This window comes from Trichosurus vulpecula, chromosome 7, assembly GCF_011100635.1.
Source record: "Trichosurus vulpecula isolate mTriVul1 chromosome 7, mTriVul1.pri, whole genome shotgun sequence".
NCBI classification, from domain to species: domain Eukaryota; kingdom Metazoa; phylum Chordata; class Mammalia; order Diprotodontia; family Phalangeridae; genus Trichosurus; species Trichosurus vulpecula.
Genome location: NC_050579.1, coordinates 174,225,766 through 174,286,713, shown reverse-complemented (window position 1 = coordinate 174,286,713; position 60,948 = coordinate 174,225,766). Strand labels below are relative to the sequence as shown.

Here is a 60,948-nt window from a genome sequence, read left to right as displayed (position 1 = left end):
TAAGGTCCTTGGGCCTCAGTTTCCTCATATGTAAAGAGAGAGAGATATAAATCAAATGGCCTCTGAAGTCCCTTCCAGCTCTAGATCTATGAATAAATTCTTGTAGACTGACTGAATGGCTATTTATCTTTATTCTAGTAAGAGCTATCATAATTACATCCGTCTCTGCAAAGAGCGCAGCATGTATTATTTCAGCATCCAGAGAACAAATTAACCCACTGGAAAGCTGTAGTCAGCTGTGTTATTTCATGGGAGAACTGTTTGTCGACTCCCCAGAGGATCTGGAGTTGAATGCCCAACATAAGACATTCAGCTTCCAACAAAACGGGGCCAGTAAAGCATATCCCTCGAGATTAATATCAAACATTCCACTCCAATTCTCTGTGGCTTGTTTTGGGTTATTTTGATTGATGGTAGAATTAAAAACTCAAGTTATTTTTAAAAGGGGAAAACAGCCTTTTCTGTTAGTATGATAAATACAGCTGCAGAACCAAAAGTCAATATTCCAAAAGGCTCCAGCATCTCAGAGCAAGAAAGGACCTGGGGACCATCTAGTTCAACCCACTTATTTTTCAGGTAAGGAAAGTGAGGCGCAAAGATGCGAAGTGATAGAGGCTGCTAGATGGTATGGTGGATAGAGGACCAGGCCTGGGATCGGGAAGAAGTGAATTCGAATCATGCTATAGATGCTTATTAGCTTTTCCACTCTGAGTTGAGTCCCTTAGCCTTTCTTTATCTGTTAAATGGAGATGCTAATATAACCTATTATACTGTCATTGTGAAGATCAAATGAGATAGTATATGCAAAGTGTTTTGCAAACCTTAATGTGTTATATAAATGTTAGCCATAATTATTAATTATTTCTATTACTCAAGTTAATAGAGCCAGTTATCAAAAGGCTGGAGCTAAAGCCCTGGTTTCCTGACCTCCAGTCCATTGCTCTTTCTACTATAAACTGGTAGTACCAAATGATTATGGCTAGAGCCTGACTTATTTCATGGGAGTATTGATAACATTCATAATTGCATTTGACCCTCACAACAACCCTGTGAAATAGGTAGAGGTGGTATAAAGGTCCTTTACTGCTAGGTAAATTTAGATGAGAGGTGCTAAGTAACTTTCTCAGAGTCAGCTGGAGCTGATATTAATATCCTCATTTTACAATTGGGGAAACTGAGACCTAGAAAATCTGAATGACCTGCGCAAGGTTAGACAAAGTAGTGCTAGACATTGGACTAGAATGTGAATCTAGTGCTATTACCATTACATCGTGCTTCTGCTTGTGCTATCTTTTTCCCATTTGTAAGTTTGTGGGTTTAAAATGTTACCCTTTACTCACGATGGAGAATACTATCTACATCCAGAGAAAGAACTATGAAGTATGAATGCAGATTGAGGCACACTACATGCTCATCTTCATCTTCCCCCCCCCCCCGCCCCTTTTTTTCTCTCTTTTGTTTTTGTATTTGGGGTTTTTTTTGGTTCTGTTTCTTCTTTCTCATGAGTCATTCCATTGGTCATAATTCTTCTCCACACCTTGACTAGCGTGTAAATTAATTCAATGCGAAGTTATACGTGGAAGTTATATGGGATTCCATGCCGTCTTGGGGAGGGAGCGGGGAGGGAGGAAGAAAATCTGGAACTCAAAATTATGTAGAACCGAGGGCTGTAAACTAAAAATAAAGAAATAATAATGATTTAAAAAAAGAAAAAAAATGTTTCCCTTTGTGCAATAGAAATCTTCTTTGGAAAGAATGTGAAAGGAATTTAAGGTTCTCCATAGACTTTGGAGACACAAACCACAGGTATTCTGTTGGATAGTCCTCAAGATTTCTCTTTGATTTCATCCAACCTTCTAAGTTTTTTCAAGTTTCAAAGACCAAGTTTTTCCACATTTAAAACGTGACTAACACTGAGGGGGCGGGGAGGAGAAGAGAAGAAGAGGGGGATGGGGGGAGGCAGGGAGGGAAGCAGACAGGAAGGGGGAGAAGGAGAGAGAAGATGAGAACTTTTCAGGGAAAGTGGTGTGGTATAGTGGATAAAGAGATGATCGCAGAATCTGGAAAACCTAGGTTCAAATCCTACCATGGAAAAATATACTGCTTATATGACCCTGGGAAAGTCACTTAAATTCTCAGCGTCCCAAAGGCAACTCTCTAAGACACATTGCCAGTCTTCTTTGGTAGAGTGAGTTTCCTAATAAGGAGTTCCCAATGCCAATGAAATCACAAGTCCAGACAATTATATACATATATACCTATAACATATGCATATAACATATACAGATATTTTATGTGTGCCTATATGGGCATACACACATATATGGGAATGTGTGAATATATATATATATATATATATATATATATATATATATATATATATATACACTCAGACATATATGCAGTGTATAGAAAATATATGCACACACATACACACAGAGCTAGGTGGCACAATGAGTAGAATGCTGGACCTAGAGCCATATTCCTGGACCTGGACTCATATCCCTGATTTCAAATCTGGCCTCTGACACTTACTAGCTATGTGACCCTGGGCAAGTCACTTAACCTCATTTACCTCAGTTTCCTCATCTGTAAAATGAGCTGGAGAAGAAAATGGCAAATCACTCCAGTATCTTTGCCAAGAAAACCCCAAATGGTGTCATGGGGACTTGAACATGAGTAGAACAACTGAACAGCAAACGACAACACATATATACATATACATACTTATATGCGTATAAATTATATGTGTGTGTATTTGTATGGATTTCGGGACTTTGGACTATTCTTTGCCTTTGCTTGCTGACTTGCTATTTGTCCGCAAACCTATCTCATGGTTTCTCATCTCTGAGACTTAGCTTACTCTGACTAGAATATTATCTTACACCACAAGCTCCAGTTGTACAATTTATAATCATTTCAAGTGCCATCTCTAGGAAGTCTTCCATGACTGTCTCTAGAGGAGGGCTCCTTAGATGGTTTTTTTTTTGTTGTTATGTAGTCCCCTATGGCAGTCTCATGAAGCTTTGTTTGGAACTCTCTTCAGAATAATTAAATAATTTAAGGAAATAACTAAATTTTAGTTAGATATTAGAAAATAAAGAAAAGAAAAACAAAGAAAATAAATATGTATTTCTTTCCCATTCAAATTCATAGACCTCTTGAAATCTAGCCATGGACTCCAAGAGGTTTGTGGTTCCCCAGGCTAAGAACTCTTATACTAGAGTAGCGCCTGTTTTGCTAGGCTCTCCCACATAGACTACAGATAATGTTATTTTATCTTTAAGATCCAAATGGAATGTTACAGCAAGAGTAGTTTGGCTTATAGTTTGGAGAGCTTTAGCTGTCATTCCAGAGAGATTTGTCATGCCAGTGAAGTGATCGAAATGCCTATCATGTTGGTGAGACAGTGAAAAAGAAAGAGAATGACTAATATATTGTTTGAACTTATGAAGAAACCTTATAAAGAAAATTGTGTTAGAAATGAGTCTAGTGAAGACACTTTTTCTTTCAAGGATAGAGAGAAATTAGAGAAGGTAGAGAGAAAGAAGGCGGAAAAATCTTTTCAGATGAAGCTGTTTTGAATGTATGAATAAACAAATGAACGAAAATAGCATTTAACAATCGCTTACTATGTGCCAAAAAGCAAAGACAGTCTTTGCTCTCTAGGAGCTCATACTCTAACCGGGGGAGACAACATAAAAAAGAATTTCAGCTGCAGGGCTTATGGAAAGGCCCAGGAGACCCAATGGTTCTGCAACAAAACTGATGTGAAGATCAAGGGGTTCATAGTAAGTCAGATGATAATGCCCTAGGGTCTGACAGTATAACAGCAGGGTAAATGGTATAGCCTTGAGTGCATTACATTGTAATAGCAGGGGAGATGATAAGGACTAGTAAAGCAGCCTTAGAGAGGGGAAGAAGGGAAAAGAAAGGGGGGTAGAGGGTACTCCTGGTGGTGGAAGGTTTTCATCTCTATCTTGCAAGAAAGATTCTTGAGAAGGGACTATACTTGGTGTCTTTTTGTTGTTTTTCTGGGAGGCAGTCGGAGTTAAAGGACTTGCCCAGGTAAGTCTGGGCTGGTCAGACAGCTGATAAGTGTGTGAGGTCAAATTTGAATTCAGATCATCCTGACTTGCAGGGCTGGTGTTCTATCCACTGTGCCACCTAGCTTGCCCCTTATACTTAGTATCTTGAGAAAAATCGAATGGTTATGGGATTATGTTTTAGAAGTGGTCAGCTCCAGCTATTTCAATGGTTTGAGCCGACTCTGGCTATGACAATTCTCACAATCAAATCGTTGCAAATACTTATTTGCTTTGTGTTATCATTGGTTATATTGTTAATAAGCCATACCACCAATATCTTTGATGTTTATTTAAAACCTAGGCTATTAAGGGTTTTAATAAAGAAGATTGGTAAGCAAATAATTATGGGAAGAATTTTCTTCAGTGTATTAACTAAATAATATTTAATGAACATGGTTTAGTTGATTAAATAATGAGAAAGATGGTGAAAACCAGTAATTAAAGAGAAAACATCCAAACAATATCCTTGAATTTTTCTAGAACCTGGGATAATAAAATTAAATATGGGAATGAATCTAAAGCATGCTGATGAGTGACCAATAAGTATGGCCAATTCAGACCTTTTAAACCTTGCCTACACAATCATGAAATAATATCTCCCTACTCTGAACTCACAAAGAAGTACTCTGTACATCTATAGCCAATTGTACAAATGAGAAAAACTTTAGCATTCTGTGTTTGGATTTTAATATATCCACATCGTTGGAACTAAAAATGTAAAGCTTTGCATGATAGAAATTGTGGGAGTGGGGGGTGGGGAGCTTCCTACTGTCTCAAGATCAATGAAAGATTGAACTGGTCTATCTGATTCATAGATCAGAACTGGATGCGACCTGAGGCTAGGAAGCCCAAATCTTCTCATTAAGAAAATTAATTTGTATTGTTATCTTGTATATTTGAACATATTTGACCTCCCAGAAGCCAACCTTTGGGGAAAAAAGAATTAAAAAGATAAGAGAAGGGAAAACAGTGGCAAAATTTCCATCAACTATAGCTGATAATGTGATCAATGTCTCACACCCAAAGTCCTCCACCTCTACAAAGAAATGAGGAAAGCATGTTTTCTCAATTCTTCCTTCCAGGACATTTGGTCATCATAATTATACAATATTCTGTTTACGTTTTTTCTCTTTTATTTACATTGTTATAATCATTGTGTATATTGTTTTACTAGTTCTTATTTTACTCTTCATCCTCCAAGATCACATCAGCCCTGGTACTCAAATCTCATCAGTACCCTCTGCCCCTCAGACCCTTCTGATTGGAGGGCAGAGGGGAGTGTTCTTCCCAAAACCCCCATTTAAGAAAGGCTTACAGACCAGTCATTCTTCATCATCCATTCAGCTGCACTCCATTGGGCTTTTCCATCTTTCCCCCAGGCCAAGTACTTTCTCTTCCCCATCCCACCCCACCCTATTTTTTTAGCCTCCTTTTTTTTTTCTTGTCTTATCCCATTAGATTGCAAATTCTTTGAGATTAGGGACTATTTTCCTTTTTCATACTTACATACAGTACCTGGCGCTTATTAATATTTGTTGACTAGATGAGTGATTGACTACTCTCTATCAATTTATTTGTATTTTCACCCTTCTCTGAATTTTTCATATTCACTGATTCTTATATACACAATGATATTCCATTAAATACAACAGCTGTGGTACAACTAGTATACTATAGTTAATTTAGCCAATTTTCCAGCTGGCGGGAAACTACTTTGATTCCAGGTTCTTTTCTATCGAGGAAAGCGACACTATGAATGTATATATATATATACATGTGTGTGTGTGTATGTACACGCACGATATGTATGTATGTATGTATGCAAATCCTCCCATTTTACAGATGATGAAACTGAATCCCAGGGAAGTTAAATGATTTGCCCATGGTTACATAGTTAACCTACACACTACTACTATCAGGATTGGGACTCAGGTTCTCTGATTTCAGAACTAGTCATCTTTCCACTGAACCTTTCTTCCTCTGGCATGTAATCCTCCCGGGTGGATGTGAATACATTGGGAAAGGCTGATTAAAGCTACTAATCCACTGAATTTTGGGAAATGCCCTAAGCGTACATACATAGCTTGATGAAGTTAAATCAGAAAGCATAATAAGTCTGAAATTAGAGAAACAACTATATATGCTTCCATAAGTTTAAAGAATGGTCGCTATTGTGTTATTTATGTCTTTATAGAAATGTTTAGAAGGGAAGTATTTCTGATTTAGGAATTAGAGAGTTACTGAATATTAAAGATTTAAGGGACTGGACAGAGAGATCATCTAGTCCTCAGGAAACCTGCTCAGAACGATGAAATGTTTCAACCAAAATCATTCAGCTAATGCAGTGGCAGAGCCAAGAAAATCTGTAGGAAATGACATCCCCACCGTAGAGAGCCATAAAAACAAAGTCTAGCAAATAGAGCAGAACTGAAACTTGACAAAAATGCATTTAGCACATTCCGTATATATGGCAGAAGGTACTATGATGTTATGGATGGAGAATAATATTATTATTATTATAATTGCTAGCATTTATATAACACCTACTATGTGCCAGGCACTTTATAACTATTATCTCATTTGGTCCTCACAACAATCCTGAGAGGTAGGTCCTACTATTATCCCCATTTTACAGATAAGAAAACTAAAGCAGACAGAGGTGAAGTGATTTGCCCAGGGTTACACAGCTAGTAAGTGTCTGAGGCTCATTTGAACTCAGGTCTTGCTGACTCTAGGCCCTATGATATATTTGCTGCATCACCTAGCTGAAGAATTGACTTTAACAAGTCCTACTTTTGACATGTTCTGGCTATGTGACCCTTGACAAGTCACTTAACCTCTTGATGAACCAGAAAATTTTCTAAGACAATAGATTTCGGAACATTTACCAATCTGCATCTGTTGAGGGAATTTCTTCACTGGGGGTTCCCTAGACCAATGAAATCACAGAGCTGGTCTGAAAATTAAATATTCAAGGCACTTCGCTTGGCCTTACTGATACAAAGGCAGAAGAACCATGGCCTTCAAGGAGCTTACATGCTACTTCATTTTAGAGATGAGGAAATCGAGGCCCAGAAAAATCCAAGTGCTTTGCTCAAGGTTACACACAGGTAGTAAGAAACAAAGAAGGGCCTTGAACCTGTTCTCTGATTCCAAATCCATTGTTACTCCTGTTGTATCATGCCAAACATCCTAATATCATCCCAATATCAGTAGAGTATATATAAACTGTGTATTAATACCAACAAGATACCATTGAAAAATCCTTGCCTTACTTTTGTTCAAAAGTCTTCAGAGACTCCCCATCCCACATATAAAAAAGTCTAAACTTTACTCGGTATTAAAGTCTCTCCATAAGTTGGCTCAGATTCATATGGTCTCTGTGGCTTTTACTGATTGTCCCCCATGCCTGGAATGTACTTCCTCAACTCCCTCTGGCCCTTGGATTCCCTCATTTCCTCCCAGATGCATGTTTAGTGAATGAAACATTTCATGCCCACCCTCAGGGCACTCCCTTCCTTTATTTGCCCGGTATTCATTGTATTCTCCCCTGTTAGAGTATAAGCTCCTTAAGCATTGAGACTCTTAAAATTTTTTTTTGTTTATCTTATTCTGAACTTAAGAAATAAAACTGGTATTTCCATAACATAGTAGAATAGGAAAAAAAAGATGATTGCACATGAAACTGCAAATCCATTATGTATAACTTGATATTCCTTCTAAAGATATAATAAAATTATCATGTAACTTTCTTTTTTCCCCTTCTTTTCTCCCCTTCCCACCCTAGAGATGGCTACCATTGGACACAAATATGGGTCTGTGTATGTGTGTGTGTGTGTGTGTGTGTGTGTGTGTGTGTGCGTGTGTGTGTATATATATACACACACACACATATATATATGCAATTATGCATATGTGCATATATGTGTGTACATAGGCATATGTATATGTGTGTATATATGTATATATATGTAACTAAGCATACGTGCATATGTGTGTGTGTGTATATATATAAGCATTTGTATATGTGTGCGTGTGTGTGTGTGTGTGTGTGTGTGTGTGTAGGTATGTATAGACATTCTATACATATTTCTATTTGTCAGTTTTTTCTCTGGATGCAGTGTCTTCCTTCATATGTTCTTTGTAGTTAATTTGGATATTTATAATAATCAAAATTACTTAGTCACTCAAAGTTAGTCTTAATATCTTCAGCACTTAAAATAGTGCCTGACACTAAGAGCTAAATTAATGCTTGTTTCATTTCCAGGAAATTCTTCCCAATCTGGTCCTAATTTATATTATTTATCTTATATCATACCCCATAAGGTCTCTACATTCTAACCAAATCAGAGTACTCACAATTTCTCCTTTTATCTGGAATGCCCTCCCTACATCAATCTTTCCATGCTAAAATCCTACCTGTCCTTTAAAAGACAACTTCTATGCCATCTTCTCCATGAAGCCCTTCCATGAGCTTTCCTCATCTGGCAAGTATACTGTCCTTCACCTGAACTTGTAAGGACACTGTCTCTATTTATTATATTCTAAGCTGCTTCAGGCAACCCTATTAGACTGCATGTTAAAAATGGGTTGCAGATATCCTTGGGTGGAGGCAATTCTCAACTAAATCACAGGCCTTTGACATATGTCATATCCTTGTTTATAACAAAGATATTACTACAAACTCCCAGAGGGCAAAGACTTCTCTTATTTAGTTTTATTTCTCCTTGATGCTTAGCAGGGTGCACTTTGCATAAATAGATGTTTATAAACTATTTGTGAAAGGAAGGCTGGAAGGACAGAATGAAGGAAAGAAGGGAGAGAGAGAAAGAAAAAGGGAGCAGGCAAGAAGAAAAGAAGCAACAGAAGGAGGGAGGGAAGAAGGAAAAGAAGAGAGAAGGGAGGAAGGGAGAGAGGGAGGAAGAGAGAGCTAGGAGGACCCTAGTGGGCTGTGTCTTCTGACAAACCTACTCATACCTAAAAATAGTGAGATTTCAAATAGGGAATATGTCACTAACAAGCATGTGTCATATATTTTTTTAACCTGAAAACCGAAATTTTTATAATTGATAGTAATCTATAATGTAAGGCCAGCCTCCTCTAAGCCACTGATATCTGATGTTACTTGACCCTACTGGCAAAGCAGAGGTATATGCACATTTCAACTATATTTACCTTTTACCTGGTCATGCATAATCTTGGAAAAGGTATCCAGCCTTCTGCGCTCACTGTTTTATACCAAGTGCAGAATGAGCCCTGAAAGCCCAGGTGGACAAGGGAAGATCTTTAAATGATCTGTCCCCAAAAGAACTTGTGACATTCAGAACTCATATGGTCTTCACTTTACCAAGCAGTATGTTACTGACTATGTGATGGCACATGCAAAGATTCCATATGATTGTAAATAATAAATCAATGCTGTTCAAAGCTTTCAAAATTCTCAACAATTAGAAGTTTTCCACTGGCTATGCCAGATGCATCCTGTCTTAAGCATCCCATGCCATTCATCTCCTTCCCCACAAGGCTCCACTAACACACTCTGGGAATAGATTGAAAACACAAAGTCCTTTAGTTTGCATGAAGCCCTCAAGAGGACCAAAACACAATGAACTTTAAAACACTCAGTGTGGGACCAAGTTAGAGAAGAAACACAAAGGTAATTTTTAACATTTTGGAAAGAGCAGGTATGACTAGACGGATCTGATTAGAAATATTCAGTAAGTCTGCTCTTGCCTTGACTGAATCTTATTTCAGTATTAACTCCAATAAACTCATAGATCCAATAATAATTTTAAAATCCTACGAATGTATTTTAAGATCTCTCAATAGCATTTTCCTTACTTGAGTGCTATTCCCCATTTGCCAGTATGTCCTGGCTTGTGTTTCCTTGTTCAGCGAAGAAAACTAAATATTCTTTCCTCAATAAACAGTCTCCATTTTCAGAGATCATAGCATGTTATACCTGGAATGGATCTTAGAGATCATCTACTCCAACATTTTAATTTTATGGATGGGGAACTGAGGCCTGAATAGATTGAATAACTAGCCTAACTACATGACCAGGTTGGGATCTGAGCTTGGAGTGTTGAAGACCGGAGTCTTCTGTCTCCCATTTGGGTGTACTTCCCTTCTCACTACACTTTTAACAGCAAGACTTTTAAACCAACTTAGGTGCTATCCCTGTATTTGGAATGCCTTACGTGCCTCCCAAATCCTTCCTAAAAAAATTTCTTAAAATATCCATGTCTCTGAACCCTAACCTTTCCTACACCTCAGTCATATCAACCACAGTAGAAATGTTCTTTGTTGCTATGTGAAACTTGACAAAATTGTGGTAGGACGGGCAATGCCTATGTGATTTATACATTTTAAAATGGAAATTCTACTTTACAGTTTTTCTGTAAGGGTTATGTTTCTGATCACCTTTGTTGACCTTCCACAGAACTGCAAAAAGTTAAATTAACTTCAAATTAGTATTTTAGAAGTATTTATTAGTACCTAATATATACAAGGTATCATGCCCATCTTAGTAAGTTCTGAATTTAATTTACTCTTTGGTTGTTAAGAATTTTTCATGGGGTAAAGGTCATTATTTTAAATATTAGTTTTCACTGTACAATCCTAGATATAGGATTGATGGTACAGAAACCTGGGCTGAACACTGAACCCTAGAACATCTCCTCAAGGATTTATTTTTATATTTAAAAACTAAATTCCTATTATAAACTTGTGTTACATTTGCCTCTTTCCCCTAAAATATTGAAGAAAAATAGTCAACTCAAAGATTTGTATTAGTTAGGTTACAGCAAATTCAAGTTTAACTATGTATTATTTTATATACAACGTAAGTATAAGTAAATTCATTTATTCAATGGACATTTATTGAGTACCCACTGTGTACAAAGCATTATGATGAATGTTAGGGAGAAAAAAGAAGAAAACAGAATTTACAGCCCTAAGGAGCATACATATGAGTGCACCTGAAGAAGTATTTCAATAATTATAACTACCACTTTTTAAACTATTTTTTCCTGTTACATGTAAAAAATTTTTAACATTCTTTTTTAAAAAATTTGATTTCAAATATTCTCCCTCTCTCCTTCCTAGCCTCCTCCTTAAGAAGGCAAGCAATTTGATGTACATTCTACCTGTGCAGTCATGCAAAACAGTTTCTTATTAGCCATGTTGCAAAAGAAAATGCAATCCCCCCCCCCCAAAAAAAAGAAAAAGAAAGTTTAAAAAGTATGCTTTGATCTGCATTCAGACTCCATCAGTTCTGTCTCTGGAGGTGGATAGCATTTTTCATCATAAATCCTTCAGAATTATCTTGGATACTGGTGAGAATAGCCAAGTAATTCACAGTTGATCATTATACAATTTGCTGTTACTGTGCACAATGTTTTTTCTGGATCTGCTTACATCACTTTCCTCCATTCATGTACATCTTCCCAGGCCAGGTTTTTCTTAAAGCATCCTGCTCATCATTTCTTATGGCATATTAGTATTGCATAATAATTACTTAAGAAAGATTTCATTTATTGCTATGCTTTTTGATGTTTTTAGTAGAAATGGGTATTGTATTTTGTGCAAGGCTTTTTCTGCATCTATTAAGATAATCCTATAATTTTTGTTGTGTTTATTATTAGTATGGTCAATTACACTGGTAATTTTCCTAATATTGAACCAGCCATGCATTCCTAGTATAAATTTCACTTGGTCACAGTGTATGATCCTTGTGCTATATTGCTGTAATCTCTTTGCTAGTATTTTATTAAAAATTTTTGCATCAATGTTCATTAAGGAAATTTGTCTATAGGTTTCCCCCCCACACACTTTTTTGTGCTTCCTGGTTTAGGTATCAGTACCATCTTTGTGTGGTAAAACAAATTTGGAAGGACTCCTTCTTTGCTTTTTTTTCAAAATAGTTTATATAGTATTGGCATTGTTCTTTAAATGTTTAGTGGAATTAACTTGTGAATCCATCTGGTCCTGAGGATTTTTTTTCTTAGGAAGCTTATTTATGACTTGTTCAATTTCTTCTTCTAAGATAGGGTTATTTAAGTATTTTATTTCCTTTTCTGTTAATCTGACCAATTTATATTTTTGTAAATACTCATCCATTTCACTTAAATTGTTAGATTTATTGGCATATAATTGGGCAAAATAGCTCCTAATAATTACTTTACTTAATTCACCCTTTCCATTTTTGATATGAGTAATCTGGTTTTCTTCTTTTTTTAATCAAATTAATAAATGGTTTATCTATTTTATTGTTCCCTCCCCACAAAACCAGTTTTGCTTATTAGTTAAATGTTTTTCTCATTTTCAATTTTTTTAATCTCTGTTTTCAGGATTTCTACTTTAGTGTTTAATTGGGGGGGTTAATTTTTTCTTTTTCTATTTTTTTTAGTTCCATGCCCAATTCATTGATATACTCTTTCTCTATTATATTGATGTAAGCATTTAGAAACACAAATTTTCCCCCAAGTAATACTTTGGCTGCATCCCATAAATTTTGGTATGTTGTCTCATTGTTGTCATTCTCTTTAATGAAATTATTATTTCTATGATTTATTCTTTGACCTACTCATTGTTTAGGAGTAGATTATTTAGTTTCCAATTAATTTATAATCTATTTTTCTGCTGTTTTTATTGAATATTATTTTAATTACATTATAGTCTAAAAAGGATGCATTTGTATTTCTGCTTTTCTGTACTTAACTGTAAGTTTTTTATGCCTTAATACATGGTTGATTTTTGTGAAGGTGTCATGTACAACTAAGAAAAAGTTATGTTCTTTTCTATTCTTATTTGATTTTCTCCAATTGTCTATCATATCTAACTTTTCTCAAATTCTAATCATCTCCTTAACTTCTTTCACATTTATTTTATGATTACATTTATCTAGTTCTGAAAGGGGAAAGTTGAGGCCTCCCACTTTTATAATTTTACTATTTCCTACTGTAACTCATTTTACTTTCCCTTTAAGAAATTGGATGCTATGCCATTTGGCATATTGATATCACTTCATTGCCTATGGTACCTTTTTAGCAAAATGTACCTTCCCTGATTATTTCTTTTAATTAAGTCTATTTTTGCTTTTGCTTTGTCTGAGATCATGATTACTACCCCAGGTTTTTTTTTTTTTTTACCTCAGCTGAAGAATAATAAATCCTACTCTGGTACCTTATTTTTACTCTCTGTGTGTCTTTGTTTCAAGTGTGTTTCTTATAAATACTTGTTGGATTCCGGTTTTTAATCCATTCTGCTTTCCACTTCTGTTTTATGAGTGAGTTCATCCCATTCACATTCACAGTTATGATTTGTTCTTGAGTCATTTTCACTTATGTTTGACTCTTCATGACCACTTCTGGATTTTTTTTTTTGGCAAAATACTGTAGTAGTTTGACATTTCCTTCTCTAGCTCATTTTACAGATGAGGAAACTGAGGCCAACAGGGTTAAGTCTGACTTGCTTGGGGTCACATAGCTAATAAGCTTCTGAAGTCAAATTTGAATTCAGGTCTTCCTGACTCTAGCCCAGTGCTCTATCTATTATGTCACCTAGCTACCTACAGTTATGATTATTAACGATATTTCCTTCCATCTTAGTTTTCCCCCTGTTTATCCTTTTCTCTTTCTCCTTTTATCCTGTCCCTTCTCAAAAGTCTGTTTTGCTTCTGACCACAGCCTCCCTTAATTTGCTCTCTCTTCTATCAGCCTCTGCTCCCTTGTGAGTGATCACAGGTACTCCTCCACTCTGGAGCTCTGATTACAGTCCCTTTTCCCCTGCAGCCCTAAGTGCTAGTGCTCCCCTTTGCCCTGTCACTGCAACCCAGAACTACATATGGACAATGCAACATGGTCCTGAACCTAGTGCCAGCAAAGGATCTCCAACAATCTCTGACTAGTTGTCTGACCCCCTTACCATTAGCTCTCAGAGTTGTTGCTACTGATGCAGCTGCCTTTAAGGCTTACCGCTAGCACTGCGGCAGCCTGTATCGCGCTCTAAGCCAACTACCACCTAGGTGAGACAAGCCTTTCTTTCAACCTTCTAAGTTGTCTTGTGCTGGAAAATTGTTTCTCCTGCCCTTTTGTTGATCCTGCTGCTCCAGAATTCAATTTGAACCATTACTTTAAAGTTGTTTGAAAGGGAATTGGAAAGTTCGGTTAAATTCCTGCTTTTGCTCCAAGACCTTGGTTCTGCCTCCTCCCTGTCCTCCTTATTATGATGACGATTATTACCACTAGTGCTGCTATTCACTACTACTACTACTGCTGCTGCTGCTGGCAGTGGTACTGCTGATGGTGGTACTGCTACTATTATTACTACTGGGCCACTAGCTAGTAGTTATATCGCGGCTTTAAGGTTTAAAATATTTATCATCCATTATCTCATTTGAGTCTCGCCACAATCCTATGAGCTAGACACTACAAACACTATATACAGTCAAGGGAACTGAGACTCAGAGAGAGGTATAATCTGAGAACTTCCATCTGTTTGGGGGAGGGAGTGATAAGGAAGGTTCTAGGAACAAGGTAGAATTTGAACTGAGATTTACCAAATTTCAGAGTTGGAAATGGCCTCAGAAGCCATTCGGTGTAACCCATAGCAGGAAAAAGAAAAAAAAAATTCCTTCTACAATATGCCGGGCAAGTGATCATCCAAATTTTGCTTAAAGAGATCCAGTGAGGGAGAACGCACTACCTCCTGAGGCAGTGGGTTCCACTTTGGGGGTAGCTATAATTGTTAGGAAGACTTTTCCATACATTAAGCCTAAATTTGCCTGTGCCTCCATACATTTCACCTAACCATGCCTATCCATAGCTCCTAATTCTGTTTTCTGATGCCAAGTGGGATCAGTTTAATTTCAGAAGCAGGAAAGACTTTCAATAGGAAGAGATTAAGGACAGCATTCCAGGAAGAGGGAATAGCATAGAGAAAAGATACAGAGGAGAAAAGACACAGGATGTGTTCAAAATAGAATCAGTAGTTTACTGTAGAGGGGAAATTAGTGAGATAGTCAATGGTAAAGTACATTGAAACCAGAACATGAAGGGCCTCAAATTTTCATTGACTCTAGATTTAATTCAATAGGCAATAGTGAACCTTAGAAGGTATCTGAGCGGGAAAATATCATGGCAAGATCTATTACTTACAGAGATTACAGTGCATAAAATGAATTGGACCATGGGTGAAGAGGGACAAAAAAGACTGGAAGCAGTGAGACAAGTTAGGAAGCTACTGCCATAGGCTAGACCAGTGGTACTAAGGATGTAAACTAGGAAGGAAAAGTGGAGAAAGATTTCAGAAATTATGATAATATTGACAACTTTAAAAATACTAAATGTAAAAGTTATGGGAAAGCTTTCTAGCTGTATAACTTTGGAAAAGTTAATTAACCTCTCTGAGCCCAACTTCTAAGGTTCCTTTTAATTCTTTTTTAGATTTGATTTATTAACAATTGGCAATAGAGCATTGGGTGGGGTAAAGGGTATAGAGTAGGGAGAACAGAAAGGAACCTAATGGTTTTTAATATGAATCAGAAATGTATTTTTAAACATTTCAAGAGAACCAAATCTATTTTCCTCCTGTTTCTAAGCCCTCTATAACCTTTTGAGAATGACATTTTCTGTTGCAGTAATCAAATATGGAATTCAGTGATCCTTGCAAAGAATTTTCGTCATATTCATATTTCACTGGGAACTTTCTGGCCTAAATTTCTTTTTTTTTCTATGACCTCAGAGAAGCACTGAAAAAAGCCATAGCTTGAAACTCCTAAGCAGTAAAGGATAATGCAGTAATACCTTTACTAATAAAGAACTTGTATTCTTATAACAATTTGTCAGAAACTTCTTTACCAGGGGTAGAAGTAAGAGGAGGCATGGGGATGGAATGTCTAAGGGGAGCTGAGGGGGGAAGGATTTATAGTATGAAAATATTAAAACTACAAAATAAATCATTCAGTATGTATCTTGTTAAGAATTTTAAAATTTAAAAAAATTAATTACCACTCTCAGTCCTCAGTGTTACATGGAAGTGACTTTAAGCTTTTGAAGTCTGCCATTAAAGCTTTATCTCTGACAGGTTCTATCAAGTTGGAAAGACTGTAAGTATAGGCCCAATGACAGCCCACATGTCTGTCATCCATGGACCACCCAGGTGAATTTGAAGACGCTCAACATCAAGTTGACCACAGGGTAATGACTTTTTTTGACTCAAATAACTGTTCAAAACTATCTACTGAGAATGGAGAGGAATTACAATGTTAAAGGAGGTGAAATGAAGTATGCTTCCTTAAGATATTGAAGTACAGCACGCACTAAGATAATATAATACATATGTGTATGTAACAGGCTTTAGGGATGGTTCCTATTTATAACCCATTATGAGTATTAAGTACTTGCTCTAGTTGTCAACCACAGCAACATTCCCCCTTTCTACCTGCTCTTAGCCCACTGATTGTCTATGTGGATTCTAAGAATATAAAGGTTTTGTATTTTGATATTTCTTTGAAAATAAACAGAAGTGGACAATTTTTAATAATTAGCTCTATCTCTGATCTCACTTTATAAGTAAATGAGAGAAACACATTTTTCCATAAGTCCTCTCTTCCTCTCCCTTCCCTCCCACTCTCCCTCTTCTCCCCCCCGCCCCCCTTCATCTCCCTGGTCTCATAGGCTTAGACAAACATCAGTGTTACTGGCTAAATAATTTATTAACAATGTAAAAATAACACAAAGACATATTTAAATACTTCTAGATTATATCTTCCATGAGAAAGATCACAGCCAGTCACCTCTATTAGCTACAGCTGCTGATACCTCCTTACTATAGGAACCACAATTCTCTCAGAATGGAAGCCAAAGTCCCTCAGGAATTCTTGGCTAACTTCTTTACAAAATAACAGTTAAACTTAATTCTCTCAAAATGCCTCTTCAAACTCTTTCTCCATGAGAATTCATTCACTCAGTCTCTTAAGAAAAAAAAAATTATTTTAGTCTTTTTTTCCCCTCTGGGCCTCATATAGTAATGCTCAGTCATAATAATTAACTCTTTCCATATTCATAGTTAAACTATAACTCCCCAAGAGTATATTCCTTATCCATCAAAAGCACATTAATAGTTGATGCAGTCTCTGTGGGAATGGCTAATGAAGCTGGTATTATATGTGGACTACAGTTTTTACTGAGGAACTGCTCCTTTTGCACTGGCCAGAATGTTTTATTTTATTTTTGTTTTTAACTTTTTCATTAATTCTGAAAGTGTTTCAGTGGTTCTCTTTCTCTCCCATCACTATGGCTAAATCTACCCTCCTACACACACACACACATACAAACACACACACACATGCATACACACAATTGAGGATATAAGCATACTTAAATCCTAATCCACATAGTAGTTATGTGCAAAAAATATATCTCTACACCTTGTGTCCATCATTTAGACACCAGGAGTTAAATTAAAATGCCTCATCATTGATCCTCCAGAGACATGATTGATCATTAATTTGAACAGAGTTTTTAATCCTGTCAAAGTTGTCATTTTTATGATATAGTTGTCATATAAATTGTTCATCTGGTTCTGCTCACTTCATTCTGTGTTGGTTAATAATACCCAGCATTCTCTGAAATCATTGTTTTCATAATTTCTTATGGTACAATAGTACTCCTTACATTTGTACTCCAGTTTATTCATCCATTCTTTAATTGTCTAAGAGGCAATCTAAGATAACTCCCTAAATTCTAGTTCTTTTCTTCCTCTTTTCTTTTCTCTTCTCCTCTTCAGAATCAGCAAGTTTGTTTAGCTTTTAACCATTCCCTTCTTAGCATTTTTCTGCTGTTTAATACCATATTTCTTTGCTTGTTTCCCTGTTGAGTATGATGTATTTTTAAATCACACTCTGTGTTTAAATCCTTTGTCCATTTCATACAGGAGTAAGGTTCATCTGATGAACACTCCCTCCATATCTTCATGAATGTGTGCATATTTTTCTTCTGATGCCCTCCAATGATAAGAAATAGCAAGTCTCATCCCCTTTTTCTCCTCCTTGATATACTAGTGTTTTCATTCTTTTATCTTTCATTCTCTTTCCTCTATTAAAATCATCAGAATTGAATCAATCCATTCCTAAGACCTCAGGTTTTTATTATTTTACTCTTTAATACCCTTTGAAAACATCAAGGTTCTGAAGGGATACTTGTTCTCTCCCATTAGAATGTTAGCAACATATCCTCATATATTCCTTACAATTACTGAAATAAATTTACTTTTGTAGGTTTCTATTGGCTCTTGTTTGTATTTCCAAACTCAGGGTGGCTTTTTTCCCCAATCAGAACTGCTTTAAAATCCTCTATTCCATTAAAAATCATTTTTTTCTTTTAAGATTATACTGAGATTTGTAGGTGTATTATTCTTGGTTGTGAGCCTATCTCTTTTCCTTTTGGAACACTGTAGAAAATCTCCTCTCATTAAAAGTAGAAGCTGCCAGATCTTGTGTGTTACTCCCTATAAATTCCTTGTACTTGAAATGCTTCATCCTGGATCCCTCTAGTGTTTATTCTTTGATATGGGAGCTCTGTATTTTGAAAATGACATTCCTAAGAATTTTCCTTTTGGAATTTCTTTTAGGAAGTGATTTATGGATTCTTTTTATCTTTATTTTGCCTTCTGGTTCTAATTGATCTGGGCAGTTTAAATTCATAATTTCTTGATATATAATGCCCACAATTTTCCAGGAGTCCAACAATTATTAAATTATCTCTCCTTGTCTTGTTTCCCAAGTCAAACTATCTTACTTTTTATTCTATTTTTCAGTCTTTTGATCTCATTCTAATATTACTTGTGATCTCATGGAAGCATTGATTTCTGTTTGGTCTAATTTTTGTTTAAGGGTTTACCACTTTCTCTTCTCAGATACATATTATCTTTTCAATTATTTCCTGTCTCATCATTCACTGCATTCCACACCTCATTGTACGTTACCTTGGAGCATTTTCATTCTTGTTGTCTATTGTTATTTAACTTTTTGTGTGTATGTCTTAAAGGATGGTTGACAGAATGAATAGAGGGGCAGAGTTGGTGTCAAATATCTTGATTCAAACTCCTCCTGTGACAATTTCTAGTAATGTGGCTCTGGGCTAGTCACAACTTCAGGAAACTTCTAGGTTTTATCTAGTCACAGACTCCATGTTGGTGGACTGGGAAATTCTCTCCCCACCACCTTTCCCTCTGCTTTTCCCTACCCCCTGCCCAAAGAAAGCATAGATCTCTCAAATGTTCATACATGTCTTACTTATCTTAGGGAAGTATTCTCAAGACAAGAAGTAGAAAGAAGTACTTTGTATTTAAAATAGGAAGATCTGTATTGGATCTCCTTCATTATTTGTAAATTGTACAAATTTGAATCAGTAATTTAAGCTCCCTAAGATTGGCTTATAAAATAGGGATAATAATACATGCGCTGTCTGATTCCCAGGGTTTCTGAAAGGAACTAATAGGAAAATATACATAAATGTCTTGTAATAGTAAAGCAAATTATATCAGCAACTATAATTAGCATTGTCATTGTAACTGTGTGCTATATGCTTCCTCTTGTGCCCCATAGTACGCAATGTGAAAAGAAGCTTGGTACGCTCAAAAGAGCACTGAATTTGAAATCAGAGGACCTGGCTATTTCTGGACCAGTCCTTTACTGGCTGTGGGATCTTAGACAAGTCACTTAACCTCTGTAGCCTTCAGTTCTTCATCTGCAAAATGAATGTGCTATGGACTAGATGACATCCAAGTCCGTTTCAAGTGTTAAATCTACAATCCTATCCATTATGCATCCATTTGTGAAATGAATAGATGAAGGGAGAAATGACTGTGTATATAAATTATTATTTCATTTTAAGTTGGAAAAGCAGAGAACTACTAGCATTCCTATAGAATTCAACCTCCTGAACTTTCCCACAAGTGATAACATACTCAAGGAAATGTTAGCAGATTATATTTATTCCCTTGTGGTCAAACTTCCTCATTTCCACACAAACAGATCTCTCCACTGATTGCTGGAGCTTCTGTGCATGATAAGTACAAGACCCCTGTCATCAATTGGCTTCTGACTTGACGCTTTTTGTCAACGGCTCTTACAAAATAGAGTGTAGCCAGGGCATGTGAAATGCCTTTAGTCAGTCTAAGTGTCACCACGGGTATGTGGCTACTTTCTTTTTTTCTGAATCTGACTTCATTTTTTTAGAAAACGTGCTGAGCTGAAGTGACCTTGAAAATTCCTGGCTCTTTCTGTGCCAATAAAAGGCAAAAAAAAAAAAGCATCCATATAATTTAATCACTGCATTTTTCATTTCTTCCTGAACAGAATCAACTCCAAAATGACAAATAATCAAACTGAGTGTCAACACTGCATGAAATTACTTTTTGGAAAGAAGTATACACTAAAAGACAACGAGGCTTACTGTATCCCTTGTTATGACCAGCTCTTTTCTAACATCTGTGAGGAATGCAAGCAAACCATTGGGTGCGATTCAAAGGTGAGCCTTCGCCTTCTTCACTGGGGTCTTATTCCTAGGTAGTAGAACTCACTGAAATGCCTAAACACAAATGTTAGAAATTAACAAAATGAATTGTCTTTTGTATTTTCTATTTCCTCTCAAGATCAGAGGGAGTTTAAAATCATTATATTACCAAGATGTGGCCATGGAACACATAATATCACTTTAAATGACTTCCATCACAAATGTCAAAGAAACACTAAATTGTATTAATTCAAATACGAACTCCTTTGTCTAGTATTTAAGCCCTTCTCAACCTCATTCCAACTAACCTTCGTGCATTCTATGGTCCAGCCAAACTGGCCTTCTTGCTATTCCTGACAGGTGACATCCCAAGTCCTTCATGCCTGGAATGCATTTCTTCCTCATGGAATACCTAGTTTCCTTCAAAGATTAGCCCAAATACCACCTCCTACATGAAGCTTTTCCTATTAATGCCTGCCTCCCCAACTACCTTATATCTGTTTTGAATGTACTTGCACGTATATGGAAATAAATATATCTATATTCAAATATAGATATGTAGATGAGTATGGAAAGGCAGTGTAGTGCAGTGGATAGAGAGTCAGCCTAGAAGCCAGGAAGATCTTGGTTCAGGTTCCATCTCTGACACACAATGACTAGATGAAACTGGGCAAGACAGTTAGCTTCTCAGCACTGTAAGCAACTTTTAAAGACTAAGTTCCAGAGAAGGTGCTGACTTGCATTATGGAGGGAATCTTCTCACCTGGAAATGAAAAATCATAGGTCCAGTCCCTAACCCCTATGTGTTCTACGACACATATGTCCCTGTATATACATATACATATATATATATATATGCACAAACAATATATATATATTTATACACACACACACAAATAATATATATATATACCTGAGGGCAGGGACAATTTAATTTTTATCTTTGTATTCCTAGAATCTAGCACAGTTGGGTTTTTTGATGTTAGTCCTTCATACTCTAAAGGGACCAAAGTGACATCATGATGTTGGGGTCAATGTACAGGGTATCTGGCTGTGGCTGATCACATCAATATGAGCTAGGAAGGCTCTAGCACAGGTTGGGCATAAATAGTCCATCATGACCATTTGGGAGGGAGAGGTCTCTAAATTTGCACATCTCATGTTTCTTTTGACCTACTACAACTCAGCTTTGCTCATAAAGCACAGCACCTTCTTTGAGGCAGTCAAGCCATGTTGGGTGGCCCTATGTCAGTGTCTTCGGTGTCTCACAATCAATAGCAAAGTTCTTCAGAGAGACATTGAGGGTGTCCTTGTGTTATGGCTTCTGCTGACCTCCATGTGAGTGCCTGCTTTGTATAAATTCTCTGTAAAACAGTCTTTTGAGCAAACATACATTTGGCATTCAAACAACGTTCCCCCCTGCCCCCCCCATCGGAATTGTGCTCTCTGAGGTAGTTTGAATGCTTGGCAGTTCAGCTCAAGAAAGGACCTCAGTCTCAGTATCCAGTACCTTATCTTGCCAGGTAATCTTCAGAATCTTCTTAAGACAATCCAAATGGAAGCGGTTCAGTTCTGGCATGGTATTGGTAGACTATCCACGTTTCACAGGCATACAATAATGAAGTCAGCACAATGGCTTTGTTAGACCTTCCTTTTGGTAGGCAGCCTCATACCTCTTCTCTCCCACACATTCTTTTGGATTCTCTTAAATGTTGAACTAGCTCTGGCAATGCATATATCACCTTCATCATCTATATGTACATATGTGGAAAGTATACTGCCAAGGTAAATGAACTTATCCATAGCATTAAAAAATTCTCCATTTGCTATAACTAGTGGTCCCACATATGGATGATGTGGTGCTGGCTGGTGGAGAACCTCTGTTTTCTTGGTGTTAACTGTTGGGTTAAAATTACTACAAGCAGAAGAGAGTCAGTCCATACTTTCTTGTATCAGCCCCAAAGGATGCATTGAGAACACAATCATCTGCAAACAAAAAGTCTCACATCAATTCTCCTCACACCTTAGTCTTAGCCTATAGCCTTTTCAAGTTAAATAATTTATTGTTAGTGTGGTGGTTGACTTTGATGCCATTTTCATCCTTATTGAAGGTGTGTCTAACAACATCATTGAAAACATTATGCTGGAAAGCATAAGCAAGCACATGGCCCTGCTTCACTCCATTGGTGACTGGAAAAGCATGAGAGCATTGCCTATTATCCAGGACCCATGTAAGCATGCCATCATGAAGCTGGCATACAATACTGATGAACTTCTCCAGGCAGCCAAATTTTGCTGTGGGCTGCTGAAGTAGGGCTAGTGCCTCTGGTATGAGGGCTGCCAAACCCCTTTCAGGGTTGCTCATCCACCTGCCACCCAGCTCTCACCTGTAGCTCCACAAAGCTGTAGTATGCACAGCAGCCACATGCCAGTATAACCATTTCAGCAGTCAGACTAAACCAGGTTGAGGGCAACTGACAGGCCTCAAACCCATAGGTGAGTTAGCGGGGTGTCTACCCCAAACATGTGAAGAATTCCCTAGCAGAATAGGTGGATGTGAACATTTTGTTTCAATGGGCCATGATGGCAGTGGAAGCAAATGGAAGCAAGTGCTTTTGTCTTGCCGCTGGGCTCCAGTGACTTTGGGAGAGTGAGGCTGACAACTTGAGCAACTCTGCATCATTCAAGTCCAGTTTATATGTGAATCAAAAGGCATCACCTACACCATTTTACCTAGCACAGTACTAACACATGTTTATTAAATTAATAAACATTAAAAACGTTTATTAAAAACCCACATTATAATTGATATCACATTTCTTGCCTTCACACTGGGTGCAGGTAAAGTGGGAGGGAGAGAATTCTTAATAAAGAGAATTCATAAATCAACATTGTAAAAAAATGAACGTTAAAAATAAACAATAAATTTTAAAAGAACCTTCATATGGAAGATGAGAGATGGAATTTGGGAATAAAATCAGGAAGACTTGGGTTCAAGTCTTCACTCTTATCTGTACTAGATGTGCAATCCAGGATGAATCACTTAATCTTTTGATGTTTCAGGCAACTCCCTAAACTAGAAGTTACAGAGGAGTTGCTTATCCCCATTGATAAAGGGAATTTCTCACAGCAGTGAAATCTGAAGTCTGAACCAATACATGTGAGATACTGCCCTAGGCACTGTGGATACAAAGATTTAAAACATAGATGCAAAGACTACATAGGGCAACCTCTGCCCTTAGATTGTTTACAATTTAAGAGGAAGAATACCATATAAACAATTTAATACACAAGGAAGAGGTGATTGGAACAAAAGAACCATTTGAAGAACCATTGGAAAATTTGAAAGGAGAGAAACAATTTTCATCTGAGAGGATCAGGTAAAGCTCCATGGAGGAGCTGGCAGCTGATGAATTAAGTGGGCTTCGCCTGAAAATAAAAGATTTAAACAGAGATTAAGCAGGAGTGTGTTTCAGGTGTGAGGAAAAAATAGCCTGGGTGAATACCAAGAAGCAAGAGAGGGCAAGATGAAATCAAAGGAGAAAAAAAATACCCTAGTTTCACTGGAATTTAGGGTGAATGAAGGGGAGTGACATAGGCTCAAAACAGACTTTGGAAGGGCTTAAATACCAGACTAAGGATTCTGTATTTTATTCTCTAGTTCAGGAATTCCTATCTCCTTTTGGGTTACAGCCTCCCTTTACTAGTATGGTCATGCCCCTCTCAAAATAATATCAATGTGGACTCTTCTCAGAATAATGTTTTTAAATGCAAAAATAAAACCAAGAGGATTCCAAAGGAAGCCAATTATATTGAAATAGAGTTATAAGAATATTGGGGGGAAAAACAAGATCACAGAACCTAGCTTAAGAACCCCTGCTGTAGATAAAGGGCCACTGTTTTGTTTATTGTATTGTTTTGATTTTAATTTAGGAGTAACAAGGTGCATAAAGAAGATTCAAGAGTTCAATAAAGGAGTTATACCAAATACTTTTAATAATTAATATTTCCTGCCCATGTATTGTTTTTTTAAAGCCGTCAAAAGAAAATTACCCTAAGGTAGAAGATAATTGTGGAGAGGTTACATGAAAGTAATCCCCACTGATGAAGTCACAAATCTTTCGAGAGATTGAAGCAATACTTTACATTTGAAAATACCTGTGATTTGATTGATGCATTCAATTCAATTTAACAAACATTTGTTAAGCGTCTATTATGTGCAAGGCAGCAATATGATACAGTGGATAGAATGCTGCACTTGGGATCAAGATCTGGGTTCAAATTCTACCTCTGACATTTTAGTTTTATGACCCTGTTCAAGTTACAGAATTTCTTTGTACCTCAGGCAACTACCTAGTATTTACCCACTAAATCCTAAAGAAAGAATCAATATACACATGTCCCCTGTGGGGTTTTTACTTCTGGTTACCACAGGGAAACATGTATTTCAATATATAAGTCCTAGGATTATAAAGTAAAAAGGGATGTTTTATGTCCCTTCATTTTATAGATGTGGAAATCAAAGCTGAGATTACTGGCTTTCAAGTCAAAGGAACTGGATTCAAATCCCACCTATGATGTTTACTATCTGTATGACCCTGAACAATTTACTTAACCTTGATGAGCTTCAGGTTTCCCGTTTTTAAAATGAGGTGTTGGACTAGATGGTTTCTGAGGTCCCTTCTAACTCTAAATGTGTGAATTTGTGATCCTAACCGGCTATCCCAAGATTCCTCAGGTAGCAAATGGCAGAGCTAGGGACAGGTCTTCTCATTCCATATTCAAGACTCTTTTTCACATACTATACCATATCGACCTTTCTTGAGGGATGTGCTCCCTCTAACAGTGCAGATACCAGACCATGCAGTCCTTATCTGAAGGGATTCTTATCTATACTTTCTAAAAATCATCCATAGAGGATCTATCCAGTGCAATATAGGCCTTCCTCATGTGGGAAATTGCAATTAAATATCTTCTTAATTAAAATTTTATTAAAACTTTTATTTATCTATCACCTTTATTCCCACCCCCCTCTCTGTCTCTCTCTCTCTCTCTCTCTCTCTCTCTTTCTGTTCCAAAAAGGCATTCCTTATAACAAATAAGAAAAAGAGAGGGGAAAATAACATTTCAGTGATACTAACAACACCTCTAAGCAAAGTTTGACATAATATGCAACATCCCACGCTTACAGTCCTTCACCTCTACAAAGGAGAGAGAGCAGTATAGTCTATCTTTTCTTTGGAACAAAGCTTTGTTATTATTATTTCACAGAATTCATGGTTCATGACTTCACTTTGCTTTGGGTCATATAAATCTTCCCATAGTACGTTTTCATTGTTTCTAATAACTTAGTAATATTCCATTCCATTCACATAGACCTCAATTGGTTTAGGCATCTGCTATGTTTCAAGTTCTTTAAAACCACAAAAGGGGCTACTAAAAATATCTTGGTGTGTATGGAACCTTTTTAATCATTGATATTCTTGGACTATCTGCCGAGCAGTGGGATATTTGGGTAAAAATAATAATCATTATTCCTGTTCAGCTAATTAATTAATTATATTATAATAATAGCTAACATTTATCTAGTGCTCACTTCGTGCCAGACACTGTGTTAATTAAGTGCTTTACAATTAGTATCTCATTTAATCTTCACAATAACCCTTGGGAGGCAGGGACTATTATTATCCTCATTTTACAAATGAGGAAACAGAAGCCAACAGAGGTTAAATGACTTGCTCAAGTCATAGTTAGGAAGCTTCTGAGCCTGAATTTGAACTCAGGTCTTCCTGACTCTAGGCCCCAATGCTTTATCTATTGCACCACCTAGGATATAGATGTTTCAGTTACTTTTCCCCCAATTTTTTTCACATTTTAGTAGCTTTCTTAGTATAATTTCTAATTACTTTCCAGAGAGTTTGGACCAATTTACAATTCTACCATTAGTGTATTATCACGCCTGTAGGAGCATTGATTATTGCTAATCTTTTCCTATCTTTGGCAATTTGCTGTATATGAGGTATTAAAAGTCAGAGTTGTTTTTGATATGTATTTTTATTATTAGTGGTTTGGAGCATTCTTTCATATGTAATTGTTTGCAATTCCTCTTTTTTGGAACTGTTTTTTTATATCCTTTGACTATTCATTGAGGAACAATTCCCTCATATGTTCATGTAATTTCCCACTATAATTTTTCTATGAGATTCTTATCAGAGATATTTGATGCAATGAGTTTTTTCCCAATTAAGTTTTTCTTCACCTGACTTTCCTTATCCTAGTTTCATTGATTTTGTCTAGGCAAAAACTCTAAAACTTCATGTAATTAAAACTTTAATCTTTTGTTATCACCGCAATTACCTTTTTTGTTTAAGAATTCCCAGTCATATCTATCAAGGTACCTGATGTGTCAGTCTTCTCTAGGGGCTTTGGCTAGGCCCTGCTGCAACCCCCTCTAAAACCTGCTTTCCCATAGATTTAGAATGAGGAAGTACCCCAAGGTGAACATAGTAAGAATTTAATTGGGTAGGCACAGGAAAACAAGTCTGAAGGCAGGAAAAATTCAGGAAAACAAAACAAAAGGGAGGTAAAATCCAGAGACACACAACCTAGTCATGAAGATACTATTTCAGAAACCTCCATGCTGAGGTGGCATTGACTATTTGGAGATAAAAAACAATTACAGTGCTTGGGGCTGGGTGGGGAGGGGGTGTCATTGCTGAGAAGACCTAGCAAGACCCTCACTATTCACATGGGCTGCTATTATAGGAACCAAGAATGAATCTCTATGAAAAACAAAGAGCAGGGCAGGGAGAGTCTATCTGACTGCAACTGTTCTTGGTTTCAATCTGATTTCATATATTCTTATTTGATGATTCTCAAGACAGTTAGAAATAGCATTTTTGTAGTCACTAACAGTGCCCATTCTAAACCAAATCTGAAACTTGAGGTCTCTTGGGACCTTAAAACTTAGGTCACATATTTATTTTAATGTTATTTTGGAACATTGTGTAAGATGTTGGGCTAAACTTAATTTCTGCCAGACTACTTTCCCATATGCCCAGCAATTTGTGTCATATAGCGAGCAATTTATGTTCTTGGGTTTATCAAATATTCTTGAGTTATTGATGCCAGTCAAACCACTTTTTTATCTTTTGTGTAAGGGCAACTTGGTTGTAGTGAATATTTGCCAGGATTTTATTTAAAATTATTGATGATACTGGTTTTTAGTTCTTTTTCTGTGTTTTATTCTTCCTTGATTTTGGTATTCAGACTATAGTGTCTCATAAAAGGAGCTTGCTAAAGTTTTTTTTGTTTGTTTTTTCCCTCAGTTTTTAAGTAATCTGAAAAGTTTGATAGAATTTTTTAAATACATCTGGATCATGTTCTTCCAGATCTACTCCCCCTCCAGCTAGTTCAGTTTCTTTTTCCAAAACTGGATTGTTTACAATCACTATCAAGGATTCTATTATCATTCAATCAAAATGGTTCTCTCCATTTTGCAATTGTCAAATCCAATGAACTTTTTCCAACCCTTGTCCTTCTTAACCTCTCTTCAGCCTTTGACACTATAATTCTCCCTCTCCTCTTTGTTACTCTCTTTTTTCTAGGTCTTCAGGTCACTACTCTCTCCTGGTTATCCTTTTATCTATCTGTCCATTCCTTCTCACTTTCATTTGCTGGGTCTTTAATCCAGGTCATGTTCACTGAGGGTATACCACAGGGGTCAGTGCTGGACTCTATTCTCTTCTACCTCTATATTATTTCACCTGGTCTTCTCATCAGTTCTGATAATCCAGCTTTAATCTCTCTTCTGACCTCCAGTTTCCTTCCTCCAACTGCCAACTAGACACCCAGAACTAGATGTCATCTATGTCCCAAACTATATTCATTATCTTTTCCCCAAGCCCTACTCCCTCCAAACTTCCTGATTACTTCTGAGGTCACTACCACCTTCCCAGTCCCCTAGCCTTGTAAACTGGGTGCCATCTTTGAGTCCTATCTCTCAGCTTCCCTGCCCACCCCCAGTATCCAATTTCTTGCCAGGGCCTGACAATTTCACCTTTGTAAACACCTTTGTGATATCTTTGTAATTTCTCACATGTATATGTATCACAGGTTCTCTCCTGTGATACCCTGATGCAGGGACTTATCTCCTTATGCCTGAACTACTGCAAAAACCTTCTAGTTGGTCTGTCTACCACATGCCTCTCCTCACTGCAGTCCATCCTCCCCGAAGCCACCAAAGTGATTTTCATAAGGCACAGGTCTGACCATATATCAACCCCAACTCAGTAAACTCCAGTGACTCCCTATGACCTCCAGGACCAAATATAAAATCCTCTGAAATTCAAAGTCCTTCATAACCTAGTCATGGACTGCCCACTCCCCTTTCCAGTCTTCTTATACCTTATTCCCCACCATGTACTTTTTGATTCAGTGACACTAGCCTTCTTGCTGTTCTTGGAACAAGAAACTCTATCTCCTGACTCGAGGCATTTTCTCTGGCTATCTCTTGCCTAGAATCCTCTCCCTCCTCATCTTAGTCTCCTAATTTCTCTTGCTTCCTTCAAGTCCCAGTTAAAATCCCAACTGCTAAAGGAAGTCTTTCCAATCATAATTCTAATGCCTTCCTGCTGTTGATTATTTCCCAATTATAACAGTCATTTGCATACCCCATTTGACTGTGGCCTCCTCTTTTGCATTTCTTTGAATCACCTGTGCTAAGCATAGTGCTTAGTACATAATAGGCATTTAATAAATGTCTATTGACTGACTGCAAATTTTGGTATTTAATGTTTTTAAAAATAATCCTCTTTTTCTTTAGAATTCTTGGTTTTGATATATATTATTAAAATAGTTTCTGATCATTCTTTTGGTTTTATTTCTGCTGTTGTTTTACTTTGTTCTATTTGTTTTGATAGTTTGATTTTTCTTCCTCTTCACTTTACTCAGGTTGGCCAAAGGTTTATCAATTTTGTTAGTTATTTCAAAGAACCATTTTATCAGTTCTATAGCCATTGTTTTTATTTTAGCTATTACTCCTCTAGTTTTCAAGATTTCCTCTTTTGTGCTTGTTGTGTATTTGTTTATTTTTTAATTTTTACAATGATATATTCAGATCGTTAATTACTAAAGAAAAAAACATTAACAAAATGGAAAAAGAGAGAATTGATTAATTGAATACCAAAATATTTTTCCATCAAGGAATGCATAACTATGAGCCAGAAATTTAGAGTGCTGCCTCATCATTATCATCTGTTTACATAGCTTGTTCTTTGATACACTCATTATTCCTCACATCTTATTCATTATTCGTCATTCATCATTCATTATTCATCAGTTTTCCACTTAGGTCTATACCTTTTGCTTGTCCTCCCTATTTTAATTACTTTTTAGTGAATTATAACCTATAGAGGATATGTTAGCACTTCTTCATGTGTACACTTAATTGTAATTTCTCTGTGCCTCACTACATTTTTTTAAGTTAACATGTAGTGTTGAGAAATATGCATATTCCTTAAACTTCCCATTCAAAAGCTCCTGTGAATCTTTTATCTTGGAGTCCTTCATTTAGCTTCTACACGTTCATTTTATTTATCTTTTGTCCTATTTGTCCAACTCTGAGACAGGTGTATGAAAGTTCAACTACTACAAATGTGTTACTCTTTTATTACTTTCTTTTAAAGTATAATAAGCCTTTCTGTTAGCTATTTAGATACCTGCCATTTGATGAATGTGCTTACTATTTAAATTAACTCATTGTCAATCCTTAAAGCATAATACAATTTCTTGGGAGTTTTTTCTATTGATTATTTTTTGTCTAGATCTTGCTTTAATTGCTTTTTGAAGCTCCCAATAAGGAACTCCCTGTAGGAATGTAATTAGCTCCTGAACTTAAATTTATGAATTTAGAGAATTTCCTGGGGCACTCTCTCCTGGTCCCACAGTGCCAAGATCACACAGTCAATATGTGTCAGAAGGCTTGGAACGCCAGTTTAAGGCATTTGGATTTTGTTTACCAGAAAATGGGGAAGCAGAAAATGAGGAGCTTTTGATGAGTTTTTAGCAGGAGAGTGACATGATCAAATTTGGTAGTTAACCTGGGAGGATTGTGAAGAATAGTTTCAAGGAGGATAACCTAGGCTGGGAAGATTATTAGGAATCTATTAAGATAATTAAGAATCTATTAAATAGTCCTTCAGAACATAAATGAGGTCCCAAACTAGGTTATTGTCACAGAGAATGGCAAGGAAAGTATAGATCAAGATTATTACATTATAAAAGTAGAATCAACAATAAAATCTACTGAGTGAATAAACAACTTGTAGGTCTGTGAGAGAGAAAATAGTTCTTACCAATCAAGTAAGAATAAATGATGCACTTTATACATTTTGTTTAATTTTCCTTTATATTGTTTAACTGTATATTTCTCATAAAATAAATTACCTGCTTTATTTTTGGTTACTATAAATGAATATAGAATATTTTAACAACATAATATTGGCATAGAGATAACAAGTCATACTAGGTAAAGTATAGGGCTAGGAGTCAGGAAGAAATGGGTTCAGATGTCATCCATGACAACTAAGCTACATCTAAAAGCGGAATGTGCTAACTTGGGAGACGATGGGTTTCCTCAATTAGAAATCTTCAAAGAGAGGCTATATGATAAGTTGTCAAGTATGTTACAAGGGGGATTTCTTTCAGGTATAGGCTGGATTAAGTGGCTGCTGAGGTCTCTTTCAACTAAAAATTACGTGGGTCTGCCATCTCTCCAGAATTTACCTACTAAATCATGAATGGGTTTTAATCCACATTGCAGAGATAATTCTCATACTGGGAATTCCCTATTCTGCTAAAATCATATCTCCTTCATGCTTTCATTTGAATAGTAATGTATCATATTTCCTTTGTGGTTCTTAGTGTTCTGGTCCTAAGGGCCAACTTTTAATCATCATGGCAGCCATACTGTCTTAATTTGCAGCATCAATTTGCACCTGTTGGCAGCATTTAAAGGGCAAGGCATAGTCCAGAGGAGGCACTAATACTATCCCCTTTAGAACTTGCCCCAACTTTCTATGAAAAAAAAACTCTCAAGTCATAGACAGAATGATAGTGATAATTAATAATAATAATGCTAATTAATAATAATTAGCACTTATATAGCATTTTAAGGTTTGCAAAAACACTTTTACACATGTTAACTCATTTGACCCTCACAACAACTCTGTGAAATAGGTTCTATTATTATTTTACAGATGAGGAAAGTGGGGCTTAGAGCAATTAAGTGACTTGCCCAGGCTTATAGAGCTAGTAGGTGTTTGATGTAGAATATGAATTCAAGCTCCTAAGGCCCAAGTCCTATGCTCTAACCACTATACCACCTAGCTGCATAATATTAGTGAATATGAAGGACAAGCAAAGCTTCAGCTTCCTCTGCCACAGCCTTTTGGTTATCCACCAAGAAGGCCTCAGGCGTTGGCCCATAATGAGCTCCTAGATTTCTTCTCCCTTATAGATAATAGAATCACTGATAACTTTTCCCTCAAGCAACCAGCACAACCTACTGGTACCGGGGTCCTGGGTGTATTTAGTTTTGTCTTATCAAATGGCCTATTTTGCAGCAAATGCTTTTAATTAACATTTATTTACTGTCTCAAAGGATCTTTCCTACAAAGACCGACATTGGCATGAAGGGTGCTTCAAGTGTGCCAAGTGTAATCACTCTTTGGTGGAAAAGCCTTTTGCTGCCAAGGATGAAGTCTTGCTGTGTACTGAGTGTTATTCTAATGAGTATTCCTCCAAGTGCTTCCAGTGTAAGAAGACCATTATGCCTGGTAAGATAACAAGGACTCTTCAGTCACGAAATAAAAGTGTCATATTACAGTTTTTAATTAAATTCAGGCACTCGAATAGACTAGCAGCTGACAAAAAATTATCCCTTAGTTTTGAGCGAGGCATCTTTCCAAAGATCATCTGGTGTTGCTTCTCTATTTAAAACAAAACCACAAAACAACCTGAAAACCACTCTCTTCTCCTGGCACATAAATAAACTATATTTACCATATGTTTCTCTCTAAAACCAATTTTTATGGTCATGGGAAGAATTCAAAAAGCAGAATTAAGATAAATGTGAGGTCCCCATAGTAACTAACCTTATGCCAAGTTATCCAGGGCATGAGTGAATGGGATCAGAAAAAAGTGGCATAAATAGTTTCATTTGGCTTATCTCCAGTTTGTTGGAGCAAACTTTGGGGACTTCCACGTATCATCCATTTTCATAAGGACGAAAGGCAAGGATGAACATAGTTATAAGTTAATCCCTGCGTTGAGAGATAAACAACCTTCTTATTCTGCTAGTAACCTTTAAGCACTAGTAGTCTTCACTTGAAGAGTGCAAGAGTGTGTCTTGCTGGTTCTTAGAAAACACTTGGTTTGGAGGCACGTCAATGTTCCGATCAGTTCTGCAGTATGCCCCTGATGCTGACACCATGAACATTTTGTTGGGAGGGCAGGGTATTTAGCCTCAAAGAGATAGGGATGGATTCTGAGTGTCCTTAGCCTCTCCTTTAACAACTAGCATAAGAATCTAAGATTCCCAAATTTATCTAAACCACTTGAAATTATTCATGCGCTCCACTCGTATCATTTCCTGAAGGGTAATGTTTCCAAGTTGGTGATATATACCATACTTGGAGAATGTCTCCGAGAAAAGCATGCTATTATTTGTTGGTGGTTGGCAACAATGTCGAGAAATAAACAGTGCCAATTTAAATACACCACCATCCTTCCTCCCAGTCTAATCCTCTGTAACTCAAAAAAAACCTCTCTAAACAGGTTGACATATGGCTGGATAAGATGGTACAGATATGGTTAAACTGTTTCTTATAAGATGCTGGTTTTTGTTTTTATATTTTGCAGGCTCCCGCAAGATAGAATTCAAGGGAAACGAATGGCATGAAACTTGTTTTGTTTGCCAGTCTTGCCAACAGCCTATAGGAACAGACCCTCTAATCACCAGAGACAATAAAAACTACTGTGTGCCCTGTTTTGAGAAGCAGTTTGCTCTACGATGCAACTCTTGTGAGAAGGTAATTCCCTTAAAAATTTGGAAAACATGGAATCTTGTACACTTACAGATTTTACATTTATACACTTACATGGGCACAGATGAGGTCATTGGCTACTTTTGCTTAGGATATCGCACTTGAATTTTGCTCATTTTTAACTAGGAATTCAACATTCCAAAACAGTGTGCTCTTGGAGTAAGAGTGGGTACAAAATCTGCTCAGAACTGGTTAATCCATCTCCCCAATTAGTTTGGGACTTTTGATATTCAGTTCCATTGACTGCTGCGAAACACGAATTCCTGCTTTCAAGGGGGTAGCCAAAAGTGTTTTGAATACAAAATAGTTCTTAGAAAATAAATTTTGATCCACTGAGTGTAATTGATTCAGAGAAATATGACTTTGGCTCGGAAAGTGTTGGAGGAAGCCAATTTAAACAGGATGCTTGACTCCTCACATTATACTCTGGCAATGCTAATGACTCCTTGGTTCAAAGCTTTTGTATTTCCAAGTTGTTTGCCACTGGGCATTTGGTCCACGGGAATTACATGATCATTAGAAAAACTTTAGTCTTGACAGCAGGAAGGAAGAACAGACAAAATGGAGCTTCTTTGTCCTGGGTATAGAACCTGAGAAGTGGTCAAAGCATCGTGTTACCTAGTAGTCCCCTGAACCCTTTGTCCAAGGAAAGTCCATTTTGGGGAGCATGTACTTTCCTCGATTCCATTTTTTTCTCCTCCAGGTTTTTGTATGAAGAAAATTTCTACTCTTTCATTAAATTGAGAAAACTGGTCTCCATCCTATTAAGGACCAAGTCATGGTGCTTTAACCTCTATTTAACCTGTGAAGTATTTGTTTGTGAATGAAACAATACAAAACATGGATAGAACAGCAGGGCATGGCAACACAATGGTTTAAAATAATGACTCTCAAACTTTTTTGATCTAGTAGGGCAAAAGGCTACATGGACTTCCCTACCCTTCATACTCTCATTCTCATCTCTCTTTCTCTCTCTCTCCCTCTATCTATCTACATTTCCAAATATATATTGACCCAGACCTGTGACTTCACTAGTGAATGAAGCTTTCTAGTGAAGAAATTTCCTCTGTCAATGCGTATCTGGAAAGGTTCTGAAGCTTATAATTTGAGACCAGAGGTTCCCAAACTTATTTGGCCTACTTCCCCCTTAAAAAAGCCTCAGCTCCCTCCCCTTCCAAACTTACTTTCTTTAACCCTTTAACAATTTTTTTTTGAAATTTGTGTCATTTCAAAAAAAATGTAAATTTTTTAAAAAAGACACATCTTACATTTAATAATTTATTGTAAATTCATGGGTATTTTTCCTGCTTTGAAATTTTGGTGATGCAATATTGTGTCATGTAACTACATAGTATTGTATTGTAAGCAAGTCATTACATGCACGTATTCTTGTCGCGGAATGCTGGACTTCCTGACAACTTGCAACATGCTTGCCTGCCAATACTTGCTTATTAAGACCTGTCAGCAGACTTGAATACTGATTAGTTATTACTTGCATTTTGTGTGTTTATTTGGAAAATAATGTAATCACTATGACTTTAACTCTGTTATAAACAGATGAAACATATGAATGTTTTTTCAAAATGTTCTTCTCTTCTTTCCTTATGCTTCCCCCACCCCCTTATTTTTATTCAAGCTCCCCCCCCCAGTTGCACCCAAAATTACTACCATCCCCCTGGATTGTTCCAGCATCCCCCAGAGGGTGGCATCTCCCACTCCGGGAACCTCTGTGACAGTTGCTTGGGCCACTGAGAACAATGGCGTACACAGACCGTGGAAAAGAATGGAATACCCAGCTTCTGCTTTATGTATATCTATGGTTAGGAACTTACGTGACTTACTGAGTATCTCAAAGCCAGAATATGTTGGAACATGGAATTGAAATCATGTGGTCTTGACTCCAAAGTGCCTATCTATTATACTCTCTAACCATTGTGTACCATCCCATAAACAAATACACATATGTACACGTAAGTATGTATATGATATAATAGGTATACACACAATGTACTGCTAGAATAATATACGTACATACCCACATATGTATATGTGTGTGTATACAAATATATATGTATGTGTGTATATACACATATGTATACACATATATACTTCTTGAGGGAAAGGATTGTTTCGTTCTCTTTTTTTCATGCTATCACCTAGCACAGTACCAAGCACATAGTAGTTACTTGATAAATTCTTACTGGTAGATTCTATACCTATGTCTATTCATTTCTTCATTGATGCCCTCCTCTTATGGCTCATTATGAGAAGCAGTTTGCTCTACAATACAACTCTTGCAAGAAGGTAATTCCCTTAAAAATTTGGAAAACATGGAATCTTGTACACTTACAGATTTTACATTGATACACTTACATGGGCACAGATGAGGTCATTGGCTACTTTTGCTTAGGATATCACACTTGAATTTTGTTCATGGAGGTCACTAAGCTCTTGAAGGCTGTGCCAGGAGGACACTAACTCAATCAGGTTCTACCATACTGGAATGGGGCTAGTAGGTGGCACAGTGGATAGCACACCAGTTCTGAGTCAGGAAGACCTGAGTTCAAATCCATCTTCAGACTGTGTGACCCTGAACAAGTCATTTAGCCTTGTTTACCTTAGTTTCCTCATCTGTGAAATAAGCTGGAGAAGAAAATGGCAAATCACTCTGGTATCTTGCCAAGAAAACCCTAAATGGGGGCACAAAGAGTCCAACACGACTGAAATGACTGAACAACAACAACATGCAGGAATGGTCTCGATTATGAGCCTGGTAATGGACCATATGTCTGTCAACCAAATCAGCCTAGCTAAGTGTCAGAGAGATGTATCATAAGGTTAGTTGCAGAGAAATATACTTTTTGGCTCTTAAAGACTCTTTTAAAAACTCTTAAAGCCCATTTACTGTATTATAGAAGGATAACAATCTCCATTAGTAGAGAGAGCCCCTGCCCTGAAGTGTAAGTCTCCTAGAGCATACGAATACTGCTTGTGGTGAGATACCAATGAAATTTCCTCAACGTGAATGAATGTCAACATTGCCATAAATAAAAGGCATATCAAGGTCAACAGAATGCATAGGATACATAGGATAGGACGCAAGACTGCCAGGGGCTTCCAGTGGTACTTTGGGAAGTATTTCGGATTCACTCATTGAGAGATGGGACTCCTGACAGTGTACAGCCTCAGTCATATATAGTTTAAAACTGCTCATTCAAGTCAAAGGTATAATTTTATTTTAGACACAAGGTTCTTAACCTGAGGTCCATGTGTAAATTTCGGGTTTGTGACTTCAGATGGAGGGGAAAAAATTACGTCTTTATTTTCATTAACTTCTCATTGAAATTTAGCTTTTCCTTCCACTATGAATGTAGCAACAAACCATTATTCTGAAAGGGGCTTCCTAGACTTTATCAGCCTGCCAAAAAGGTTCTTGAAACATACAAAAAGGTTAAGAACTTGTAGTCTAAAGGAAAAAAATGATTTGACATTCCTCAGCTAAATGTTCTGTGTACTTGGGCCAAGATATAGATAGAGTCATGGGAATGACAGAAAAGTACTAAGCACCCAGAATAGCTTGTCTTCATGCTAAAGAGATCCTGGGGTGGGGGCTTCTCTGCTTAATCAAAGCGAGGTATGACCTCAGTGCAAAAAGACTGCATTTTGGCAGAGCAGGGGCCCTCATAGCTATATATAGGACTTTTTTAGGGTAATCAAGAAGTTTTGAAATGTTTACGTTGGATAAGAAACAGGGTATACCTTGCCAGGTCCCACTACCACCACCTACCCCCAAAAGGCTTCCTTCAGATTTAAAATCCACATATCTTTTAAGGCAAGCTGAATAAAATATATGTATCTGGCCAATGTGAGCCAAACTTAAGAAAATGTTTTGACCTCTTTGACTTCTAGACCTTTTAAAAAATTGGTTTTTGTTACTGTTGTTATCAGTGTTGGCCATGAGCTTTCATTTTGGAAAGTTGAAATTTATGTTTTTCTGAAAGTAAATAAAGTCAGAATCAAAGGACTCTGGATTTCAAATCCCTTGGGTTAAAATAGAGCCAAAATTTGACTTAAAAATATTATTCTCTGATCCCTCACTTAATTACTCACCATCAGCTGAGTGGAGAAGCATTATTAGTTTTGTTTTATTAAAGAAGAAATTTGTTTTAAAAGCTACAGGCTCAGTCTGGGGCAAAACCAAATTGAGAAACGAGAAGGCAGAAATCCCCCACCTAATCTTAGGCCACTCTACCTCTCACTAAGAGCCAGAATCCAATTCAAATCATTCTGAATGCTACAGGGTTTCTTCTTCCTAATTAAACAGCCTCTGGTGTGTGTGTCTGGTTCTGATTTGCTATGAATACTACTTTTATTCAAGTTTCCAGTCTTTTAAGCTTTGCTTGCTTAGTTATTTTACAGAACAAATCAAAGAAACCCTGAATTCTGCTTTGGCTGCCACAAAGCGGCCAGCCTTTTAGAAGTCGGTGAGAATTATTTTAAATTGCTTTATTTCTTACTATAATGCATCCCATTTACTTATCCTAAAGCTGCTGGTGTTTTGTTGTTTTTTTTTTTAACCAGAGAAAAATCTAACCATTCTCTGTCTGATATCTTTACTTTCCAAAAGAAAAAAGAAAATAAATCTTCTAACTAACTTCTAACAGAAATAATTTTCTAAAGAAGCATAAATCTGGAGGAGATGAACCTTTAAATCCTTTAAAGATGTCCCCTACAGAGGCCTTACAGGATAATTTGCATAAGTTCAAAGGAGCTATGTAAGATGCCACGTTGCTCCATGTATCATATAAGGTTTACATGGGCTCACTCCAGAGATGCAGCTTCAAACCACTAGTTTGATATTCTTTATTTGTCACATTTAAAAAATCTATCAGAACTATGATCTCCTCAATACAGACAGCTCCTAGTGAGGCCCTCCCTCCAGGGCAGAGGGGTATCTACACTTCAACTTTATAGTCTTAGAGAGTTGCCTGAGGCACTGAGAGGTTAAAAGCTTAGCCAAAGGGTCACATTATAACTTACACCTATTTGGGTATAGCCCGCTTTGGCCTTAACCTACTCACTAGATTGTAAACTGCTTTGTTGCAGATAGTGGGTGCTTGATCAAGCTTTGCTGCATTTGATTGAATTTTAAGGGAAAATATGTAATTTCAGAAGCTTTGCCTTTTTGGGGGGGATTTAGAGTTTTTGAAGGAAGGCAATATCCCATTACAAAAGGATGTAATGACAATAGAAATAATAGTAAATAATAACTAGCATTTCTACAGTGTTTTAAGGTTTGCAAAGCATTTTACTTACTCTCACTTAATCCTCTCAAGAACCCTGAGAGAAAGTAGTATTTTTACGCTCATTTTATACCTGAGGAAACTGAGTCTGAAAAAGGTTCAATAACTTACCCAGGTCACATAGCTAGTATATGTGTGGAGTAGGATTAAAACTCATGTCTTCTTCTTTTTTTTTTCTTCCATGCCTTTGATACCTCTTTATTTGTACCTCCTATCCATTGCTTTTACTTGTGCCTCCTGAGACCAAGAGAAGGAAATCTCCCTTTTCTACATGACATCTCTCGGATATGTGAAGACAATTAACTAAGTCTTAGTGCCTTCCATAAATTTGAACATGTCATCACATGTTCCACATCTTTTCCTACTGGTTATTTTCCCCGTCCACGGGTATAACAATAATTTCTGTCACCTAAGGACGAGCTGAGAGACAAATAACTCGTTACCAGAAGGATAGCCAGAGGATTGAAGATTATACCTTCTGGGGTAATGATTTTCCCTAAACATTTCCATGTATTTGTCCTCAGAATTTCAGATGACTGATAGATGATAGAAAAAGACAGACAGATAGTAGCTAGAGAGACCTAGATATAAATATACAGGCATACTTTGTTTCATTGTGTGTCACTGTATTGATCTTTGATGTTTCTGTTTTAAGTGTTTTGGGATACCATGAACTGCACCCCTATAAGATGAGGAACATAATCCATTAATTGTGTGTGTTCTGACTGTTCTGTGGACTGGCCATTCCCCCCTTCTCTCTCACTCTCTTTGAGCCTCCTTATTCCTTGAGACACATCAATACTGAAATTAGGCCAATTAATAGCCCTACTATGGCCTCTTAAGTGTTCAAGTTGTTCTAAGCATTCATTATTGTCTTATTTTTTTTATTTTTGGTGAGACAATCAGGTTAAGTGACTTGCTCAGGGTCACACAGCTAGTAAGTGTCAAGTGTCTGAGGTCATATTTGAACTCAGGTCCTCCTGACTCCAGGGCCAGTGCTCTATCCGCTGCACCACCTAGCTGCCCCTAAAAAAATATGTCATGCACACAGGAGACCATAAGAGAGGATTCAGAATTTATAGCAATAACTTTTCATTTCAAGAAAGGCTATATGTTAAATACTGTATGTTATGTTGAAAGCTGTCCGTCTTTCCTTTGCTTCCTTGTAGGTTTTATTTTGTTCTCTGTTGTACACTTTTTAAATTTTGTTCTAAAACTCATGTTTTCTTGACTCCAAGTCTTGCGCTCTATCCACTAGGCTATTTAGCTGCCTAAGTCAGCAGCGAGTTGGGCTAGAAAGGCAAAGGGAAGAAGCATTTCTATGGCACCAACTAGGCACCAGGCACTGTGCTAGAATGGCCCCTTCGTCTGCAGCAGCAAGTCGAAAAAAAAAATGTCCTAATCCAACCAGGGCTCACAGGTTCATCTGCTTTGTTTTCCTAAATCAGGTGATAACTACTGGAGGGATGACTTACCATGACCAGCCCTGGCACAAAGACTGCTTTCTGTGTACTGGCTGCAAGAAAAAGCTGTTTGGAGAAAGTTTTGTTTCCAGAGACGACAATCCATACTGCCAAGACTGCTTTGCCGACCTTTACGCCCAGAGGTGTGAGGCCTGCAACAAACCCATCACAGGTAAGTTTCCCCCTAGATTTACCTGGCCCTTTCACAGACAGACCGCTTTCATGTAAGTGAGATGCATGCGAAAGAAGAAGTTAGCTGATCTTATTTATACACCAGAAAAGCCTAATAATATTCACTATGGAGCACTTCCATAAGTATTTACCAAGCACAACGAAACACCCAACAGAAAGATATGGTCCTTCCGTGCAAGCCACTTTTTAGACTAGTTGGGGAAAAGTGATCAGCAGAATATAAACTTCTTAAGGGCAGGGACTGCTTCTTTTTTATCTTTTTCTTCCCAGGACTTCATACAGTATTTTGCCCATAGTAGTTGCCTATTGAACTGAATGGCAGTTAAAGGAGTCAGCAGTCGAAAAGCATTTATTAAGTGCTTATTATGTACCAGGGAAGGGAATAAGCATTTATATAGAGCCTATGTACTAAGCACCCTCTTTCTTTCTTTCTTTTTTTTTTTTTTACAAATATCTCATTTGATCTTCTCAAGATTCCCAAGAGGTAGGTGCTCTTATAATCATCCTTTTACGTTTGAGGAAACCGAGGGAAAACAGAGGTTAAATAACTTGTCCAGGGTTTCACAGCTAGGGTTTGAGGTTGAATTTGAACTCAGGTCTTCCTGACTCCAGGCTCAGTGCTATATCCACTGTATCATCAGTTGCCTCAGGGCCAGTTTTGTGCTAAGCCCTTGGGATATGAGAAAAGGGTAAAGGTGTAAACTATAGATATTCGGGAGGGTTTCATAAATGAGATGGGATCTGAGTTAATAAAGGATCCTAGATCTCAAACTAGAAGAGACCTCAGATGTCATGTAGGTCAATCACCTCATTTTATAGATAAGAAAACTGAGGCCCAGAAAGGTTAAGTTACTTGTCCAAGGTCACATGGTAAGTATCAGTAGCAAAATTTGAACCCAAGTCTTCTGATTCCAGGTCTGGGGGCTTTCTGCTGTATCATGTTATTTTCCAGAATTCTTTTAGAATACCTAGCTCAGCTAAAATGTCCCTCCTACAAGAGGCTTAACCTATTCTCTTGTTTGCCAATGCCTTATACAAACAATGACAACTCTAGAAATTGCTTTTGGATTAACTTTGTGTGTATTTGATATTTACTTAGCTGTATAAAAGTCTTTTCTCCTCCAATAACAAGGTAAGCTCCTTGAGGGCAACAATCAGTATAGTGTCTGGCACTTAATTAATGCTTGTTGAAGGAAGGCAGGAAAGAAGGAAGAAAGGGAATGGAATGGAATGAGCAAGATTTGAAAGGCCTGAGGAGAGGCAGTATTTATAGATGAGAACCTAAAATGATTGTCTACTAGGCCTACACAACCTTCAAATGCAATGGTTTAATTAAATGCAAGTATTGATATGAATAACCCAACATGGCAATCATGTGGGTTGCACAGGTCAGACATTCATTAATCAAAATTTGAAATCCTGCTAACAAGTATGGTATTCTATTTTATCTCTGTTCACTTGAAACGAGTATTAATTGAGGACTAGCCAGAAACCCACAAGATAGTCTTCCACTAAAGGAACAAAATGTCTGTAAAATGATCTGAAAATAACATAAATGGTAAATTGATCCATGCTAAATAGATTTCCATGAATAAAATAAACATTACCTTTCCCTCAGAGACCAGGCTGAAATGTTAATCGTAGACCAGGAGAACCACAGCTTGTGAGACACCTGCTCAGGTACACACAAAGCCGCAGCTCATCTTGGAAGCAATTTATGGACGCTTTTAACAGTGTAGCAGAACCATATTTCTAATCCCTTCTCCATTACTACACAGGCTCCTGGAGCCTACAGCAGTTTCCAAGATTAATATTTGTATAGTATACTCAATTTTATTCACTGGTTTTGTGGCATGTGATTAAAGAATCACAATCCCCACACCTCTGTATTTTTTTTCCTCCACCACCAATCTCAAGGGCTTTAGGAAATACCAAGCAGACGCCGCCATTCCCCTGAGAAAGGAAAGAAGGTCATTGCTAATGTAAACTGAATGACTTGTCTGCTGTTCAGTTACCTCATCTGAATGTAAAGTGAAGGAATGGACCAGATAGATTCTAAGATCTCTTCTAGGTCTAAATCCAGGAATGTATGATTCTAATGCACTACCCTCCCTTAGACTGGAAAAGGGAGAGAGAAGGCAACTTTCATATACATACATACATACATACATATATACATACATACATATATATATATAAGTGTGTGTGTGTGTGTGTGTGTGTGTGTGTGTGTGTGTGTGTACTATTGAGGCCTGGGACGATTCATACATAAGAATCGTCCCAGGCCTCCATGTAGTAGCCTAATATCCAGCCTCAAACCTTATTGGAAGACACTGGAAGAGAGGGCAAAGTCCGCAAGAAGGCATGCCTAAAATTCTTCCAAGCGCTGCTTGATAAGCCTCTCCCAACAACTTGCCACCAGGGGAATGCTTTTTAACTACTAGTATACTAATTGTCTACTTTGCACATTTTGGATGGGGGAAGGTAGCTACTGTTAGTGCCTTCCAACTATAAAAGGAAGAATCACTTGGATTGCTTGTGATCTCTAAATAGGAATGTCCATTGGGTCCCAAGACATGTACTTTATTTTTTTTTAAATTCTTAGCTTTAGTATGGTTTAACAATCTTTAGACATCTGGGTAAGAAAAAAAAAATCAGTCAAAGGTTTTCCAGCTATTTCTAAATATACAGATGTTTGAAATGATGAGAATAAAATACCAGTAACTTTTTTTCCATCTGAATCTGTAGTAGTTACAGCAAGGTGACCCTGGTGTCACATTACAACCATCATTAACCAAAATGACTGGGCACCTGTTGCCTTGTTGGGTCTATTATATGGTAGTGTTCTAAAACAGAAAATACAGGTCCTTAAGGAGCCTCAAGTTATACATAAAAGCACATGTGAACTGAGAGCCAAAGTATGATGTTTGATCATCATCAGTCTGAAATGTTTGAAAATAGACACACGGAACCCAGGTTGGTAGAAACAGATGATCTGGGCATGTATAGAAGATATATTGAATAACACAACCAATTCATATATTAAACCGGAGTCACTATTGCAAATAATCCCTTTAAAAAGGTTATGTACATGTTTTCATATACTCACACAGATTTTGGTCACATATACGCATATGCTTCATATAGACATCTATGACATCTATACATATATGTAGAATATTAGTTAAAACCTAAATTGCTTTCCCTGAATATTGACAAAGTGGTATGGAATTCTGCATCCAAGTGCCAGACTCTTTTGGCTACTGAAACAATATTAAGCAAAATTGCAAAATTAGTCAATTACTTGGAACCCAAAAAACCTAAATGTTCAAATGACTGGATTTTTATGTTCTCCACTCACCTTTTAGGATAAAATGGGGGGGGGGAGTAAACAAGGGGTGTGTGTGTGTGTGTGCCCGCGAAAGAAAGGACAGGAAAAGAGAAGAGAGGAACATATGCTCAAATGATTTTTGTGTGAGCTCTAATTCAGAAAAGAAATATCCATCAGTTTTCTCAGCCAAGTTACTTGCCACAGAAAACAGAAATTGTTATAAAGAATTCTAGGGAGGGAATGCCTTCTCCCAACTCATATCAACAACTGAGCTGCAATATATATATCTTAAAGAGTTGGCTAAGGCACTGAGAGGTTGACTGATTTTGCCAAAGCCACACAGTCAATATTGTGTGTGTGCGTGTGTATTTGTCAACAATGGACCTTGAACCAAGGCTATCCCAACTCAGAGGATAGCCCTTTAACCACTATGCCTCTGTTTTGTCTTATATTGAAATCAGCATTCTTCTTGCTCTTAACAAATTCAGGTAACTACCAACATCACGAACCCAGTAGCTCCTATCCTGTTGCCCTCCAGATCAATGTACTCTGTATCTACTAAAACTCATAGGAAAGTCTTTAAGTGTGAACCCAAGATCAGTGCTACTTGTTGACAGATACTTGTTGCTCCCTGGTGGGTTTTGAAACATTCTTTTTTGAAACATTCTTTATTCAGTGAAGTTGAAAAAAAAAAGGAATCTCCAAAGCCTAGGAATATTTCAGCTCTAGGAAAATACTGAGTCTGGAGTTGTATCCCTTTTGGTTTAGGTGCCTTCGTTAGCAAATTGGCCAAGAATCAAGAAAGCTAAAAGACCACATAATGGAGTTTTAAAGACATCCTGAAGGTTCTAAATACTAACTTGGCACTTAGCCTCCTTTAATTTCACTACCCACTTTACCCTCAATCTACCCTAGAGGGGAATTCCACCTTACACCTAAGAGTAAATAGGCCCATCCCTAAGCTTTCCTGCAGCAGCTAGGTAATACAGAGGATAGAGTATCAGGCCTGGAGTCAAGAAGATCCATCTTTATGAGTTCAAATCTGGCCTCAGACACCAGATGTATGATCCTGGGCAAGTCACTTAACCCTGTGTGCCTCAGTTTCCTCATCTGTAAAATGAGCTGGAGAAGGAAATGGCAAACCACTCCAGTGTCTTTGCCAAGAAAACTCCAAATGGGGTCATGAAGAGTTGGAAATGACAAAGCTTCCATTTATTTGCCTAGGCAAGCGGGGACACTAAAAATCCTATTAGTTCTAAATTCAGTGTGTAACAATCATGGGCCAACGTTGTTTAAATGGATTGTCCACCCATCATGGAATCCTTTCTTCCATCATTAAAACAATTGAAAGTTGATCAAATTAGATAGCTTGTTAGACCATCAGGAGGATTCAGGAACAACACATTTATCCACTTTCACACGGTTAAGAAAAAGTGCTCTAAAAATAATTATTCTAGAAGCAACTTCTAGGATCATCTTGTCTCACCCAATCTTCCTCCAAAGATGCAATAAAGAGAGAGACAAGGGAGATTAAGCTTGCTAGCTACAGAAATTTTATGGTCAATTCATCTTACATTAAAGCAAAAGAAAACAAAATCGTTTAGTTATAAAATGTAATAGTCTGAATAAAGAAGCCCAACTTGATAACCTTAAGTAGTTTGAACTATTAATGTACTATAAAGAATTCTGAGCTTTATAGACTCCTCAAAAGGTAGAAAAACTCAGGTAAAAGTGATTTTTTTTCCCCTTGTCAAAAAACGTACCACCATTTTGTATTTTTGTAGAGTAAGGAAACGAAAGAAAAAGACTGTGGTACAGTGGGAAAAGCACTGACAGAACACCTGAGTTGTAATCCTTTCTCTTCTATTTACTACCTATGTAACCTTAAATCACTTAACCTCTCAGGGCCTCAGTTTCTTCATCTGTAGAATCTGTAGAATGAGGGGGCTGGATTCCCAGTTCTAAATCTTACAAGCCCATAAGCCCTATGATTTCTAAGCCCTTGCAGCTCTGACATGCTATGACTCTATAGAAAGACAATTAAAAGATTGTGGTCTCTTCAAAAGGAATCACTAATGTCATACCATGTGTTCTGCGCAAATGAAGTCTGACTTGTCTGTCGTGCAAGGAGGAAATCTTTCTCTTACGGTGTCTAATTAATAGATGATCTCACTTTCAACAAAGAAGCCTCATTGCCAGAGAGTAAATGAAAATCTGAGAACTGAGCAATTTGCTACTCTCTTACAAGTTAGGTCAGGCCTGTTTTAAATCACTGCTACCAGCTGCTTCTGTTCTAATGTTCAAATTGAATTTGAGATGAACTACCTTGATGTCTCTTTGCCACACAAATAAGGTTTATTTATGAACTTGAGAAATACTGCTGCATATGGGAAACAGTGAAGAGACCGAGGATGATGAGCTCTTTGTGCATAACTTGAGTAGAATTAGCACACTAGGGCAGCATTTACTGTTTTTTAGAGATTTTTTTAAACTTCAGTTGAACCAAACAGCACAGAATTGATTATTCTTGCTTCATGCAGTATTGCAAAGTATTTTTAAAAAGCATTAGTTTCACAGCTAGGTGGTACAGTATATAAAGCACTGTCTTGAACTCATCTTCCTGAGTTCAGATCTGGTCTCAGACACTTACTTAGCTGGGTGACCCTGGACAAGTCACTTAACCCTGTTTGCCTCAGGTCTTCATCTGTAAAATGAGCAAGAGAAGGAAATGGCAAACCACTGCAGTATCTTTGCCAAGAAAACTTCAAAATGGGGTCACGAAGAATCATATACCACTGAAATGACTCAGCAACAACAAAAAGGATTGTTAACACTAGTTCAGAAAAAGTGAGAAAGTTTTTATATAAACTCCATGAAATATAAAAGGCTTACTAAAAGAAATCAAGTAAGAATTCAAGGCTAGAAAAAAGTCTGTTTAATACCAATCCCCTATTATGCAAATATGTATCATCACTCTTTAAAAGAGGTATGGGAAGTGAAAATGTTAACACTGACACCTAGGTTTTGGCTTGTGTGACTGGGAGGATGGTAATACAGTTGACAGTAATAGGAAATTAGAAAGAGGGAGATAAAGAGTCTTGTCTTAGACTTTTTGAGTTTAAGATGTTTAAGAGACATCCAGTTCCAGATGTCCAGTAGACAGTTGGATATTTCATAGAATCATAAAACTTCAGAGCTATCAACTTTAGAGATCATCTAGTTTATTCCCCTATCCCTCATGTGACAGATGTGGGAACTGAGGCACAGAGAAGGGACATCAACTTGCTTGGAGTCACACAGCTAGCGAATAATAGATCCTAGGCCTGAATCCAATCTTATGACCCTTCTGTGTGTGCTCTTCCAAAAACAGCAAGGTTCTTACTGTTACAAATGAGAAATGTGAAAATATGGAAAAGTTTATAAGGAATAAATCAAAGTGAAAAAAGTATTTCTGTTCTGGCCAGAAACCCTGAGGGTTTTCCCCTCCCAGACTGCTTTTTTTTAGTAGATAAGATGTCATTCTTTGCCTCATTTCTTACCTAGCCTTAATCTCTGAATTGGTGTTGCCTCAGACAAACGAGACCTGGGGAAGACCTTACCTTAAAAAGTTCAAGGTCTCCCACTGCATCTGGGGTTGTTCTAATCTATGTTTTGCCACTGGACCCAGATGGCTCTGGAGGAGAGAGTATGGCTGGTGACGTTGCACAGCTCTGCCTCACTTAAATGCAATTCACTCGAAAGACAAGGCATCACCTTCCTGATGTCATCGGTCCTCTTTGAGAAGGAAGGACAAACAACAATTACTCCTAAAGCAGAGTGCCCACTAACCCTGTTGTGAGCTTTTACTTTTTCTCTTCACTTATAAAAAGATGGAAGAGATTATTCCAATGACCTAAGCATCTCAGCTGGTACATTTGGGAACGCTCACCTAACTCTGCCCCTAAACACAAGGGTGCCTTATGAGGTTCAGTTAAAAGAAAAGGAAATGCCACAATGGATCTTCATGCAGAAGTTGGATGATCATTTGTGGGAATGCTGTTGAGGCATATGCATAGAACTAGATGATTTCCAAGTTTGCTTTTATGGTTCTAAGAACTAGGCCTCTGTTTGCTAATCTGTATGATGAATTCAACATGCCCAGAACTCATTCTTTCGTATCCCAAGGGCTGCCTTCTTCCTAACTCCCCCATTCCTGTTGGTTGTATCACCATTCTCCCATTCACCCAGATCATCTCTCAGATGCCTTCTAACTCTAGATCTATTATCCTCTGAATATAATGTTCAATATTCGCTATTTGGTGAAATACAAACGAGGGACCAGGTAGATCATAATATGGAGATTTTTATCAACAAAAGACCATGCCCTACCTAGGCTCTTCTCTCCCTTTTTAAAGCCCCCATAATCCCTCTAAGTCATTTTCATACACCCTTTGTTAGTGCAATTGAAGTCAGCATTCCTTGACGAGACTGGGAAAAGGGGGGAGGGTCATGTGGAAGTATGATTGTGTATACTTTATATCCTTATCCATCTGTCCTATGAACTTGAAGTTGAGAGGGTGGAGCAAATTCAGCATTCAATCATGCACTGGGGAACAGGGTTTAGGTAGCACACCCCTGGAATCCCCTGTTTAGCAGGCCTCACCAGTCATGCCCACAAATAACTTGGTTATCACCATTATTTTACTTGAAAAGCCAATCAGGAACATAGTAGGGTTGTCAACGCAGGAAAGACATATGGAAGCACAATATCAGGGGGTATAGACCTTTTTAAAACACAATTTTAATTTTTATTGATATCTTTCGTTTTTATATCACTTCCATTTCTAAATATATCCCTCTTTCCTCCCCTACTCAGTGAGCCATTCCTTATAATAGATTTTTAAAAGAGAATAGAAAAAATAGAAAACAATGCAGCAAAACCAACCAACATATCACACAATGCAATGTTCTTTATAGTACTTCACTTCTCCAGTGATGGAAGGGAAGCAGATAGGATCACAGATTTAGAGCTGGAAAGAATTTCAAAGACCTTCTAGTCCAAACCCCTCTTTTCAGAGTTAAGAATACTATGTCCTGGGGATGTTAACTTACTGGTCCATCATCACAGAGAGGTAATATCAGGGGAGGGGAGGTTCAAATCCATGTCCTTTTACTCCTGAACCAGTGCTTCCCCCCACCATCCCTATTGTACCATGATACTCACTCCCCTAGTCTCCTCTTCAGAGACGAGCTTGATGATTAGAATTCTGCAGAATTGTTTTGTTATTTGCATTGCTAAAGTCATTGGGTATATTCTTTTCTTGGTTCTGCTTATTTTATTCTACATCATTTCACAAGAGTGACATTTATTTTCATTGTGGTCCAATAGTAAGCTTTATTATATGACTTCATATTTGTTTTTATCTTTTCTCAGTGTCATTTTCTCTTTAAATCTGGGGATCAGGGATAGGGAAGGTGTTTAAATTTCTGTTTGGCTATTTGCTTTTTCTGTACATAATGGAAGAACTTTGCAAATGCAGATGGTAAATTCAGGAGTCCCTCTCTAGAACAGATTATGGGGCTTGAAAGTAGACATACTGGGTTTATGTTGCTTGCCTACATGTGAAAAATGTGTTTTCTTCTAAATTCCTTCCTAGCTCTTGGAAGTCCCCAGTACATCTCCTTCCAGGACCGTCAGTGGCACAGTGACTGCTTCAAATGTGGAAAATGCAACATCTCCTTAGTGGGCCAAGGCTTCCTGACTCATCAGGACACCATTCTCTGCGGGGAATGTGGTTCCAACACAGAGTCTGAGATCTGAGTGGTACAACCTACCTGTGTTTCTTGAGGGTTTCACGCTCACTAAATCTAGAACTCAATTCAAGTAAGATGTTGTTGTTCAGTTGTTTCTGGCATATCTGACTCTTCGTAACCCCATTTGGGGTTTTCTTGGCAAAAGTACTGTAGTGTGATGCCTTTCTCCAGCTCATTTTACAGATGAGGAAACTGAGGCAAACAGGGTTAAGAAATTTGCCCAGGCTCACACAGCTAAGTGTCTGAGGCTAGATTTGGCTCCAGGCCTGATGCTCCATCCACGGCCATCTAGCTACCCTGAAGATATTGATATTAATTTCTAAAAATGCCTCAGCTTGTCTGAATAGTTCTCTTGTACATCTTACTTGCAACCATTTTAACAGGCTGAGGGAAAAAAAGGCTTGTCTGTCTCTTCAATCTAAAATATGCTTTTTCTTATATCACACTGCACTCTACTGTTAGATCCTAATGGCAGTATCACTCCACTGAAATTGAACATTTGATTTCTATCTAGGAGTCCTAAATGAGTTATTATCAAGAGGAGAAGGATCTCAGAATAACCAGAGAGCACAAGGATATCCAAATACTTCAAGGAGAGGATGTTTACCAGTGTGTTTACTAGTCTCAACTAGTATCAATCACTTTCCACTAGTTAAGAGATATACTTGGGCCACAAAATTGGGTTCTTTGTGAGTCATAACCAAAGAAAAAGTATCAGGCTAGGCTCATTGACAATGACCACATCTGGGACTTTCATACAATGGATTTTTGTCACTTGCCTCTCAATCTTGCTCACACATACTGACATAGGAACTGAAAAACTAAGGCATCATTTATACTCATGCCTACTGTTTTTCAAGCAGGTTTACTCCTACTTAAAAACAAGAAAACTATGAATCTCCTCCCCTAAAGTGAAGGTTTACTGCCAAAGTACAAAAGATGTTCTGCACTCCAGGTACAATCTAATCACAGATTCAGCATATTCTGTAGCTTTTTTAAATGTATATTTTTCCAACAAATACTACAGATACCATGAAATGAAAGCTCTAGCTTTCAAGTAGAATGAACCAGAATCAACTTTATCCTCAGAGACACAAATTTAAAATAAACAATGTTGTCTTTTGGGGACATGAGGTTTCAGGGAGGGTTTGAGTATTTTTGCATTTTAAAAAATGCAGATATCTAAAGGTAACTCTGTAATAGAATCTGGCCCTACATTATAATAACCATAGAGAGAGAGACACTGTCTCAGCACTCAAAGGGTAACTAATTTCATGGACTAAGGGGTCCCTGAAGTCTGTGCAAAGGAGTTGGAAAGAAGAAGCATAACGGATGATACTAGGTCAAAATGATGAGATTCTTGGGATATCTTCCATCTTGACCTGCAAACTCATTAGAAAGTTTAGAGAGCGGGGCAGAGGGGCACAGATGCTTGACTTTGTACATCTGGATGAAGCACGATACCAACTCTCACTCTCTTGGCTTCCTTTCTCCTCCTCCTCCTTCCCCACATCATTTGGGGAAACTTGCAGAGACCCTCTCTTCCTGTCCCCCCCGCCCTCTGCCGTTTCCCCACTTATGACATCAGTCATTGAGAGAATCCTGAGAAAGTGTCTCCATCTCTACAAGGAACTTTAATGCTACAACAGATTCCAAGGCAGGGTAATATACAAAGGCTTTATACAATGTACACTATGCATGCACTTCAATCATTTTACCTTCTAAAGTTGCCAATATGATTAATTCTCATTCCCACCCACCTACTCCCTCCCCCCACTTCCTGCCAAGGACAGAAACAGCTATTAATTTAATACAAAAGCTAATATGGCCTGAAAAGAAGTTATCATTGATAATAAGCAGCCTACATGGCAGCCATGCAGAAGATGGTGTGCCTATGATATGAGTGCACCTCCCCAGTTGTCTATAAATTCACGTTCTTGGTTAATGGGGGAAACCAAATATACATGTAGTTCAAAAGGTTCAGTGTAAGCCTATCTGCTAGAAAAGCACTTTTAGAAGAAGAGTTCAAAGTGTATCATTTAATCATGATTGGCAAAAGGCATCATCTTTGCATCATCTTTGTATGTGGACAAGTATATGTGGTATCAAATGGCAACAGATGACGTATTTGTCTGACTGATCCTTATTGTCAAATTTCCATAATGAAAAGCAAATTTAATGAGGACTTATACAAGGTTACATGACCAAAGCAACCATGGACACACCTTTATTCAATGATCTGCTGAGAAACATCAAATAAGAAGACATATACTCGCCAAAGGTGATCACCAATGTCAGAGAGAATGTGAAGCCAAGTGTCATGAAGTAGGATGGATAATGCTAGATTTGAAGTCTGGAAAAGCTAGGTTCAAATCCTGCCACAGACCCTGATCAAATTATTTAACCTCCCTAAACTGAGTCCTCACATATAAAATGCAGAGGTTAGACTTGATGACCAGTGCTTGAGAAGGATAGCCAGGAACAGAATAGACAGAGCTAGAATCAGATTATATTTGGGAAATTGAACCCTGCTCTTAGTGAACTAAAGCTAACCCCTAATATAAAAGCCCATATTTTTAAAATTAAATTTTTTTCTGGTGATACTATATGTATATAAATCATGGAACACCAAAATTTTTAGGAATCACAATGGCAAATGACTCACAGGAAACAGAAGAATATTGGTTGTATGTAAGTTTCAACTTCTTGCCACTAAGGATTTGTGCTTGAGAATATGTAAAAGACACAGCACAATAGAATCTTAGATTTGGAAGGTACCTCAGAGGTCATCTAATCCAAGTGATCACCCAGGTTTTGATTAAAGACTTCTGGAGGGGAGAATCTACTACCTCTCAAGGCAGGTCATTCTACTTTTGGTCAGATCCAATTGTTAGGAAATTTTTCTATATGCTGAGATGAAATATCTCCCTCTCTCCAAAGTGTCTATCTTTTGGGGCCAAACAGAATAAATCTAATATATCTTCCATACAACAGCTCTCCAAATATTTGAAGAGAGCTACCACTTACTTTCTACATCATATTTTCTCTGGGCCAAACATTTCCAGTTCCCTCAATTGATACTAATACCACTTGAACTGAAGACCCTTCATCAACGGTATGTATGACAGGAAAGGCTGGTCATATCCATCAAGAGTTATGGATAGTTATGGATAGCAAATAGACAGCCTGAACATTGCCCTTATGACCACAAAATATTAAAAGGAGAGGAAGAAGGCCTCTAGTGCATTGGGAAGATACCTTATGGAAGATTTATAGAAACACATGGTTATGATCTGCCCTGCTAGATGCATTCAGTTTTGACTTTATTCAGTATGATCTGAACTAAACCTAAACCTTCACTGATGATATTATGGATTCACCAAAGAATCCAAAGTATCAAAGAAAGGCAAATTGGTTTACTAGCTAAAATGCTAGACTTGGGGGGGGGGGGGTGGCGGAAGACAGGGGTTTAAATCCCACCTCAAACATTTACTAGCTCTGTGACCTTGGGCAGGCACTTAACCACTCTGTACCTCAGTTTATTCAATTATAAAATGAGGGAGTTGAATCAATGATTTCTTCTGCTTTTTTCAGCTCTAAATCTGTGATCCTATAACTTTATGATCTTCTACCTTACATGGACAGCCATACCCCTGGTTCTCAGGCCTGCCAGCTAGGAAGATAGAGAAGGAATGAAAACCACTACCATACACATGCATTTTTTTTGACCATTCACAGAATGGTTCATCATACATATTTTAAAAAGCCCCAGTTGGGGCTTTATATGCTTTCACTGATTACAATGGTTAAAATAGCATCACAGGAGATTTGATTAAAATTGTTATGGAAACATAATTTTTGAAACATTTAAAGTTCAAAGACATTTAAAGATGCTGGTAAAAAGGTCAGGGTCCTTGGAAATTTTGATAAAAGCTGCTCAGAGTTTTTTTAGATGAATAGTGCCTGGACATCTTCTCCACAGGCACATAGTAGAATACCAAAATAATCACTGATAATATATGTTTTGAGCATCATTCTAAAATTGTACACCTCAACCTTAATATGATGGATGTACTAAGACTTCAACAGTGTAGCTGCATTACAGATTTTAAAGACTAGAGAAGTGATGTCAGGTAGAAGACAGAGTAGTAGACTTATAGTCAGGAATATCTAAGTTCAAATCCTTCTTCTGGCACTTACGACTTAATATGATGACAGGCAAGTCATTTCACTCCTCTCATCTTCAAATGGTTCTCTAAGTTATAGATAAGTTACAGAAGTTAGTGTCTCACCCTAAGAAAGTCACAGGTCTTTGACATATCAAGAAAATTATTTAAAAGGGAACTGTCGGTCCAATTTTGAATTTGTGACATTTAATTCACTCATGAGTAATTTTGAAGAGTTTGGCTTTTCTTGGAGACTTGTCCAATTAAAAGACCCACAGATCCATGTCACAAAAATCACTTTTCTTATACTTTGGTAATCACAGTTCTAAACTTAGATGATCAATACAAATCATTCCCCTTATAATCTGCTTCTGATCTTTTGAATGTTATGTGTCATACTACCACATTTGAAAATGCGTTCAGTCAACACTATTAATATCTATTAAAAGCAAACACGTTTCCATATATTAATGTTCTATTTGGGAGAATCACCTATTGTGCACTGGAATAAGGGTACACTTTATACTGTCACCACAAGAGGGATGAGGGAGTGTTATTAAAAATACATACATGTACATTCATACCTACATACATACATACACATACACACCAGCTAGGTGGCACAGTGGATAGAGTGCCAGCTCTAGAGCCAGAAGGACTCTTGCCAGACGCTTATTCGCTGTGTGACCTTGGGGAAGTCATTTAACCCTGATTGCCCCCCTTGACCCCCCCACCTCCAAATACCCCAGACAAATCCTGCCCTCAAGGAACTTAAAAGAAAGATTCAAGGACCCAACATAACACACATTAAGAAAACTGAATATATGCACAAAGCGACATGCTCGACAAAGGTAAACTAATAAAGTCTAAATTAAATATTTAAGTAACAGATAATTCCAAGTAGAAAAGTGAGTAGAGTCAGATAAGGGTCACAGAATCACATAATTTCAGAGGGACCTCAGTAGCTATCTAGTCTATCCTGCACCTGAAAATTACTTCTTGGCAAGTGATTCCTAGCCTGTTCTTGAATATCTCCATTACTGAAGAATTTGCCACCTCTTGAGCCACTCCATTCCACCTTTGGGGACATTCCAGATTACTAGGAACCTTTTTCGTTGCATCAAGCTGAAAACTACCTCCCTATAATTTCCACTCATTGGCCCTAGTCCTACCCTCCAGGGCCAAGGATTAAGTCAAATCCCTCTTCCATAGGATGACCCTTCACATGATTGAAGAAAGTATGCAATGTGTTCCATTCCTAAGTCTTCTCTTTTCCAAGGTAAACTTCTCCAGTTCCTTCCACTGATTCTCACATGGTATAAGCCTGAGGCCCTTCACCACCCTTCCCTCTTATGGATATTCTCTAGTTTATCAAAATCCTTCCTGATGTAGTACCTAGACCCAAACACAATATTCTGGATGCTATCTGACCAGGGCAAATAGAAAAGGCTTCTTGGATGTATCATGTGAGTGACACAGATTAGTGGAGTGGAAATAGAAGGGAATCTAGTGGAAAGAATGACATACTTGGATGAAGGCAGAAAAAAATAAGTCATGTGTATTCAACCAACCTGATGATTTACAAACCGCAGAGTCTGTTATAAATGGTAACAAGGAATGAGGCTGATAAAGCAATAAATGGTCAATTGGCAAAGGCTGTCAAATGTTAGATTGATGAGTTGAGATTTGATAAAAAGAGGTGATAGAGAACCATTCAGGCTTCTTGAATCACAAATAATTTAATGAAGACAATATTTTAGGAAGATTATTCAAGCATGTGGTTATAGGATGAGTTGAGGTTATAAGAGATGGCAACATTAGAGAGAAGTCTACTGTAATAATATAAGCGTGAGGTCATGAGGACCTATGTTAAAATGATGACTAAGGAAATGCAACAGAAAGAGAGAAAGCATCAGTAGGATTTGTTGAGATGGTGAGTAGAGAAAAGAACTTAAAGTTATTCCAAAGTTGAAACCCTGGGTATCAATATAATACGGAATCAGAGAGGGGAAAATACTGTGAAAGAAGGAAGAAAAAAATCTGTTTCAAGGCTAAAATGTGGGATAGCTGAAAGCTTAGTAAGTCATTCATTAGAAACATTAAAAATGTTTGAGGTGCTCAGTTTGTTAGACAAAGGCTAAAAATAATACCAAGCTCATGCAATTATTTTCTCTAGAGGCTAGATAACTTTACAAAGAGAAATGTGCTATCACAGGCTGGACAGATAATTTGGTGGCTATCCTAAAAAGGAATGGCATTGCTAATGGCAGAAACTGAATGAATCACTACAAATCCATCCCTACTACTGAACAAATACATCAACCAAGTGTTTGTTAAACACCTATTATGTTCCAGGCACTATGCTAGGCACTGAAAATACAGGTACAAAAAACTGAAATAATCCCTACTCACAAGGAGCTTGCATTATAATGGGAGAGACATATAGTTTGGGAGGGAGAGCACAAGGCAGGTTGGGAATTTCAGAAAGAGAGCACCTTTAAGGAAGAGAAGGACTGACTCTATGAGGTGGGGTAAGGAGGGAGCACAGTCTGGGCACATAGGATGGTCAGCATTTGTGTGACTTATGATAGGCCAATATTATTGCCATATGGGGATCAAAGTTAAAATTTAGAAAAAATATTACATTTAATTTTCAAACATCATCTGTGTGGTTAAATAAGTAGTTTATTTTTTGAGACAAGAAAAAGAATTACTTCACAAGCCATATCATTTCTAGGTAAAATGTACTTCAGAGATATTTAATAATAGATATGAAATAAGACATATATAGTCACCGATAGTAGATGTTTATTAGTGCACAAACAGTTTTGTCTCTCTCGCAAGTTCTATTTAATTCCTCATACTCGAGTAAATTTGTATTTTATGGAGTTTGTATTCCTAAAAAGGTTTTTCATTGATTTCTTCTTCATTGCTATCTAATTCTTTTTAAATTAGCTGTGCAATTATTGAGTAGATAACGAATAACAATTGTGATTTTTTGCTTCCATTTTCTAGGAGGGCATGAACCGTTTTCCCTACATTTCCTCTCTTCTAAGCCAAAAGTTTATCTGTCTACTAAGATGTTATTTGGGATGAGCACTATACTATTAAGTTACTCTTTCTGATACGCCCTCAAATAGTAATCACTCCTGTCATGTTAACCTGAGACATTCACAATTTCTGAGCTTTTTCTTATTTCATTTAGGAGTAAGTTTTTCAATAAATTAGTTTCTCAAAGACCACCACTGTTATGTGATCAAATAAAAATTGATATGAATGATGATGCACTATTTGTTTCCAATTTTCACTTCTATAATATTCAATAAAATATTCTATCATAAACAGCCTATTTCAATGTTCATTTTCCTGCTTTGACTGTGGCTCACCCCATTTCTATAACCAGTAAGAATATGCTAAAACCCTCCTTAAACCATGTGATACAGCATGGCCTGCTCTTCCTGTTGACCCTACTCCTTCATCAACAACCCCCAGGACTCAGTTCACCTTTTTCTATTCTCTCAGTGTAGCTGCTACTTCCTTCTGAAATAAACCACTCAGCTTAACCCATCAAAAAGAACACAAGGACTTTTCTTTTCTCCCATACCTTGCAAGCCATACATAGCACTGCAAGTTAATTTTTATAGGATCTATATGCTCTACTAGGGGAATAACATAACAGAAAAAAGGGAAACTCTAAAAATTACTAGGTTTTCAGGGCTTCCTTGGTGTGCTGCCTACAGCCAGTAGACCTTTCTTACCTCCCCCTTGATCCTCTAATTAAGCCCTTCTCTCTTGAGTCAGCCCAATAGCATTTCATCTCCTTTCCTGAGTTTTTCCAGATATCGTAGCTCTCCTTATAGTATGAATCCACATCCCCTTCTTGTCTCCATACACCCTCAGTCTTGCATGTATATCGTATATTCAAAATATCAGGGTGGGACAATACAGTGATTAGATATATCTAAAGATTCAAGTAAAAACTGCTCATAATTCAGAGAGAAAGGTTTTCCTCAAATCTGTGCTATAATGTAGAATCTCTTCCTTCTTCCACAAAGAAATATTGGGAAAAAATATTTTACCCAGTGATTTAGGCCATTTCCTTAGGATGTAGCAGTTTTGTAAAGGAGAATATTCCTTATAAGTTACTCAAAATGATGACAGGCTATATAATTCAGAATCATGTTTCTTACATAATCCCTCTTAGAGGCCATAAAGTGGTTAGTATGCTAGAGTGTTACCTCCACATTCTGAGCCTATTTCTCCTGGTACAGCAGGTAGAACAGCTCGAAGACTGGAAGGCTTATTTTTAGACACATATACATAATAAAGGGAAGATTTGGGAACAAATGATTGAGGTGGAGGGTGATGCTTGGCTGGGCTAACCCCTTGGGGGGGTGGTGATTATTGTCTGTCATCTTCATTGTCATCATCATTGTTGTCTTCTCCTTCTCTTCTTTTTTCTTCCTCCTCCTCCTCCTCCTCTTCTTTTTCCTCTTCCATCTTCTTCTTCCCTCTACTTCTCCCCTTTCTTTTCCATTCATATGGAGACCAAAGAATTTTTAAACGATTGAGAAAAAAACAAGGCACTTGAGACCCAGAGAAACCTTAGAAGTTTGTTGAAGGGCATTCTTCTGAAGACGTAGGGAAGTGATCAGAAGTTGCCAAAGTGATTTTCAAGCCTAAGTTAGAGGCTTACAGAGAAATCACTCCCGATGGGAAGGTGAAAGGCATATCAAAGGTAGATTTAATGTCTGCAGTCTCTTTTGGGTATGTTTGTTTTCCCAAAGACCTTTGTCCCCTTGAGATAAGGCTCTCCTAGAGAGATAAGTTACACAAAGGTAAAATTGTAAACACTTACAGATTCCTTTCATTAGTGGAGAGAAAGAAGCTAAGTACAGAAAGTCTGCCTCCTTAACTACAAGAGCTGAGGCTTAAGCCTCTGGGCTTCAAGTTGAAAGAGAGATGATAGGATAGATTCCATCTCTAATGGGGTATAGGTAGAACCTTGGTTAGGGACCCCTACTGAAGCCAGAATCCAGAAGCCAGGGAAAACTTCCCAACTAGGTGCCAAAAAGAACAATGCTGAGCAGTGACCATGGGACCAGTGAATCACTACTCTGCAGAAACTACAAATCTGGCAGAAATAATTAATGGACCCCATGAGACTGTTAGGGAAGAGGCCCAGTTGAAGCAGCAAAATGATGTTGTAAGATACTTTTTTCTTGATGATCTCACCAGTTTCCATGTGGTTAACATCTTCACACAAATGACTGACAGGTTTAGGTATTCAGCCTTAGTCTCTCTCTCTCCTGAGTTCCAGTCCTGATGGGAGGTGGGGGAGGTCTGGACCCCTAAAAGGAAAAGCCCTTCAAGGTAGTGATTTTCATTTTTATCTATCATTAGGGCCTAACACGTAGACTTTACACAACACAACACACAAAAGATTTACATACCCAAAAGTCTTAATGAAGTTTTATTTTTTTTTTTGCTTTACTCCTATATTGATTTTTAAAATTTTATTTTATTTTATTTTTAATTTATGAAATAAAATAATCATTTCCATAACATAGTAGAAAAAAGATTCCACAATAAACTGCAAATCTGTTACACATAACTTGCTATTCTTTTAAATATGTAATAAAGTTATCATGTAACTTTTTTTCTTCCCAGTCTCCCCAGACGGCTACCATTAAATACGTGTGTGTGCACGTGTGTGTGTGTGCGTGTGTGTGAAATCATTCTATATATAATTCTATTTATCATTTCTTTCTCTGAATGCAGATAGCATCTTCCTTCATAAGTCCTTCATAGTTAATTTGGGTGTAATAGTCAAAATTACTTAGTCCCTCAAAGTTTTTCTTAAAACAATTTTGTTGTTACTTGTAACAACAATCTGCTAGCAGCTGCTGTAGGGTATAAGACCCAGTGAGACCAGCAACAAGAGCTGCCACCACAGGTTCTTTTGATCTGCTTTACTGAGGAAAGCAATGTTAAGGGGTTAACAATCTTACTTTAATCCAACATACAAATATCATTCCCTTAGTTCAGGAGGAAAAGCCAGCAACCTGAACTTCAGAGCAAATACAAACAAATTACAAACATCAACAGACAGACCTTGTCTGAGTCAAATCACAATTCATAGTTACCAGGAAAGCATCAACATCTGGGTTTCCAACCTGGGGGCTCTTAAAATGGCTGCCCAGAGTCACACACCACTCTTCCAGTGACTGAGAGCCCCAAGGGAAGACGCCAGCCTCTTGAGTATATAAATATTCTGTTCAGGCTCAAAGGGCATCCCAGCATGCGACTCAACCATGTGGCCTAAAAGCACAAATATGCTGACTTAAACCCACATGGCCTAGGCTTTCCCTTGAGGTAAGGAAGTCATCAAAGACTCCTGATTAAATCAAAGAAACAAAAGCCAGACTCTTCAAGGGCACTTGATTAAATAAGTGCTAAAAGAGAAAATAGTAAAAAAAAGAGTCCCACCTTAATTACCAATACAGCCCGCTCTTGGTTCTGTTCATTTCATTCTTCATTATTTCATGCAAGTCTATCCATGTTTTTCTAAAATACACTAACTCATCATTTCTTATAGCACAGTTTTATAGTTTTAAGCTTTAATAGTTTAAAACTGCCCTAAGACTTTTGGAACACCCTGTATAGTAGACTAATAAATGCTTTTTTATTATCTGATTAATATTAATGGCAAGAGTTGTACCTCCACGCACATGCCCTAACTACATACATTCTCTATATGTGTATCCCTCAACACATGTTCCCTAGGCATGTCAACTTTTCACATTGATGACATATGTATTTATTGGAGACAGTGCCCCAAGTATATGGCATGGAAGGAAACTCTATTAATACATTTCTTAGTATTCTATTCTACTAAATGCTTTTAAATTGAAATAATTGTGTCCTCTGGCTCGATAATAAAAGTAAAAATATCAGTAGGGGTTCATGAGCCAGTTTTGAGTGTA

General features: G+C 37.4%; 1 protein-coding gene across 1 annotated transcript; it reads left to right on the top strand.

The window, feature by feature from the left end:
- The first annotated feature begins 469 nt into the window (after positions 1-469).
- FHL5 (four and a half LIM domains 5) lies at positions 470-49,878 on the top strand. Its single transcript, XM_036768589.1, has 6 exons — positions 470-576; positions 20,452-20,623; positions 32,271-32,445; positions 33,530-33,699; positions 40,466-40,652; positions 49,640-49,878. Exons 1-6 carry the CDS (start codon positions 470-472, stop codon positions 49,801-49,803), a joined length of 975 nt encoding a protein of 324 aa, XP_036624484.1. The 3' UTR covers positions 49,804-49,878.
- The last annotated feature ends 11,070 nt before the right edge of the window (positions 49,879-60,948 follow it).

Coding starts and splice junctions, on each gene's coding strand:
- FHL5 (XM_036768589.1), top strand. CDS start 470: ATGATAAATACAGCTGCAGAACCAAAAGTCAATATTCCAAAAGGCTCC. Junction 20,624..32,270: donor CCATTGGGTGCGATTCAAAG/GTGAGCCTTCGC, acceptor ACTGTCTCAAAG/GATCTTTCCTACAAAGACCG. Junction 32,446..33,529: donor TAAGAAGACCATTATGCCTG/GTAAGATAACAA, acceptor TATATTTTGCAG/GCTCCCGCAAGATAGAATTC.